General features: G+C 48.4%; 1 protein-coding gene across 2 annotated transcripts; it reads left to right on the top strand.

Moving 5' to 3' along the window:
* Positions 1-3,486: 3,486 nt before the first annotated feature.
* On the top strand, positions 3,487-55,168 carry VAMP8 (vesicle associated membrane protein 8). 2 transcript variants are annotated; one of them, XM_075346231.1, is made up of 3 exons: positions 3,487-3,593; positions 52,231-52,395; positions 54,729-55,168. In XM_075346231.1, the coding sequence occupies exons 1-3, from the start codon at positions 3,579-3,581 to the stop codon at positions 54,870-54,872; spliced, it is 324 nt and encodes a 107-aa protein (XP_075202346.1). In that variant the 5' UTR covers positions 3,487-3,578; the 3' UTR covers positions 54,873-55,168. The 2 variants fall into 2 exon arrangements, with proteins under 2 accessions (XP_075202346.1, XP_075202347.1); XM_075346232.1 differs by lacking the exon at positions 3,487-3,593 and adding an exon at positions 41,410-41,467.
* The last annotated feature ends 16,921 nt before the right edge of the window (positions 55,169-72,089 follow it).

The raw sequence follows: 72,089 nt of genomic DNA on the forward strand, positions 1-72,089 counted from the left end.
GAGGATGATGATGATGGAGGACGGACGGGGGTGGTGGTAGTCCTTGGGCGCCGGTAAACAAGAGACAGAGACAAGGGCTGCAGTTCCAGGTCTTTTACTCACTGATAGTTCAAGCCCTGCCCCAGAGTGCGATGGGCTCTAGCCCATCCCGAATCCGTGGAAGGTCAGGTCCAGTGTGTGTCAGCCTATGGGCCCTTCCTCCTTTGATGTGCTAAGTATCAGATCCCTCATGGCGTGAAGCACTTGGGGATCCCAGTGTCAGTAAAGTGTCCCGTTCTGTATGCTGATAGCGCGGTTCTGATGTGGGGTCGATCGAAGACCTTAGCCCCGGATCCTATATGCTATTTGGCTCCAGACTCGGTGGGACAGGTCCGGTGACTTTTCTAGCCATTCCCGCGACCCTTGCAGACTTGGTAGACAACGTGAAGTATGCCTGCCCTAGGGTTCTGTACCCCGACAGCACCGGACCTGTGTAAGCTGCCGCCGGCTTCTCCCCAGTGACCGTGTTGAAAAATGCCTTGGCTGCTCGCGGCACGTCTGCTCTGCTCTGTGTCTGTAGCTGTTCTCTCTTGTTGTAGTTGTGTTGTGTGTTCCAAGCTGTTGCCCCCAACCGCTGCCACCGGCTGGATCACTACTCTCAATAGGTCAACCTGCTCTTCCCACTGTGTGTAATGAGCATTACTCCCACTGGTGGTTGCTTCTCCGTGACCCTGAGTCCCGGTTCCAGTGGATCGGGGAGCCCCTGGTGAGGTGGCGTCCTGTAAACTCAACCGCTGTAGTGACCCCCTACTATGACCCGACTCTGTCCTGGTCCCCATTGAGGAGGGCAACCCACTATAACTATGTGTGTGTGTTGGTGGAACCGGTACCGACCCTCCCTGGACCCGGGATAAGTACTACACCCTAATGGAGGTGCAGTACCCTGTGGCGCCTGAATCCTCAGGGGCGCCTCACCCACTGTGCTTGTTTTTTACAGTACTGTAAACTGACATGTGGTGTGGCTTCCTGAGTAGCAGCCTGCCAATTTATTGCTGTAGAGCTGCGAGTGTTCTCTGCAGGGAGAACAGAGAGAAAGACAGCAGATACCCAAACCTTGATCATGGACACAGGCAGTTGCGGTCTCCTGCGGAAAGCACTCACGGCTCTGCCGGAGAAGACATGCTGCATCCAGGACCTGGATCATGTGCATGGGCAACTGCAGTCTCCTGCGGAGAGCAATCGCGGCCCCAAAGGAGAGGACATGCTACAGCCAGGACACAGCATGTCTGGATCTGAGCACGTACCCTTAAAGGGGTGGTTCACCCATATTTTTATTGTCTAGTTCGATATTATATTGAGAAACAATATTTCTCTCAAATACCTTGTGTTGGCAACAGTGCTTGTGAGAGGCGCTATTGCAGACTATTCCCGCGCCAGTGACGTCACCATCAGGTGCCACACACGTCACATCCGTGCAGCCGGCTGCATTCTTCCAGACTCACTGAGCTGTGGGCGGTGTTTCACCGCTGTCACAGCCCATCTGCTCCCCCCCTCCCTCCTACCTCACAGCACAGGGCGTCTCCTGCTCCTCCCCTCCCTCCTCCCTCACAGCACAGTGCGTCACCTGCTCCCCCCCTCCCTCCTACCTCACAGCACAGTGCGTCACCTGCTCCCCCCCTCCCTCCTCCCTCACAGCACAGAATGTCGCGTCTCTTGCTTGCAGCGTTCTGCTGTGAGGGAGGAGGGAGGGGGGGAGCAGGTGACGCACTGTGCTGTGAGGGAGGAAGGAGGGGGGAGCAGATGGGCTGTGACAGCGGTGAAACACCGCCCACAGCTCAGTGAGTCTGGAAGAATGCAGCCGGCTGCGACGTGTGTGGCACTTGACGGGGACGTCACTGGAGCGGGAACAGCGGTCTGCAATAGCGCCTCTCACAGGCACTGTTGCCAACACAAGGTATTTGAGAGAAACATTGTTTTTCAATATAATATCGAACTAGACAATAAAAATATGGGTGAACCACCCTTTTAAGGGGGCTTTACACGCTGCGACATCGCTAACGATATATCGTCGGGGTCACGTCGTTAGTGACGCACATCCGGCGTTGTTACCGACATCGCAGCCTGTGACACCAAGGAGCGACAATCAACAATTGCAAAAACGTCAAAAATCGTTGATCGTTGACACGTCGCTCCTTTTCATAATATCGTTTGTGGTGCATGCCGCTGGTTGTTCGTCGTTCCTGCGACGTCACACATCTCTATGTGTGACGATGAACATCTCCTTTCCTGCGTCCACCGGCAATGAGGAAGGAAGCAGGTGGGCGGCATGTTCCGGTCGCTCATCTCCGCCCCTCCTCTGCTATTGGGCGGCCGCTTAGTGACGTCGCTATGACGCCGAACGCACCTCACCCTTGAAGGAAGGATTGTTCGGCGGTCACAGCGACGTCGCTGAAAAGGTATCTGCGTGTGACGCTGCCGATAATGTTCGCTACGGCAGCGATCACCAAATGTCGCACAAACGACGGGGGCGGGTGCTATCGCGCACGACATCACTAGCAATCGCTAGTGATGTTGCAGCGTGTAAAGCACCCTTTAGTGGCTGTTCAGGAAAACAGTGGAAAGATCTCTGCGGGCACAGGGATGATGCATGACCGCTACATGTAAACACAGCTGGCTGAAAACATTTTTTTTTTTTTATTGTTCAAAATTAGTAAAATGAAAGAAAATAAATAAAATATAAATTTGTACAAAAAACTAAAAAAAAATAACAAAATCTAGTAAATACATGTGAATTTTGATGCACTTGATTTTTCTTTTTGTTTTTTTTTTTTTACTTGTAAAACTTGCCATATATTTCACGCATTTTATTTAAACATTATTATTTTTTTTATGTAATTTCCTATAAAAAAAAAACCCCTGTGGGTAAACAAGAAAAAAATAATACCATACCTAGAGCATGCTGCATTTTGGAAAATGCGGTTGTAGACCCAAAAATCAAACAAAAGATTAAATAAATGTCAAAACAATAAAGAACATAGTTTGCAATAAAATACTAAAATAAAAATAAAACAACAACACAATAAAAAATAAACAAACATGAAACAATCTGCGTTTTTCACCCATGTAGTGCACTGGAAAAGCGCAGCAAAACGCAGTGATCAAAAACGCAGCAAAACGCAACCAAAAATGCACCAAAACGAGGTAAAACGCATTTTTGTGCGTTTTTTGAGGCCAAAAACGCAGTGCTTTTGAGAAGTTCAAAAACTCCATAGTGCGCACATAGCCTTATTGCGAATTTGTCTCTGCATGCAGCCTGGAAGGACGTATTTTTACCAATGAATTTTGGGTTTTGCTTAGCACTGAAATGTTTTACATTGAGTGACTGCATTCCTGTGATAACATGGACAGCTGGTGAGGAGGAACAGGAGCTCTACCTGAAGGAACAGGGAACTCCTCACACCACTCCCTCATATGGAGAAGGGTGGGGAGAAGACAAGTGCAGAACAGGAAGAGCTAGATTCAGAACTCACTCACAACAGGAAGAGACTGCAGCAAACTCAGACACAGTCAGGTGAAGCTAGAGGAACAGAAGACCAGACATGGACAGGAGGCCGGTGAGTGCTGGTCACAGCCTGGGGGACCAGGGGTCTGGGGGGGTGGTGGAATCACGGCAGAACCAGAAGGATTGAGTTACTTGGGAGTCAGCGGCGAGTTTATAGGATCTTCTGGGTGGTGGAATGTAGGAGGCTACCAAGGTGGGACTTGAGGACCTACTAAAGCTAGAGACCAGGACTGGGTGCCCTACAGATAGACCTGACACAAGTTCTCGAAACTCACTAATAGGATTACAGATTTCATAAAATTTAGTTTAAAGGGCATCATCAGGTCTAGGGGATGTTTATATTGATTTTTTTTTTTTTAATGTGGGTCCATATCAAACAACTCCAGGTGAACGTGTCTTAAGATGCAAGTTCTAGGATAGAAGGACGGGTTAGGGAAACTGGAGTAGTCACGTTCCAACGTACTGAGACTTTTAGTTCCTCTAAAAATTAAAAGCCAAGCCTTCTTCTTCTAAAATTACAATTCTTAGTATGCTGAAACTCTTAAAAAGTACAAAACGGGAGACTTGGGACTTCTCGTTGTGTTTGATCATGGCGCTGGTTTATATAGTAGACCAGGAGCTGTAATGGAGGATATCCGACAGCAGGAACTTTTGGACTTTGCCTGCTTACCCCAGGCATTGTGTATATTGCTAGGAGCACTGTTGTTAGACACACGGCTGCTGTACACCGCTCCTGTATATGGGATGACTTCCTGCTCGTCCCATCATATAACAATGACAGTCCAGATTCCTCCGCAGAAGCAATGAAAGACTTCTCTGTAGGACGTCGTATGTCACCACCATTATGTCTTGTCTTTGTCTCTATATATAAAAAGCCCCAAGTGTCTGGCAGTGATGGAGTTAACACGCCATTATGTGGCGGCTAAAACACTGTAGACTTTCCAGGACACAGATTAGGTGCGTGCGTGCAATGACGTCAGGTTATTTGATGGTGACACACAAGACAAGCAATGTCCCGCCACCCCTTCGTGGCCAGAAATGACACATTGGACCTTATACTTTGCATTTATAGAACTTCCTCGCCCTACCGCGTACTTGTGAAAAATTCCATTGAATCTATCCCTGGGAGAGTTGGATCCTATAGTCCGTAAAGGTGATATGCCCGGTTATACAGCCACGTGTATAAAGTTCTATACAACCTTCGAGCTATTCAGGAGTCCATGAGGGTCAAAGGGCCAGTCACATGGGAGCGAACAAAGGAGTGAAGAATGGGAAGGTGAATAGCTCCTGACATTTTCCACTCCGTTTTTGTGAGACATTTAAAAACAAGTTTATCAAGCTGACGGCTACGTAAAGCGCTCCTTTTTTATTTTATTTTTTCCGTGGCAAAAATGTGACTTTCCCATAGAAATGAATGGGAAGGGGTTTTGAAGTAGGATTTTGTATTGATTAAAAAAAAAAAAAAACTCCATATGCACATGCGTATATCCTCCCAAGCGTATGTGACGTGTCTTTTAGAGACTGACGTACCCGCATCTTTTTTTGCTGCAGAAGACGCTTCAGAAAAATACCGGCGGTGTTGTCCCTGAAGCATCTTTTCTGATTTCTTCTAGTATGTATTTTGCGGCAGCACCACCACTGGCATTTTTTTACCTAATTGCTCCCCCATCTGAGAGCAAACTAATGTAGAGACAGAGACCCTGATTCCAGCGATGTGTCACTTACTGATTTGTTTGCTGTCATTTTGATAAAATCAATGTTTTTCTCTGCTGCAGATCTAGCAGTTATAGGGCTCATGCACACGTCGCGTCGTGTCCCTGCAGAAATTTCTGCAGGAATTTGACAGCATATGTGCGCAGCAAATCGCTGCAGAAACACTGCATAATAAAAATCCGTTTTCATGTGCTCTGGATGCAGCCCCCACCATACACAGAGTGGGAGCTGCATCCAGAACGCACGGAATAATTGACATCTTGCTTTTCAGAACGCAGCGATTTGGAACAAAATTTTGGTATCCAAATCGCTGCGCGCTCAAACGCAACGTGCGGACGTCTCATGCACAATCTTCATAGATTGTGCAGGGGACGCATGCATTTACGCTGTGGTGCAATACGCAGCGTAAATGCATGAAATTCGGCAACGTGCGCATGAGCCCATACAGAGCTCGTGAATCTGCTGGACTACCTGGCAGCACAGCAAGTAGTCCTGTAATGGTAATCTACTGCTGATTAACCAGTGATTTTATCAAAACTACAATAAGCAGCCCAGTAAGTGACACATCGCTGGAATCAGGGTCTCTGTCTCTACATTATGCTGCTCTCAGATAAGGTGGCAAAAACCTGGTGACAGATTCCCTTTAATATACAGCACAGTGGCGTCTTCCAAGTGGAAGCCACCAGGACAATGGGGCGATACCTTTTTAGTCATTTCACGCATGAAGTGGTTAAAAAAGGAAAAAAAAAACTAAATATGGATGCCATCTGTGTGCTGTCTGTATGTTACTGTTTAATGGGAGGAGAATCTGAGAATTGTTTTTTCTTTTCCTTAGAAACAAATGCAGGGAGGATTCTAAAAATGGACCAAAACATGGTTTCAGTGGCCAAAACAAACCGTGGACTGTCTGAAATCGGGCTTTGCATACAAAGAAAACAATCAGTGTATATAATGCAAATTATGTGATATAGTATTTTTTTTTGTTTATGCTGTTTTTAAAATATGTTTTTACAAATGTTGGGTGACAAGTGATATGGCCTCCATCATCGCTAATAAATTGGTAGTCACCCAGCTTGCCCAGAGTTACATAATGGCAAATATGTGGTATTAGATGGGCGTTCATGTATCATTTATGGGTCGAGTATAGTGGGGCGATGGCACCAGTGGGAGCTGTGAATCTATATTTTGTTCCCCCTGTAGACAATCTGCCTCCAGATGTGTCTGGAAACTTGTTTTTCCCCTTGTGCAGGCTCCGTGGCATGATCAGATTTGCTGATGTATGGCTGACAATGCGTTTTTCTGCCTATGGAATTTGTATCCTGCAATATGAGGATAATACTATTTCGGGCCCTAATGGGATATTCCCATAAATGAGATGTGATTCCTGGACATATTCACAGGTTGTATCTATGTAGAACGCTCTCTATTCACTTCTATGGGATTTCAAAAATGGCCGCCACACTTGCTCGACTGTAAACAGTGCCATAGACATGTCCTGCTCTTGGATAGGTGGGGGGGGGCCCCATTTATCTCAAGTGTGGGGCCCAGTCTGGGGTTACATGGCAACTTATGGCCTTATAAAATGAGGTCACAATATTGTTCTGGTACATTGATGGTGAATGTGATGACGATATGGCCCATAAGGTGCCGCAGCATTGCTGCCATGAGATGTTGCCATTTAGCTCGGGCCTAGTTATTAAGTTTTGAACTTGCTCCTAGATTTTCAAAATAACGGCTCTGAATGTACCCCAATGGGTCATTCTCCTAAATTACACTAATGCGCATTATCGCCGAGGGATGCTGTCCTTGGCAACCAATCACCACACAGTTTTCATTTTTAATTGTGTGTTAGAAAAATGACAGCTGTGCTTTGGTTGCTATGGACAACCTAAGGGCAAGTTGTGTTTTATTTTTTTTTTATATATATATATATATATATATATATATATATATATATATATATAATATATATATATATATATAATATATATATATAATATAATATGGTTTTCGTATAATCACCCCACAGTAATAGTCTAGAAGTGGAACGAAATTGAAGCGTAAAGCTTAATATCCCCATTGTAATTATCCAGTTTGATGCAGTAATACTTGACTCCTACTCCCATTAATAGGATCCGGAGCACACTCCCTCGTACTCCAAATTGAGTTAAACATAAATGACCAAATAATTGGATCGCCGGGCATTACCAAATCATATTTATTTATTAAAGTACCCGGTTCCATACAGGGGTGTAACTATAGTTAGTGGGGGAAGAGGTTGCAATAGCACTTGGGCACCAGAGCCTAAGGCTGCTTTCACACATCCGGTTTTTGCAGAAAAAACGCAACCGTTTTTTTTTGCCGCCGGTTGCCTTTTTTTTTCGCATAGACTTTCATTAGTGCCGGATTGTGCCGCATGGCCTTGCGTTCGGTCCGTTTTTTGCCAGATGCTGCATATTTAGCCCATGCGGCGGCCGGGTGGAACGTTGCCTGGCACGGTTTTTTTTTTTTTTTTTTTTTTTGACCGGCAAAAAAACGCATCGCGCCGCATCCGACAGATGCAGCACTTTTTTACAATGCATGCCTATGGATGCCAGATGCGGCAAGAACCGCATCCGGCCGCCGCGTGCGGTGTTTTGCTCTGCGCATCCTCAGTAGCGTGCCGCAACCGGCAAAAAACCGGACGGGCCGCATGTAAAAACTTATGCAAAGGATGCGTTTTTTTCGCCGCATCCGTTGCATAGGTTTTAGAGCCGGATTTAGCTGCACTGCTAAAACCGGATGGGTGAAAGCGGCCTAAGAGAGTTGAGGGTCCTACAAAGTCCCTTTGGCTCTTAAAAGGCCAATAGTAATAAAGATGGTTGAGGGCACTGTTGGAAAAATTTCATCTGGGCCAATGAGCTTTACATTGTCACTGCCTAATTCTCTACTGCACCTAGTAGACATTCAGCTGGAGAGTCAACCCATTCACAGTAACCTTGTCCTCTTCACGTATACCCCTTGTGGCCATTTCATTTCTATAAGTTGATTGGTACCAGTAATTACTAGTGATGAGCCAGCACTACAATGCTCGGGTACTTGTAACGAGCAGTTGGTTGCTTGGATGGGCATGACTCAAGTACCCAAGTTTAAAGGGAACCAGCCATCAGGATTTTCATATATAAAGTTAAGCCAGTGCTATACTGATCCTAGGATGCTGACTGTAAGCATAGCTTTTGTTCTGAGATTGGATGTTTTATTTCAGAAATATGTGCAAGTAAAGTTCCATCAATGCACTGCTATTTGATTGACAGGTGCAACAGGAAGTTAATATGTGGATCGGTTCTTGCTATCTATTCCCGCCCCTGTCTGTCTGCCTGCACCAGAATTAACGTCTATGGGGAGGAAGGCCAGGCAGGCAGACGATGGGAATAGATAGCAAGACCCGACCAACATTAACTTCCTGTTGCACCTGTCAATCAAATAGTGCACTACTGGAACTTTACTTGCACATATTTCTGAAATAAAACATCCAATCTCTGAACAAAAGCTATGCTTATATTCAGCATCCTAGTGCCAGTATAGCACTGGCTTTACTTTTTATATATGAAAATTCTGTTGGTTCCCTTTAATGGAAGTCAGTGAAGGACGTGAGCATAGAATTGAGCGAGTACCTAACTATTCGTTCTCTCTATGCTCATAACAAGTACTGTCTAAGGCTAAGTTCACATTTCCGTTGATTTGTATCAGTCACATGCGTCGCTTGACGCATGTGACTGATGTGCTGTTCAACGCTGTACAACGGATGACAAAGAACAGAATTCTTTGTCGGATTCCGTTGTGTGCGGGGGGCGGAGTTCTGGGGCAGAGCCGAGCGGGGGGCGGGGCCAGGCGCTGAGGATGTCAGTGGAAGTGCTGTGGTCTGCATGGCTGGGGACAGGTGAGTGTATGTGTGAGTGAGTGTGTGTATGTATGTATGTATGTATGTATGTATGTGTGTGCACATGCAAAGTGCGGGAGGGGGCGGAGCCGAGCGGGGGGCGGGGCCAGGCGCTGATGATGTCAGTGGAAGTGCTGCGGTCTGCATGGCTGGGGACAGGTGAGTGTATGTGTGAGTGAGTGTGTGTATGTGCATGTATGTATGTGTGTGTGTGTGCACATGCAGAGTGCGGGAGGGGGCGGAGCCGAGCAGGGGGCGGGGCCAGACGAGGGTGTCAGTGCTTGTCTGCATGGCTGGGGACAGGTGTGTGTGTGTGTGTGTGTGTGTACATACATGTGCGGAGTGCGGGAGGGGGCGGGGCCGAGCGGGGAAGTGTCGGCCTCCCTGCACACGTAACCAGCCTAAATATCGGGTAACAGCAAAGCACCCGATGTTTACCTTGGTTACCCGATATTTACCTTGGTTACGGGCCTACACCGCTTAGCGCTGGCTCCTTGCACCGTAACCAGGGTAAATATCGGGTAACCAACCAAAGCTGGTGACGTGTGCAGGGAGCCAGAGAGCATGCGCAGCGAAATCCGACGGATCTCGCTGCTCAAAAAACGTTACATGCTGCGTTCCCCCCGCCCGGCGGTCAGTCGTTCCACGACTGATCAGTCGGGCGGAGGGTGCAACGCAGCATCATCAGTCACAATCCGCTGCTCATACAAGTCTATGGGAGCAGCGGAATCCGCTAAACGGATTCCGCTGTTTACAAGAGCAGCGGATTGTGACTGATAGATTTTAGCGGAAATGTGAACTTAGCCTAATACTCGCGTATTTGTTCCGAATAGCATATGCAATGCAAGTCAATGGGGAATACTGGCAATGTAAGGCTAGTTTCACACATCCGGCTTTTAGCCGGTTTGCCGGATTCGGCGCACTCCAGTACAGTGTGAACAGTACAATGGCAGCACGGCAACGTCCGGGTCACATGCTCTGGTCACATGACAGCATGCAATCGTAGCTTTTTGCGCTGCCATTGTACTGTATACACTGTACTGGAGTGCGCCAAATCCGACAAACCGGTGAAAAGCCGGATGTGTGAAACTAGCCTAATGAGTAACCCGAATTCCGCACTATTCGCTACTCGCATGAATAGTACGGCATTTGGGTTACTTGTTACTTTGCGAGTTTTTCCCCAATTGACTTGCATTGGACACGCTATTCAGAATGAATACGAGAGTATTAGATATTACTCATTGAGTATAACGAGTACGAATAATTAGGTACTCGCTCAATTCTACGTGAGCATTTTTCTGGAAGAGATCTTGGAAAAATGCTTGCATCTCCCATTGATGCCCATTCTACTCGGGTATTCAAGTCGTGCCCTTCCGAGCATCCAACTGCTTGTTAAAAGTACTCGGCACCCGAGGAAGGTGTCATCAGTAGTAATTCCCGAAAACCTCCACTCTGAGGCAGGTTCTTCCACCTATGATTTATATCCAATATTTTAGCCCTATGTTGTCAGCCAGTACCTTCATGGTTCAGCTGCTCACTGTGGAGTGGAACTACACAGCTTGGTGAACTTCATAGTGGTCTTTCAATTAATAGGAGAGGATCTGCAGTACCCGCTGCAGCTACAATACAGTTGTATAGTTCTGCTCTGCAACTGATAATTTCTGTCCGCCACCGAGAATAGCTGATCCTTTGGGTAGATCATAACTATCCGATCGGTGGGGTTCGCAACACCCGACACCCTCACCAATCTAATATTGGTGACTTATGCTATCAATAAAAAGTTCTGGACAACCCCTTTTTTAAGAATGGCAATGGTTCCATAAAAATCAGATGCTATATGGTTGATTCATATAGAATCTGATGTTGTATTTTTGGCCACTCATAAATCTTGAATAGGCGAGTCTTATCTAAAGAGACTAGTGCAGGCTGTGATTTTAATTTTTTTTTTTTTTTTTTAATATGACTTAAATACAGGTGCTCATAATATGGGTGAAAATCTCCGCCCAACCATGAGCCTAATGACCTGAACTAACTATGGACCTGTAATGCTGTTAGTTCGGGCTATTATACAAACTGATAGGCCCAGATTTGTGCCCATTAATATGGTCAAGGGAAACCGGCCTAAGAGGCTTCTGTATTTTTTGGCTGTAGGGAATTTGGGCATGAAATGTGTCTGTATGGCCCAAATGTAGGAGAATTGAAGACCGATCAGACCACAGCCACCTTTTATCGGGGATCGCTTGTCTTCCATTTTTCTTTCAGCATGTGATGTGGAGGCAGCGCTGAGAACAATAGAATAATCCCGATTCAGTCTTCCAAGACACAGAAATGTCGGTGTGTTTGCCTAGCGTCATCTCTTATCTGCTTCCTTTCTTTGGTGTAATGTTCTCTGTGCTCTATAATAAGCAAAGTAGTTATTACCGAAGAACCTGTTTGTTGAATGAGTAAGAGGCAATGGTGTGGCCAAGACGTCTACGTCACACAAGTCATAAATCAGGTGCCCTCGACTTATAGAAACCTATGGGACTGTTACCAAAGATATAAAAACCTAACAGGCACGTGTTAAAATTTATAAAGAGAATCTGTAAGAAAGTTTCCTATTGTCAATTTTTTTTTTTTCTTTTCCTATTCACTTTAATGGGGAAAAAACTACATCAGACACCAGTAACACAGCATTTCTTAAAGGGATATTCCCAAGATAATGATAACGTCTTAACGGATTGCTGGTGTCCCTGTGGATTATGCAAAATTCTGTTTTGAATATATAATTTCTGCCCCTCCGTAGAAATATATCGTGTATCCGGCATTGTTGTGTATGTACTTCAATAGGCTTTGAAGTCTGTGACCAAGCCACAAAGTAGTCGTCATGTATAGTAATCCTCACATCCGGTATTTGTGACAGTTTTATATTATCATTCCTTTGTGTTATGCTTGTGCCAAGAGTACATGAAAAAAACAAATTTGTATTTATCTTAGGACCAAGGATGTCTCTGGATTTTCTGCTACAGTACGAAACCTATAAAATTCCACACCGGGACAGGGGCTGGGCGGGTTATTCGCAAGATAGTAAGTGATCTATATCACTTGGACACCGGAGATGAGGAGAACGAGTCACTGGATTTCCGTCCTCCCCTCTCGTCCTTTGGCTTTGCAGATCCCCCATCTATAATCCAGTGGTGGAGCGCATTCTCGGCCTTCTCTCCATTCATTGTTTATATGGAGTGCTGTGCTTGGCTTTCTCCGACAGGCCTGTATAGAGATGAATAAAACGGTACTCACTTCTGTTTTGTTCGTGGGGCCCTGCAGAGCTTGGTTCTCAAAATCCAGAGCCCTGTTCATAAGAGAGATGAGGGTCCAAGCACTCGGACCACTAGCGATCAGTAAGCAATTCCCTATCCTATGACTAGGGCACAAATGGCAAACTCTGACCTGTTGGCCAAATCTGGCCTGCAGGCCATTTTTACTTGACCCACGAAGGTATTCTGTCTGGAGGCCCGTGTGGGGGGGGGTGTCCCTCGGTTCTGTCTGGAGGCCTGTGTGGGGGGGGCTCTCGGTTCTGTCTGGAGGCCCGTGTGGGGGGGGTGTCCCTCGGTTCTGTCTGGAGGCCCGTGTGGGGGGGGGCCCTCGGTTTTGTCTGGAGGCCCGTGTGGGGGGGCCCTCGGTTTAGTCTGGAGGCCCGTGTGGGGGGGCCCTCGGTTTAGTCTGGAGGCCCGTGTGTGGGGCCCTCGGTTTTGTCTGGAGGCCCGTGTGGGGGGGGGGCCCTCGGTTCTGTCTGGAGGCCCGTGTGGGGGGGGCCCTCGGTTCTGTCTGGAGGCCCGTGTGGGGGGGGGAGCCTTCGGTTCTGTCTGGAGGCCCGTGTGGGGGGGGAGCCTTCGGTTCTGTCTGGAGGCCCGTGTGGGGGGGGAGCCCTCGGTTCTGTCTGGAGGCCCGTGTGGGGGGGAGCCCTCGGTTCTGTCTGGAGGCCCGTGTGGGGGGGGAGCCCTCGGTTCTGTCTGGAGGCCCGTGTGGGGGGGGAGCCCTCGGTTCTGTCTGGCGGCCCGTGTGGGGGGGGAGCCCTCTGTTCTGTCTGGAGGCTCGTGGGGGGGCTCCGTTTTGTCTGCAGGCCCTGCTACTTTGTCCAATTTTTAAGTTTGACCCTCTGTATTTGAGTTTGACATCCCTTGACTAGGAGATAACTTACTATCTTGGGATTAACCCTTTAATAATACTGTATACAATTCCCGTCCTTGTGTGGGATTTTATATGTTGTATAATATATCAGAAAATGCCACAGACGTTCTTGGCATAAGGGCAGCTACATATTCCAGCTTTTTCCATGTATTTTTAGTCTGAGCAAAAATCAAAGGAAAGATGGCACAAAACTGGCAGAAATATAAGATGAGCTCTATAAATGACAAATACTTAAAGGGCTGATTACTGATTCTGGATTGCAGTGAATGCTGGATATACCATAAATCTCTTGTGAACAGGAGTGTAGTGTATGATGTGCACATAATGTTATATCCTAATATAACTGAGCAGCAGTAGGGGAAAGCAATTGCCCCACAAGGTGTTAAATAAGATGGCACCCATTTTCTTTCCTAATTTCAGCGTTTGCAGGAAGTTGCACCCATCTGATTATTTACTGCAGTTGCTTAAACAGTTGTGCGCAGTCTTGTATAATGAAGAGTTCTGCAACTTTCTAATCTACATCCCTTCTTGCTGTTATATACCGTACGTCTGGAGAATTTCTTGCTAAAAGCCGACTGCAGACCTCAAACCTGGGGTCAGTTTATCATAAGTGCCAATAGCATCTAGTCCAGGACAAGAAGGATCTGTGATGGCGTTTAACGAACTGGGGATTACCCAAACCAGTACACGGTAATAGGCCATCATCTTTACGAGCAATAGCTGGTTAGGACACCTTTTCAGCCTTGGAATGGGCAAGAACATATAATCATTGGAATTTTTACAAAACCTGTGACGCCTCCACCCCTCCCCCCACTAAGTAGAAGAAACCAAGAATAACTGTGTCTTACTTACCCCTCCCAGGTCCAGTTCTCACACAAGGGAGTCGATGTCTCCAGGCCTTCACAACATGCAGCCTGCAGTAACCTGGACTCCCGCCATGTTAAGGACCTTTGGTGATTTCATGGTGAAAGGACCATGATGTCACCAATGGTCTTTCTGCAGTCTTAGCCTTGGAAACTGCAGTAATCATACAGAAATTGTATTATCACTGCAGTTTGTGCTTGCAAAGCTGGGGACCTCTAAGAGGGTGGAGGTTCTGGGCAGTCCCCAGTTTACCAACCCCTAATGCCAGACCTTTACTTGCATATAGGTGATGGGATTCACTCCTGATCTGATATTGGCCGGTGTAAGGCTAGTTTCACACTTGCGTTCAGCGCATTCCGTCACTATGGAGAATAGCGCAGTCCGTTAACGCACTGCGCTATTCTCCATAGACTTGTATTGACGACGCACTGTAACGCAAGTGTCTGCGTTGCATCCGCTGCATGACGCAGCGTCTTTGTTTTGACGCTGCGTCTAGCGGATTGAACGCAGCATGTAACGTTTTTCTGCGCTTGGCGGAGTGTCAAAAAAACGCAATCTGCAGGAATCCGTTAGGCGTCCGTTTGTTTTTATAATGGACGCCCATGGTGGCGGATTCCGTTAGAATGCGTCATTTGACGGATTCCGTTAACGCAGCTGTCTTTACACAACTGCGCATGCTCAGATGTGTAAAGTCAAGGAAAAAAAAAAACTACAACGGATTCCGTTATTTTGTACGATCTGTAGCATGCGTTGCCACTATATGCAACGCATCCGTTGCCTGCGACACACAACGCAATTCTACGGATCCCGTCCAACGCAAGTGCGAAACTAGCCTTAATGAGCCATCAGACTCTAAATATTAGGCCAGAGTCACACGCGAGGCACCCACAAGTGTGACTCTGGCCTAAGTGGAACTTCAGCTGAGGATTTTCTCTGCGGCTTTCACCTTTTGCAATGCATGCAAGTACATAGTCATCCTCAGCCATAAAATGCTTCACATATACAGCATGTGACTCGGAGAACATATAAACATTCGTTACCACCCATAGACACTTCCGTCCTGCCATGCCAACCCTTGCCCTCTCATGTGTCATCTGGAGTGTGACACTGCCTGATAAAGTTGATAAATGTTTAACTGTCTTGAGGGCTAGTAGGAGGGTTATCTAGATGGCCGCAGATTATAGAGTATCGATGGCTTAGTTATCAATGATCCCGGCTGACCTATTATGCAACGTTTGAACACAACAGAACGATCATGGCATAATGGAAAATATTGTCCTGCGGGGGTCTGTAAATGGCTGTGATGTAAGAAAGTGCCTATGTTTTTTGCCGGTGACAAGCCCGTAATTATTTTACTTTTATACGCTGCGGAAAATGCGCGGATTTTGCCGGCGGATTTCTCGCGGAAAAGCCGCGGATTTTCCGAAACTCTGCAGCAGCGGCACTTCCCAGCCATTTCTATGGCATTTTGGAAATGCTGTGTCCATGCTGAGGATTTGCCGCGGATTTTGATCCGGAAAAATCTGCAGCATGTCAATTATTGTTGCGGATTTTGGCTTTAGAATTGGGAGAAAAAAAAAAATCCGCGGCAAAAAAAGGTGCGGATTTGCCGCGAAAGTCGCGGATTTTCATGCAGAAAAATCCGCAGCAACATTCTACCGTGGACACATAGCCTTAGCAGTCAAAATCCAAGAGTCTTGTTACCTATCAAGTAAACATACTTTATCATACGAAACATCATACTGTACGTATTCAATATACTTAAGCAAAGCTTAATTTTTATTATTATAGCGCCATTTATTCTATGGTGCTTCACATGTGAAAAGGGGCATACATAGACATGAACAATACGAGGCACAGACTGGTACAGGAGGAGAGAGGATCCTGCCCGCGAGGGCTCAGCCTAAAGGAGATGGGTGAGAATACAGGAGGTGAGGGTTGAGTTGGGTCTTGTGGTCGTACAGTAGACTGAGGGTTACTGTAGGTTTTAGACTTGTCTGAATAGGTGGGTCTTCAGGTTTCATTTTGAAGGTTTGCACGGTAGGTGAGTATTATATGTTGTGGCGGAGAGTTCAGAGTATGGGGGAGGCACGGGAGGAATCTTGTATACGAATGTGGGAAGAGGAGAGGAAGAAAGGAGATCTTGTGACGATCGGAGGTTGCGTGCAGGTAATTATCGAGAGACTAGGCCACATATATATGGAGGGGACAGGTTGTGGATGGCTTTGTAGGTCATGGTTAGTGTTTTGAAACTGAGTCTTTGGGCAATGGGGAGCCAGTGAAGGGATTGACAGAGGAGAGGCCAGGAAATAGCGGTGGGACAGGTGGAGGAGTCTGGCAGCAGAGTGTAGGATAGATTGTAGGGGTGCAAAAGTGTTAAGAGGACCGAGTATGAGGTTGCAGTAGTCGAGGCAGGAAATGAGGGCATGCACTATTGTTTTTGTACATTTTTGGTCAAGGAATGTATGGATGTGGGAAATATTTTCGAGTCAGCAGAAGGTGGAAAGGGCTGGACACATGGCTTGAAGGAGAGAGCAGAATCGAGGGTTACCCCCAGGCAGTGGGCACGTCGGACTGGGGAGAGTGAGCAGCCATTGACTTTGATGGATAAGTCAGAGTTTTATAGTGAGATATGGGGGGGGAAATTATGAACTCTGTTTTGTCCATGTTCAGTTTTACCAATCAAACAGAAGAGAAGGATGAAATGGCAGACACATTGTGAGATTTTGGTTAGTAAGGATATATGTCTGATATTGGTCTGAGAATTGGATCAAAATCAGCAATCCAAGTCTATGGGTTTGTGACAAATAGGCATCTTGATTTGTACAGATTGTGAGATAGGAAAAAATAATTCTCCAACGTATGAGAAACTGATTTGTCTTGGATGAAACTCTGGGGAAAAAAATCTGTTCATTTTTCTTGTACATTAAGAAAATGGACGCCTGAATGAGGCCTAAAGCAGTTTGAGTGAAGTCTGCCAAAAACTGCAACAGGTTTTGGCACACTGATTGAGACCATTGAATGGGGATAACCCCTGTACAGTTCCACGGCAGTTTTACGGAAACCGGTCATGCTATTAATCGGCAGATACACAGTCAATCTGCAGTGTAATAGCATTACAAAGCTGTCCATTTGTCTTCCTGAAAGCACAGCTACCGGAAGGGAAATTAAATTTGTTCCTCCTGACGGTTTTTAGCTTTCAGTCATGGCTGCCGCAGATTGTCACCATTCAGTACATAGCGAATGGTGGCTGTAAGCACTCCAGAGGTACTGACTGACAGCCAGCTCTGCAGTGTCATCAGAAGGCTGGGGCTGCACTCACTTCCCCACAGCATTTATCACCCTTCTTGGAAGAGGACGTTTTCCGGAGGCAGCGCTGGGGTCACTTACCAAATGTCTGTAATCCATGGCAATGATCGCTGTGGAAAATGTGACTGAGGCTCAGGCACCCTGCCGCCACAGCTTCTTACTGTGCAAAGAGATGTCATCAGGGGACTGTGATGGAAGGAGGGTGAGTGAACATCAGTGCTGCAGCCACCATACTGCCATGCCAATCATTTTCTATGCAGCTGCTGGAAAAAAAACTAAATACACTCAGCAAACCCATAAGGAATTAATATAGTAGGGGGTTGAGCATGCGCACTGCTGCTCCATTCTAACGAGCATAAACGTTCCCAGTTTTGCAGGTCCCGGTGGCTGGGTTAGTGGAGGGGTCCCGGTGGCTGGGTTAGTGGAGGGGTCCCGGTGGCTGGGTTAGTGGAGGGGTCCCGGTGGCTGGGTTAGTGGAGGGGTCCCGGTGGCTGGGTTAGTGGAGGGGTCCCGGTGGCTGGGTTAGTGGAGGGGTCCCGGTGGCTGGGTTAGTGGAGGGGTCCCGGTGGCTGGGTTAGTGGAGGGGTCCCGGTGGCTGGGTTAGTGGAGGGTCCCCGGTGGTTGGATCTTCACTGATTCCATACCATGATAAAATGTTTTTATCTGAGAGCAGATTTAAGGAAAGTATCTACCCTGAAGTATTTGATTCTGCACATGCTCATAATGCGGATAAAGCCGAGAACAGTACTTTGTTTTATTCCACAATGCCATGCTCCTGCCATGCTGGTTTGGCATCCTAGACTAGTCTCTGGTATTTTCTAACTTCTTTTACTTCCTACAATAGGCTGTTCTCCCTTGGACAGGTTTTTAAAGGGACCCTGTCACCAGGTTTTTCCCTTGCGAGCTGTGGCCACCACCAGTCAGCTCTTATACAGTATTCTGGAATGCTATATATAAAAGCCCAGACCGATCTGTAGAATGTGAAAAAACACGTTTATAATCACCTAAGGTGCAGTCTAGTCCGATGGGTGTCGTTGCTCTCGGTCCGGCTCCTCCTTCATCTTGTGCGATCGCCGTCCTTCTGCCCAGTCCTGTGTGCATAACGCGTTCTATGTCATTCAGAGAGGCCTCTGCGCTCCAGCTGAGGCGGTCATTACAGTACTTTGCACTTGCCCTCAGCGGTTCAGATCAAAGTATTGTAGTGCACATGCGCGGGCAGTCATTACAGTGCTTTGCTGTAGGGCAGATGAAAGTGCACAGGCGCAGGAGCGCAGTGGAGACCTCTGTGTGAATGACACAGGACACATCATCCACACGGGGCTGGGCAGAAGGATGGCGATTGCAAGAAAAGAGGAGGTGCTGGATTGAGAGCAGCGATGCCCATCGGACCGGACTGCCCCCTAGGTAAGTACTGTAAAGGTGTGGTGTGTTTTTGTTTTTTTTTTTGGTTTTTTTTTTTCGGGTTTGTTTTTACGTTCTACAGAGCGGTCTGGGCTCTTATATACAGTATTCTGGAATGCTGTATATAAGGGCTCAGTGGTGACCGCAGCTCATAAGGGAAAGACATGGTGACGGGTTCCCTTTAAGTCCATACCTCACATGCTGGTGGTATAGTTGCCCCAAACCAAGTGCCAATTTTACCTTTTTAAATGTTGGCTATTTTTGAGCCACTTTCCCCCTTTGCTTCTTGCTCTCGCCATTCACTGAGTAGTAGCTAAAAATCCATCTTGCTCAAGGCAAGACAGACAAGGAATCATATTACTAGTCTTATTGAAGACTATTGAGATGAGTGAGAGAGTGAGTCTGAGACATGGATGATGCTGCTTTCTGGTAAGTTGTGGTGAATACCCCCACCACCACACCACAGTGCTGGATTCACAGCCACACAGCTCAGTACTATTCTATAATGTTCTTCATACAGCTTTTTGTTTATGTATGTATGTATGTATGTATGTATGTATGTATGTATGTGCTACGTAGACACGGGTGAGCAAGAATATCTCATGTCTGTGTATGGGAGTATTCCTATCAGGTAGTGGTCATCCTCCATTTCATTGTTGCACTCCTGAAGGTTGACCGTTTCGTTGTGTGGCACTGGTCCGAGTGTGCCTTCTCCCGGGCAGATTTAGCATTGCCTCTGCACCATGGGACAGGGCACAAGGGCACAGAAAATGGGCAGATCATTAGAGCACCATGAGCAATCTGTGAGGTATGGAGCTGACAGGCGACCTGTGCTCCTTACGTAGGTAACCGCCCACTCTGAGACTGCCGGGTGGCCGGTACCCTAGGCAATGCAAAGTAATCTATATAATTAAGTATCCCTCGTCAATTTGGCGCAGATTAAAAATCCTTTAGGCTCTGAAGAATAAAGCTGCCTGTTTTTACAACCACGTTGCAGTTTCACTTATCTATGAACTTGCAACAACCCCTTAAAGACTATATCCACCCACAAGGTAAAATGCCACAGTTTTGGGTGTAGATGGTTTTACATCATAAATGAGCCAAAAAATACAATTTTCGTGCTCCCATTTGTACCAGCGACACACAGCTGCCTACAAGTATGAGGACTAGCGCAGCAAAGGGTGGAGACGGGGCCCGTGGCGGATTCCACCATTTCATTGTCAGATTTGCCTGGGGGGGGGGGGGAAATCTGATTGGTTGCTACAGGCAAAGGCTGTGCCTATTTTTGGCCTCTGTCAAATACTAGTTTCAGTTTGATTTTTGGCAACAATGGGGGACATGACCATAAAATCAAGAGCATGTGGATAAATCTAAATCGTACAAAGGCCACTGGTGTCTAAATCATATATGCCAATTCAACGCCAAAGTAAAAAATGATCAAGCATGTTAAGTGGAATTCATCCATACATGTAAGGCACACCACCGCTTGCTTTAATAAACCCCACACTATTAAAAACTTATATTTTAAAGTCCTTTTGGATATAATTGCTCGCTCATACCAGAGTATAATCGGTCTGCGTGCAAACAAAAGAATACAGCAGCACACTGTGTGCCATAGAAAGCATATGGACCCATTTTTGCTAATGTGTCTGCGCCCATGGCTGATTCACTCCCACCTCCCATGTGGATCGATGGTCTGCATGGGCAAAATCGCACTGTGGATGAGCACACAAAGCCAGTAGTCAAAGCCGGCGTCAGCACCCAGCACACCCGGGCAAGTGCCGGGTCCCTGGACAGATGGGGGGACCCACTCGCTCTTGGAAGGGGGGGTGATGTATTCTGTGGCCCCCACAGGCCAATTTCTGGGGACCACAGTGGTCTCTTTCCTGGCTGTCGGCCCTTTAAGGCCCAGTGCCCATGGTGTGTAGTTTTGACGCGTATTTTCAGAAATCTGCAGCAAAATCTGCAGGTCCATTGTGAAGCCAGCAAAGTCTATGAGAATTCAGAAGTGCTGTGCCAAAGTTTATTTTTCCCTTGTGTATTTGGTGCAGAAAAAAAGAAATCTGCACCAAATATTGAAGGGAAAAATACTCAACGTGGGGCACAGCACTTCTGAATTCTCATAGACTTTGCTGGCTTCACAATGGACATGCAGATTTCTGAAAATCTGCGTCAAAATCCGCGTCAAAATACGCAGTGTGGGCACAAGGCCTAAACCCGCACTTGCATGCAGCGATCACTGCTGAGCACTGCATGCAGGTGTATTGACATTCATCTGTGGGCGGAGCTGGTGTGCAATGCACTCCCGTCCTATAGATTCCAGCGTCCTGCCGAGCTGTATGGGCCCCACCAGACCTGTATGAAGCTGCTGCCGGCTTCCCCATATTAAAAATATCTGTGTGTATAGGATGTGTATCTATGTATGTCAGTGTATATGGCTGTGTGTATATTTGTCTGGTTAGATTTATTTTTGTGAATTTGTTTTCAAATAAGTACGTATTCCTGTGTGTGCATGGGGACCACTTCGCCCGGGACCCACAAAAACCTTGAGCCGGCCCTTCAAAATGTCCGCACTTTCTGGTAGTGACTGGCACAATTTACAATTCATCTGTCTGAACCCGGCCTAAGGAAATTCTATTGTTTCTTGCAGTTTTAGACCCTGTAATTGTAAGTTACTTGCAGTTCTTGCCAATGGGCCGGGAAGTATAATCCCATCGCAGTGACGTGAGATACGGGCTTAGCTTTCAGAGCAAATTCCAGCCTGGTGCAAATAACAGAGATCATCTTCTGAGCAAACAGAGATTTTGGCAAATTGAAATAAATGTAATACTATACAATAATCCAATTGTTAAAAATTCTGGGGCTAGAAAAAGGGTTCTAACCTGTGGTGAGCGGGCACTACCATGCTCAGGTGCACTGGTACTCGTAACTAGTGATGAGCGGGCACTACCATGCTCAGGTGCACTGGTACTCGTAACTAGTGATGAGCGGGCACTACCATGCTCTGGTGCATTGGTACTCGTAACTAGTGATGAGCGGGCACTACCATGCTCTGGTGCATTGGTACTCGTAACTAGTGATGAGCGGGCACTACCATGCTCAGGTGCACTGGTACTCGTAACTAGTGGTGAGCGGGCACTACCATGCTCAGGTGCACTGGTACTCGTAACTAGTGATGAGCGGGCACTACCATGCTCTGGTGCATTGGTACTCGTAACTAGTGGTGAGCGGGCACTACCATGCTCAGGTGCACTGGTACTCGTAACTAGTGGTGAGCGGGCACTACCATGCTCAGGTGCACTGGTACTCGTAACTAGTGATGAGCGGGCACTACCATGCTCTGGTGCTCTGTACTGGTAACTAGTGGTGAGCGGGCACTACCATGCTCTGGTGCTCGGTACTGGTAACTAGTAATGAGTGGGCACTACCATGCTCTGGTGCTCTGTACTGGTAACTAGTAATGAGCGGGCACTACCATGCTCTGGTGCTCTGTACTGGTAACTAGTGGTGAGCGGGCACTACCATGCTCTGGTGCTCGGTACCGGTAACTAGTGATGAGCGGGCACTACCATGCTCTGGTGCTCTGTACTGGTAACTAGTGATGAGCGGGCACTACCATGCTCTGGTGCTCGGTACTGGTAACTAGTGATGAGCGGGCACTACCATGCTCTGGTGCTCTGTACTGGTAACTAGTGGTGAGCGGGCACTACCATGCTCTGGTGCTCGGTACCGGTAACTAGTGATGAGCGGGCACTACCATGCTCTGGTGCTCGGTACTGGTAACTAGTGATGAGCGGGCACTACCATGCTCAGGTGCTCGGTACTGGTAACTAGTGATGAGCGGGCACTACCATGCTCTGGTGCTCGGTACTGGTAACTAGTGATGAGCGGGCACTACCATGCTCGGGTGCTTGGTAATTGTAACTAGTGATGAGTGAGCACTACCATGCTCTGGTGCTCTGTACTCGTAACTAGTAATGAGCGGGCACTACCATGCTCTGGTGCTCTGTACTAGTAACTAGTGATGAGCGGACACTACCATGCTCAGGTGCTCGGTACTAGTAACTAGTGATGAGCGGGCACTACCATGCTCTGGTGCTTGGTACTGGTAACTAGTAATGAGCGGGCACTACCATGCTCAGGTGCTCGGTACTCGTAACTAGTGATGAGCGGGCACTACCATGCTCTGGTACTCTGTACTGGTAACTAGTGGTGAGCGGGCACTACCATGCTCTGGTGCTCTGTACTGGTAACTAGTGATGAGCGGGCACTACCATGCTCGGGTGCCCTAGTAACTAGATGGGTGTGACTCGAGACAGGGTATAATTCCAATCAATGGTCCACTTGAGCATGTTTACTGAAGATCTGAAAAAACTGGCTTCCCTTCTACTCAATACAGGAGTGGAGCCTGTCGTTATGCGTTTGGAGCATGGCGGTGCTCGCTCATCACTAGTGTTATGTCTGTTGTCTGCTATGCTGCATCCATAACACTGCTCACACTACTTAATAGCGAGGGGGTTAGGACTAATCCGAGCCGCCCGCCTAGCTTTGGGGCCGGTAGCAGCCTACAGTATGTGTGCACCCTTATACTAATCTGTACAGTAATTGCATATATGAAATATCCATTAGTGTCTTGATTGTTTGATATTTCTGCAGCTTTACCAGAACCTCCGCATTCAGCGTTGTTGTGAAATGGTTGTTTAATAACACTTTTTCTGCAATTTTTATTTTTTTTTTTTCTTTTCCTGGATATGTGACAATGTTATGGTATTATCTGAATGCAAAAAATGTGTTCAGATATGGAGCAGTTACATCAGTGGTGGCCGACAAGTAAATCAGGATCTACCGGCAGACCGCGGAGGAAGAAGACATGTAAACACGTCCGCTCCCCAGCACAGAAGCACTGCCGCATCCAAATTTCCTGGTTAGACCAGAAGGGGCCGCGCAGAATCCGGAAACCAGATACATTGAAGAAGGGCGCATGAGTGTCCCGAGAAACCCATGTGGCTGATAATGGCTCCACTATTGAGCTACTTACTTTCACTGCGGAGCTGTTGGTGCTCTCTATGCCGCCATATGGTGCTTCATAAATAACGTATTTCACAGATATGCTCCCAAAAATGCAATACTACCGTACCTATGCAATATTGTCCAATTTTTCCCCAACCTGTGGCTTGCGGGCCCGGGATGTTGGGCGGCTTGCGGGCCCGGGATGTTGGGCGGCTTGCGGGCCCGGGATGTTGGGCGGCTTGCGGGCCCGGGATGTTGGGCGGCTTGCGGGCCCGGGATGTTGGGCGGCTTGCGGGCCCGGGATGTTGGGCGGCTTGCGGGCCCGGGATGTTGGGCGGCTTGCGGGCCCGGGATGTTGGGCGGCTTGCGGGCCCGGGATGTTGGGCGGCTTGCGGCAGTCTCCCGGTTGCTGGGCGGCTTGCGGCAGTCTCCCGGTTGCTGGGCGGCTTGCGGCAGTCTCCCGGTTGCTGGGCGGCTTGCGGCAGTCTCCCGGTTGCTGGGCGGCTTGCGGCAGTCTCCCGGTTGCTGGGCGGCTTGCGGCAGTCTCCCGGTTGCTGGGCGGCTTGCGGCAGTCTCCCGGTTGCTGGGCGGCTTGCGGCAGTCTCCCGGTTGCTGGGCGGCTTGCGGCAGTCTCCCGGTTGCTGGGCGGCTTGCGGCAGTCTCCCGGTTGCTGGGCGGCTTGCGGCAGTCTCCCGGTTGCTGGGCGGCTTGCGGCAGTCTCCCGGTTGCTGGGCGGCTTGCGGCAGTCTCCCGGTTGCTGGGCGGCTTGCGGCAGTCTCCCGGTTGCTGGGCGGCTTGCGGCAGTCTCCCGGTTGCTGGGCGGCTCGCGGCAGTCTCCCGGTTGCTGGGCGGCTCGCGGCAGTCTCCCGGTTGCTGGGCGGCTCGCGGCAGTCTCCCGGTTGCTGGGCGGCTCGCGGCAGTCTCCCGGTTGCTGGGCGGCTCGCGGCAGTCTCCCGGTTGCTGGGCGGCTCGCGGCAGTCTCCCGGTTGCTGGGCGGCTCGCGGCAGTCTCCCGGTTGTTGGGCGGCTCGCGGCAGTCTCCCGGTTGCTGGGCGGCTCGCGGCAGTCTCCCGGTTGCTGGGCGGCTCGCGGCAGTCTCCCGGTTGCTGGGCGGCTCGCGGCAGTCTCCCGGTTGCTGCGCTAGCACAAGGTTTTTCAAACCACTATGAAGAGTTGGTCTCCAGATGGTGACTTTTTGTAAGTAGCCGGCACAGACGAACAGATCTGGATGGAGGTACGAACCCCAGGATATTGGTATACTACCTCAATGGGATTTCTGTGGAAAAGCTTTGGCTGTCGTTATACCGGTAATGTGGGCTCTGGGTGTCAGTACTGTGTAGGGTGAGGGCTGGATGTGGCTGGTGACCCTGTCAGAGCTGAATGTGGCTCTCGATGTCAGAAAGGATGGGGATCACTGTTATAGAATATGCATGTATGGAGGTACAGTGAGGCCCCATACACTTCTATGGAAGTAGCATGGCGCCATAATATGTCCATGTGCATGAGGATTGCGGCATTCACATAAATATTCATGATACACTCAGACGACATGTAGACCTGTGTGTCATAATATCGGCACACTCCTACTCAGACATTCACTGCTGATCTTCAAGCACTTACTAACTACATAACTATGTAAAAACACAGGAGCGGGTACTGGGCGCCATGACATACCCAAACATGAGGGTTTATCTACCGCATATGATGTCCCACTCGGCCACCTTGGTATATCTGGAAGCATGGCCACTAAGAGGGCATCTGGGGATGGCACACACTGTATGGATGAATAACAGTAATGTGAGCATAGTGCCATATTGCATGGAGCCCCTGTGTAGGAAGCGCAGGATTTCTATAGTACCAGAAACCACCTTTTAAATAAAGGCTTCCTCCACCATCTTTTGTTCTGCAGCATTTTTTTGCTTTTTCTTTTTTTTTTTTTTTTTTTTTTTTTATAAAATTCCTTGGCCTGGATGTAATTACACCTCCAATAATTATTTTCCTGCACTGACCGTCCCTCCTTCATGTCTGTACAAAAGACGTATTTAGCGGCTGTAGAATCCTCTGCTCAGTTACAATGATGGCATTGTTTCATTGGTATGTGCACCTTTCTACATTTTTTTTTTTTTTTCTTTTCTTTTCCTTGAAGATGACATTTTCTGGGAAGGGGGGCAATGAGTTGGAGGACCCCCGTGAATGAGTTTGATGACCACAATCGTATGAAGGATCCATGTGATGTAGATCCTGTGTGTGGTGGTGACTCATTTCTATGGACTCATCCATACTGTTGTTTGGTGAGGGCGGTATATGAGCACAATAGGTTTTCGGAAAACTGATTCATAAGCCCTAGTAGACAAGTCACTGATCTTTTAGAAAAAGTTACAAAAAGAAGAAAAGTGTCAGACTGCACAAAGGGGTTAATACAAATTTATGAACTTATAGGGAATTTAACCTTTTTAAAGAACATTTCTCAATATATAATAAAAAATTGCCTAGAGTTAGAAATCAGGAGCCTAAATTCCCCAGTGAATAAGGTGTCCAAGTAGAAGAACGTCAGATGAAGCTGTCAAATTGAGCAGGACTGGGCGGTTTGATTACTTAATGTGTATACTGGTGTCTTGACCCTTAAATATTTGGCGCAAGAAGGATCCAGCATGTTGGATTGCCCAATCCTTTGTTCTCACAGGTAATAAACCGACACTGGAGATATTTGGAAACTGCTCACTCCTCTTCTTGGAGAATACCTGCAAGCCTGACTGTGTGTATGAGGTTGTCAGGAGGAAAAGCTCTTGGCCAAATGAGCATTTGCCGTAGATTTTTAAGGGGTTGTCCATTACTTGGACAACCTCTTCTTCACAATCAGTGTTTGCCCCTTTGAAATAAAAACATCTATACTTTTCCTCCGGTGCTTGCGCTATGCCAACGGTGTCAGCACTCAATCTCCCAAAGCTCATGTGATATTCTTTCTTAAGTCACGCAAGCCCATTGCCCAATCAGAGCCGCCTACCTTCTCCTTTTTTTTTTCTTTTTTTTTTTTCCCCCCTTTTGGCCTGCCTTCCCCTTTTTTTTTTTTTCCTCTTTTTGGCTTGACCTAAACCCCCCCCCCTTCCTTCCCGGCTTGCCTTCCCCCCCCCCCCCCCCCCCCACCTTCCTTCCTGGCTTGCCTTCCCTCTCCACTTCCTTTGGACAAGTTGAACATCAAGAGGAAGTCAGAGCTGCGGCTGGTCATTTTCTATTGATGCATGATAACTTTTGGTGGAAGGGCTGCAGGGGTCAACATGTGGGTTGTTTTTTTTTGTTTTTTTTTTATTTTAATGGGTGCAACACTCTGAGAAGGGTTTGTCAAAGTAGTGTACAACCCCCTTTAAATAGTAGAGCCTAATCCAAAATAAGGAAGGGACTAGTGATTCTTTTTTTTTTTTTCCACTTGGACATTTAGTTTGTGAAAATAGAGAGATCCCTGAACAGCCCTATTGCATAACATTAGGCCAAGTGCTTGTTATTTTCACGGACAGCACTCGGGTGTAAAATACAGTAGCTGCAAAGAGGGTCAGAAAAACACAACTTATTTCCAGAAGCGGCGCCGCACCCGTCCACAGGATTTGTCTGGTAGTAAAATTCGCCTCCATTTTAAGTGAATAGTTCTGAGCTACTACACCAAGAAAGAGAATTATTTGCGATCCCGTGCTATAATGGCTGTATACTGTATATTTATTTTTTTCTTTTAAATTGTGGATCTTATTCTACGATCTAACAATGAAGAAAAAGACATGGATCGCACATCCCAAAAATACGTTGATCTAAAAGCCGCTAGGCAAAAAATTAAATAGAACATGAGGTTCTTAGTTACCATTCTGATCAGGCTGTGTTAAGCCCACTGCCACGTCACGGCAAACCTCTAGAGTGGGTCCCTATCCTAAACCTTTGTGGTGCGGCACTGTGCACCAACCACTGCTGCAGCGACAAAGCACCAGCAGGGCAGGCGACCCGGTGCCTCACAGCACCCATGCTGCAAGGCAAAGCCCCCAAGGCTCCAAGCCGCACTGCCCCACTGTCACGACACCACCACAGCAGCCACTACACAGCAGCAGCACACAGTGAGAGGAGCTGTGCACTACCACTGCGCAACTCATGTTCTATCCCCCCTCTTTTTTTGCTTGGATCTGCACTCCCCCCATTCGGCACAGGTGTTTTTAATTAGCAGGAGACTGCAAGAGGGGTCAGCCTTTTTTGCTCCCAGTCCACTTATGGGAGCCAGTGGGAGGTGAGTGTGCAGCTCCTCTCACTGTGTGCTGGTGCTGTGCGGTGGCCGCTGTTGTGGTGTCGTGACAGTGGGGCGGCGCGGCCTGCAGCCTTGGGGGCTTTGCCTTGCAGCATGGGTGCTGTGAGGCACCGGGTCGCCTGCCCTGCTGGTGCTTTGTCGCTGCAGCAGTGGTTGGTGCACAGTGCCGCACCACAAAGGTTTAGGATAGGGACCCACTCTAGAGGTTCGCCGTGACGTGGCAGTGGGCTTAACACAGTCTGATCAGAATGGTAACTAAGAACCTCACGTTCTATTTAAATTTTTGCCTAGCGGCTTTAGATCAATGTATTTTTGGGATGTGCGATCCATGTCTTTTTCTCCAATTGGCATTATTCTACGATCTATTGGTTAAAATGAACTTTGTTCGTGGGCAACCCCTTTGAAAGGGAACCTGTCAGATGCAATATGCAGCCAGCACCACGAGCGGTTCTGGGTGTATATTGCTAATCCCTGCCTAACTGTCCCTGTATACACTAGCATAGATAGAGAGATCTATAGAAAAAGTATTTCTAAAGATACTTTATAATATGCTAATGAGGGGACTAGTCACAGGGGTGTTACTTTCCTGGCTAGTTAGCCCCCTTAGCATGTCCACAGGGGAGTACTAACATGCAAATGAATGTGCAGCATCAGCGGAAGGGCGTCCTCACCTCTCCGCTGCTATGGTGTCTGAGTCCTGGATTTCGGCTCAGTGCGCATGATCCCAGACTTCTGGCCATGCGCACTACATGGGTTTGAAGCCAGGACTTGTACACCCGGCTTCATAGTGACCGAAAGTCTGGGATCATGCACACTGAGCCGAAATCCTGGAATCGGACGCCATAGCAGCAGAAAGGTGAGGACGACCATGCTCTGACGCTGCACATTCATTAGCATTTTAGTACACCCACAGGGGTGTGTTACATAAGGGGGCCGACTAGCAAGAGAAGTAACGCCCCTGTGACTAGTCCCTGCGCTTATTAGCATATGATAAAAGATCTTTAGAAATACTTTTTCTAAAGATCTCTTTATCTATGCTACTAGATACAGGGACGGTTAGGCAGGGATTAGCGATATACACCCAGAACTGCTCGTGGTCCTGGCTGCATATTGGACCTGACAGGTTCACGTTAAGTTCTTGCCATCCACCACCTTCATGTTCCGATTTGTGTTTGTTGGGTTTTGGGTTTTTTTGGGTCATTCTTTCAAATTTTGTTTGTGTTTTTTATGTTTTAACAATAGAGCCAATAATAAAGTGAAATATATCATTTCAGTATGTTCAAAGATCATATAACAATGAACATACAAAGAAAACAAGACCGCACGTACTGAGGGGGAGGGGGGGGTTTCGTCATTCATTCTGAAATGCTGATCTGTTCATAGGTGACTGCTTTCCTCAGGTCTGTCGTAATGTGTAATGAGGTTAGTGTTGGCAGTGACTCTTACTGAAAACTCCAGAAAATGTCTCTGGAGTTTGATGGTATCATTTATGCGGGCAGAACAAGTTCTACCACAATGTTACAGTAATGCTGCGTCGCCAGGCTGAGATGGTAGCACAGCATTTAGGTTAATTAGAAAAAACAACTACTCTCTCCTTACCCTGGCTCCACTCCATTACACATGATCTCAGGTCCCAAGGAATTAAAGAGAATATACTGATACCCCATTGCTGGCTCCCATATAGTATTTCTCACCATGCAGTAAGACATCTCAAACCCCCAGTGTGTTAAATATATCACATCACCATGGTGCCCCTCATACAGTATGATGCCCTGCAGTGCCCCCCACACACAGTATGATGCCCTGCAGTGCCCCCCTCATACAGTATGATGCCTTGCAGTGCCCCCCTCATACAGTATGATGCCCTGCAGTGGCCCCCTCATACAGTATGATGCCCTGCAGTGGCCCCCTTGTCGCGGGCGGGGAGGAGGGTGTCAGCACACCGCGCTCACCCCTTCTGCTCGGGTCCGGCAGCTGCTCAGTGGTGGCTCGAGCTGTGGGCCGGATCCCGGGGTTTCTCGAGCGACACTCCTCGCCCGTGAGTGAAAGGGGGTTTATGGTTGGGTGTGGGGATTGTTATAGTTCGTGACGCCACCCACGGTTGTGGTGATTGCACCACCGCTGCTCAGTATGGGGGTCCCGGAGATGGTGATGCGGAGCAGCCAGGTGTTGTGTTGCCCCTCCGTGGGTAGGGGTTGGTGATCCCGGGGCCCAGTGAAGAGATGTGAAGTGTAGGGCCTGGTGGGCGCAGGGACGCGGGGGCAGCGCTGTGCCTTGCGGCACTGTGGTACTCACTCAGCCTGAGACGTGGACACAGTTTGTACGGTAAACCAAACGGCTGGTAGGACGGTCCCACAGACGGCTGCACCTGCACTCCCGGTAGGTGACGGTGATGTCCCTCTTCCTTGCACCTATGTTTGACTTGTGGTAGCGGTGGATTCCCTCTGGTTACCCGCTCCCCGACTGCAATCTGGGCCGGAGGAGCTCTACACTTTGCCCGCAGGCGCTGGCCCTGAGAAACTGGTGCCGTGGCGGTGGCGGTGTCTCTCCGGTTCAGGTTGGGCTGTTGCCTTCAATCGGGACTTGGTTGCTGGGGGATCTACGTCCCCTTCACTGACGGATTTGGCAAATCTGGCGACTCCTAGCCTTGCCGGGGTCCGAGAGGCCCCTGCCCTGGTGCTGACTGTCCTTCGGTCCACTGCTCCAGACCACCAGGCACCCAGCCAACGGGGTCCTTCCAGGAACTTCCAAACGGTCCCCCTCCAGACAGTCACCGCCGTCGCTGACCTTGCTGATCTGGCCCTACACAAAGCTGGACCCTTCAGGCTTTCTTTCTCTTCTGTCACTTCACTTGCTTTCCTCCTTTTTCCACTTTTCTACTTTCACTTCTTGTTTACTCCTTCACTCTAGCTCCTCACTCCTACTCCTCCCTGAGCTGAACTCTGTTGTTTACTCAAGCTCGTCCCTGAGCTGACTGCCTGGTTTTCCCGCCTCCAGAGTTGTGAGCTCCTCGGTGGGCGGAGCCAACCGCCTGGCCCACCCCCTGGTGTGCATCATCAGACTCCTGGAGGAAGGCAACAAGGATTTGTAGGTTAGCTGTGATGTGCCTACCTGGAGTGTGGGGTGTGGTGGTGTGTGACCTGTGTCCCCTGGCTTGCCCATGGCGACACATTCCCCCTTAGCAAAATGCAGACCGTCCGCGGGCTGCCGTCCTACACCGGTTTTATTTTTCTGTAAAAGGGGGTAACAAGGTTAAGAAAACATAAATAACATTTTAATCAAAACTCTTCCCAAGACGGGAGGCACATTTACTTAAACGTTGCAACGGTATACGGTCACGGTTTCCGCTCTCTCCCACCCAAGCAACCTGGCCCTGATGCTGCCCCTAAAACCCAGGCAGCACCCCTTGACCCACAGTCCAGCACAAGTTACCCGAGCGGGATCTGTCCTTCCCCTCCAGAGGGTGGCCACCGGTTCCTTTGGTGGCTGGGCCCTAGCCTGCTCTGCTCAGGGCCCTCCCTCCAACCTGCCTCTCCGGAGGCGGTATTGCTGAAACGGTAACGGTAACCAACATATTTACAAGCCACTTAACGTTTGTGGTGCCCTGCAAGTTCACGGGCTTGTCCATAAGGAGTCCCTTATGCAAAACTTTTAACGGTCCCCACGGGGACAACGGTGCCGGCTCCTGCCGGTTCAATCACATCAGACAATCTGGTAAAGTACTCGGTATCATTTCACTTATCATTCTTCAACTTTTAAACAAACAACAACATCAACCACTCCTTTACATCTGCGGACCCCTTTTTACTCATACAACGGTCTCCCTGTACCTAAGTGGGGGTCTACCTAGGTTGGAATGGGTGGACCTTCGGGGCCCGGTGTCAGTGTGGCTAGACAGTGGGGTAGAGGGAACAATCGGTTCCTCCTCCCTGCTATAGTGTGGAGCAAGCGGAGGTGTAGGGGGGCTGGGTACAGGTTCATCCCTGGGCATTGGCACTGGTTCTGGCTCACGGTTAACCGCTTCCACTACTTCTTCATCCACGGGTTGTGGGAACAGTATCACTGGAAGTATCACCGCGCCGTTCTGTGTAGGCCAGTTTGCTGGGAAGTCACCCATTACAGTGTGGATTACCTCTGCTGCCTTCTCCACGGGTGGAGGAACCGGTACTTCAGCCTCTGCCTTCAACGCTGGGGGGCATTTTTTTAGATGGTCCCGGGAGACTGTGGCCAGGGTGCTCCCTTGGTCACGACTGATCTGATAGGTCTTCCCATCTTCCCATTCTGTGGGTTGTATGACGTAAGGGACATGTTCCCATTGATCATCCAGCTTGTGGGTTTTTCTCTTCCGTTTCAGCACCACATCTCCTGGCTGGAAAGGACCTGCGGGTGCCTTCTGATTGAACCGTTGCTCCTGTTGTTCTCGACTTCGACTGAGGTTTTTCTCCACATATTCCTGGATTTGCTGGTACTGTGCCCTCCTCCGGCTTTCCCACTCTACCGTTGAAGGGAGCGCTTCTGGGGCCTCCAATCCCATCTCCAGATCCACCGGCAGGCGGCCAGGCCGAGCCCTCATCAGATACGCTGGAGTGAACTTCGTCGAGCTGGACGGGATATTATTGTACATGTCGACCAAGTCGGGCAATTTTTCTGGCCACATGTTCCGTTCTTCCAGTGGTAGCGTCTTGAGGAGCCCCAGGACCAAGTGGTTCATTTTTTCACACATGCCGTTGGTTTGGGCATGGTATGGAGTGGTCCGGATCTTCTTGCAGCCGTACAACTGGCAGAATTCGTGAAATACTTCTGCTTCAAAAGCCGGGCCTTGGTCAGTCAGCACCTTCTCGGGGTATCCATGGGGTCGGCAAAAATAAGCCTGGAACGCTCGAGCAGCGGTTCGACCAGTCAGGTCCTTAACGGGGACTACCACCATGAATCTTGAGTAGTGGTCTACCATGGTCAACGCGTAGGTATACCCACTTCGGCTAGGGGTGAGCTTGACATGGTCCAGGGCGACCAGCTCCAGCGGCTGATGGGTGACTATGGGATGTAACGGTGCCCTCTGGCTAGCCTCGTCCTTTCTCCTCAACGTACAAGGACCGCATTCTCGGCACCAGGCTTCCACCGATCCACGCATCCCACTCCAATAGAACCGCTACCTCAACAGCATCTCCAGCTTCTTCCACCCAAAGTGGCCAGCGCCATCATGGTATGCCCGCAGGACAGTAGCGACATCAGCTTGAGGAACGATTAGCTGGCATATCTTCTCATGGGTCTTTGGGTTAATCAACTCACGGTACAGCTTCCCTTGGTGTAGGTAAAGCCGTTTCCGTTCTTTCCACAAGCGTTGGGCTTCGGCTGGAGCGGCAGGGTCTATTCCCATAGCACCTTGTTCCACCAGAGTCTTGACAAGAGGGACAGCCGGCGCTTGGTCCTGGGCGTCCTGCCACTCTTGACTGGGCCGTGGGTCCGGGTCCACCCTTTGCTGACATACTTGTACCCTCTCAGTAGGCGGCTGGTGGAACGCAGGCAACTCAATCTCCTCAAGGTCGTCATCCTCGCACCACTCTTCTGACAAATGGGGCATCCGGGAGAGTGCATCGGCATTTATGTTGACACGACCAGCTCGGTACTTTATGGTGAAATCATAGTTGGCCAGCCGGGCTACCCACCGCTGCTCCAGCGCGCCCAGCTTAGCCGTGTTCAGGTGGGTAAGCGGATTGTTGTCCGTAAATGCGGTGAATTTTGCTGCCGCCAAGTAGTGACGGAACCGCTCCGTGATAGCCCACACCAACGCCAGTAGCTCAAGCTTGAAGGAGCTATAGTTATCGGGGTTCCTTTCGGTCGGCCGGAGTTTTCGGCTGGCGTAGGCAATCACCTTCTCCCTTCCATCCTGGACCTGGGATAGGACCGCTCCTAGCCCCACGTTACTGGCGTCCGTGTGGAGGATGAATGGGCGCCCATAGTCAGGGTACGCTAGGACCTCTTCTCCGGTCAGGGCCGCCTTCAACTGGCAAAAGGACTCTTCATGTTTGTCCTCCCAGGGCAGTGGGGCCCCAATGGGTCTACCACCTTTGGTCTGTCCCACGAGGAGATCTTGCATGGGGGCAGCCATCTTCGTGTACCCCTTTTATAAAGCGCCGATAGTACCCCACCAGACCCAGAAACTGCCTTACTTCTCTCACTGTAGTTGGTCTCGGCCAGCTCTGGATGGCAGTGATCTTCTCAGGGTCGGGGGCGACACCATCCGCACTCACCACATGCCCTAGGTACTGCACCCTGGGTTTCAGCAGATGGCATTTTGAGGACTTCAACTTCATCCCATACCCGGCAAGGGACGCGAACACCTCGGCCAGGTGCTCCAGATGGGCTTCATACGTCTGGGAATAAACAATCACATCATCCAAATACAGCAGGACGGTCTCGAAGTTTAAATGTCCCAGACAGCACTCCATCAACCGTTGGAAGGTCCCGGGGGCATTGCACAGCCCAAACGGCATGCTATTGAATTCGCAAAGCCCCATCGGGGTGGTGAAGGCGGTTTTCTCCCGGTCCTCTGGGGCCACGGCCACTTGCCAGTATCCACTGGTGAGGTCAAGGGTCGAGAAGTAGTTTGCAGTTCTCAGTGCAGCCAGAGACTCTTCAATACGAGGTAATGGATAGGCATCTTTATGGGTTATCTGGTTGATCTTCCGGTAGTCCACACACATCCGCATGGTACCATCCTTCTTCTTAACCAGTACCAATGGAGCGGCCCAGGGACTACAGCTGTCCCGAATAACCCCTGCCTCCTTCATATTCCTCAACATATCTTTGGCACACTGGTAATGTGCAGGGGGAATAGGTCTATGCCTCTCTTTGATAGGGGGATGTTCACCTGTGGGGATGTGGTGTTGGACCCCCTTGATCTGCCCAAAGTCTAGGGGATGCTTACTGAAAACCTGTTCGTACTCCTGCACCACCCTGTATACCCCTGCCCTGTGATGTGTAGGGGTCTCATCAGTGCCTACATGTAGTTGTTGGTGCCACTCCTTCGTGTCCCCCTGGGGTGGGGGAGTGCTGGTGGTAGGTGGGAGTGTGGATGAACTGGCTTCCTGGATGGTGTGAGGGTCCAGGGTGAGCAGCCTGGCAATGGTGGCATACCGGGGGAGCCTGACTTCTTCCTCCCCACAGTTCAACACTCTCACAGGCACTCTCCCTTTCTTCACATCCACCACCCCCCGGGCGGCCATTACAGTAGGCCAGTGCTCGGAAGGCATGGGCTCCATCATTGCAGGGTAGTCACGCCCCTGAGGCCCTACTGCTGCCCTACACCAAATCATCATCTCACTTCTAGGGGGCACAAGCAACGGGGCCACATCCATCACTCTCACTCCACCAATCTCTCCTCCTGTTGAATTTACATGCTGGCGGTACATCAAGGCTCGAATCTCACACTGCACAGCTCTCTGTCGGCTCCCCGCCGCCGTGGCGGCCAGCTGTTGCAATAGGGCCAACACATCACCCATACAGTGCTCCATTACATTGGTCCCTAGTACTATCTTCGGATTATGATCACTGGGCTCATTCATGATCACAATCATACCCTGTTGTTGCAGTTCAGCTTGCCCCACTGTCATGGCCACCTGCTTGTACCCCACTTGGGTCAAGGGAAGTCCATTGGCAGCAATCAGCGTTATACTAGTATCTGGGGGTGCCAGCTCATCCGCCCCCCAATACCGCTGGTATAAGGTGTATGGTATGGTGGTTACCTGGGATCCAGTGTCCAAGAGAGCCATCACCGGTATACCGTCCACAACCACGGGAATGATGGGTCGAGCTCCGATATACCGATCCTGCCAGTCCGAGGGGCCACGGTGTTCTACTCCTGAGGATTGGCCCGGGGCCCCAGGGGTTGCTCGCTTAACGGGCACTCTCGAAGGTAATGCCCCGGCTTACGGCACTTGTAGCAGATTGGAGGCCTTCTCCGCGGGGGATTAGCACCTCTCCGATGCATCCAGGGTACATCCTCAGGGCTGTCAGCAAGCTGTATCTGTGCTGGGGGCTGAGGTCTAGTCAGAGGTTGTAGTGCAGCAAGGATTTTAGCAAGGTCTCCGTCCATGCGACGGACCTGGGCTGCCAGTTCTTCTACTGTGCTGCTCGGGGCTGCAGGTACTAGGGAGGTTGGTTTGGCTGAGGCCGCCACAACGGGAGCTGTCTCGACGGGCCACGGGACGGGTTCCAGAACTTCGGCAGCCGGGGGCTGTAGTGCTTTGATAGCCCGCTCCTTTAACACGGCAAAGTCCACATCAGGGTGTTCCAGGGCCCACAGCCGGAGTTGTTTTCGATCCTCTGGGGACCTCATCCCCTGCGCAAATTGCTCTACTAGCATCTTGTTGCTATCCGCCTCATTAATAGAGTTTACCCGCTTCAACGTGCGGAGGGCGGTCTGCAGACGTAGAGCATAGTCCCGAATGCTATCCCCAGCTCGTTGTCGGCACTGGTAAAACTGCATCCTCAGCTCAGCTTCGGTCCGGGTCTCGAAGGCAGTCTGTAGCTTCTCAAAGATGGTGGCTGCCGAGAGCCGGTCCCCCTCGGCCCAGGTCTCCGCTTCCTGCTCAGCTGCACCGGTTAGCTGGCCTAGCACTATCGCTGAGCGTTGCTTATCAGTCAGGGGGTACAGCTCTAGCAACGGGCCAAGCTTTTTCCGGAAGGCCTGTAGGGCATCCGGTTTCCCATCATACTGCGGTAGCCAGGCGGCTCCGGGCGCATAGGGCAAGGAGAACGGCATGACCTGAGCGAGCGCGGGGGCCGCGGCACCTCCCGCTGGTAACGCCGGGACTTGGGCCGGCCCATTCCCATCCGCTGGTGCCGCTGCGGCTGCGACCACCGCTCCTCCAGCGGCTCCGTCGGGCGCAGACATCTTGTTTCCGTCCCCCTTAGCTCTTTCCGGCCCCTCCTCTCTCGGGGCGGGGTTTTGGCCTTCGCGCCTCTACTGCTCGAGAAGACGCTCGAGCGGGAACTTTTCGCGCCAAAGATGGCGGCTTCTGAAATTTTTTTCTGCCGGATACCTCCGGCGGTAACAAGGCGCACCTCTACCAGACGGCAGAGCGGTAAGATCCTGTTCGTGACGCCAAGTTGTCGCGGGCGGGGAGGAGGGTGTCAGCACACCGCGCTCACCCCTTCTGCTCGGGTCCGGCAGCTGCTCAGTGGTGGCTCGAGCTGTGGGCCGGATCCCGGGGTTTCTCGAGCGACACTCCTCGCCCGTGAGTGAAAGAGAGGGTTTATGGTTGGGTGTGGGGATTGTTATAGTTCGTGACGCCACCCACGGTTGTGGTGATTGCACCACCGCTGCTCAGTATGGGGGTCCCGGGGATGGTGATGCGGAGCAGCCAGGTGTTGTGTTGCCCCTCCGTGGGTAGGGGTTGGTGATCCCGGGGCCCAGTGAAGAGATGTGAAGTGTAGGGCCTGGTGGGCGCAGGGACGCGGGGGCAGCGCTGTGCCTTGCGGCACTGTGGTACTCACTCAGCCTGAGACGTGGACACAGTTTGTACGGTAAACCAAACGGCTGGTAGGACGGTCCCACAGACGGCTGCACCTGCACTCCCGGTAGGTGACGGTGATGTCCCTCTTCCTTGCACCTATGTTTGACTTGTGGTAGCGGTGGATTCCCTCCGGTTACCCGCTCCCCGACTGCAATCTGGGCCGGAGGAGCTCTACACTTTGCCCGCAGGCGCTGGCCCTGAGAAACTGGTGCCGTGGCGGTGGCGGTGTCTCTCCGGTTCAGGTTGGGCTGTTGCCTTCAATCGGGACTTGGTTGCTGGGGGATCTACGTCCCCTTCATTGACGGATTTGGCAAATCTGGCGACTCCTAGCCTTGCCGGGGTCCGAGAGGCCCCTGCCCTGGTGCTGACTGTCCTTCGGTCCACTGCTCCAGACCACCGGGCACCCAGCCAACGGGGTCCTTCCAGGAACTTCCAAACGGTCCCCCTCCAGACAGTCACCGCCGTCGCTGACCTTGCTGATCTGGCCCTACACAAAGCTGGACCCTTCAGGCTTTCTTTCTCTTCTGTCACTTCACTTGCTTTCCTCCTTTTTCCACTTTTCTACTTTCACTTCTTGTTTACTCCTTCACTCTAGCTCCTCACTCCTACTCCTCCCTGAGCTGAACTCTGTTGTTTACTCAAGCTCGTCCCTGAGCTGACTGCCTGGTTTTCCCGCCTCCAGAGTTGTGAGCTCCTCGGTGGGCGGAGCCAACCGCCTGGCCCACCCCCTGGTGTGCATCATCAGACTCCTGGAGGAAGGCAACAAGGATTTGTAGGTTAGCTGTGATGTGCATACCTGGAGTGTGGGGTGTGGTGGTGTGTGACCTGTGTCCCCTGGCTTGCCCAGGGCGACACACCCTCATACAGTATGATGCCCTGCAGTGGCCCCCACACACAGTATGATGCCCTGCAGTGCCCCCCACACACAGTATGATGCCCTGCAGTGCCCCCCACACACAGTATGATGTATGATGTCCCATCCAGAATGGCTGAGGCTCAGCATGCGCCGTCTAGTGATGTAATTGCACTTCCTATAGTGTATCGATAACCATGGCATTCCAGGGATTCAATGCACTGATGTAATCTTTATTGATGGGTCACTACATGTAAAGAGCTCTGAGCATCTTGTTCAATACCGTGTGACTTGTTCAGACAGCCATAATGTGGGCACATTACCAGTCATACCAAAGCCGCAAGTCCCTCCCGAATGTGGCTATTGTGACATTCATAGGGATCTAGGGAGCTGTTAGCTCTGGTTAATACTTGCGACAGACCGAGTTTGTCCATATTGTGGATTCTATAATGTACCGTTATGATGCAGGCTAAAGATACGTTCCCACAGACTGTATTTATTGGATGTCCTATACTAATGAGATTTCTTAAAATTATATGCGCTATGTTGACACAACACACTGCGGCTTTTGCACAAGTGACTGTAGTGGAAAATCCGCTGAGTTCTGGATGTGTGGGAACTTAAAGGGAACCTGCCAGGTCCTGTATGCACCCAGAATCACAAGCAGTTCTGGGTGTATATTGCTAATCCCTGCCTAACAGTCCCTGTATCTGGTAGCCTATGGTAGATAGAGATCTATCAGACGCTGTATTTCGGCTCAGTGCGCCTGATCCCAGACTTTCGGTCATGTACAGTACATGAGTTTGAAGCCAGGACGCTTACCCCAGGCTTCATAGTGCGTATGACCGAAAGTTCAGGATCTTGCGTACTGAACCGAAATCCATGAGTCGGACGCGATGGCGGCAGAGAGGTGAGCACGACCATCCTGTGATGCTGCACATTCATTAGCATGTTAGCACATCCACAGGGGCGTGTTACATGCTGGGGGGGACAACTAGCCAAGAGAACAAACACACTTGGGACTAGTCTCTGCGCTCATTAGCATATCATAAAGGAACTTTAGAAATACTTTTTTCTAAAGATCTCTTTATCTATGTTACTATAGGCTGGCACTTATAGGCAGGGATTAGCAATATACACTCAGTACTGCTCGTGGTTCTGGGTACATATTGCACCTGACAGGTTCCCTTTAAACCCTCTGTGGAACATACTTAGTTGTTTTCAGGAGTTTTTGGAGCAGAGACTCTCAAAGTCCACAAGACATCCAAAAAGCATGAGTTTTCATTGGTGCGTTAGTGCTCCAAAAACTCATGGAAAAAAGTGAACACGCCCTTAGGGCTTTTGTTCACATATGTATTCCCCTCCCCACATGTTTACACCCATTGAAAAAAACGCTGCGTTTTACAATAACAGTGAAATTGATAAGGTTTCTGGAATCTCATGCATTTGTTGCTTATTTTATTCCTTCCAGATTTGAACCATCAGTGTTTGGACTTTTTTTTTTTTATTTTAAAAATACGGTACACCATGTCATTTCTTTAGTGTTTTTGCCAGGGCTGTGGAGTCGGAGTCGGAGTCGTGGAGTCGGAGTCGGAGCTCATTTTGGTGGAGTCGGAGTCGGAGTTGGAGTCGGTATAAAATGCACCGACTCCGACTCCTAAAATATATAATAAATTGGGGACAGGAGTGCAATGCAGAATGTGCTGAATATTTTACTAAATAATAACATTTAGTATAATGCTTATATTTAAGTGAAAAATTTATTGTAGTATAATGTGAACATCAGACATTTAATTGTTTTTATGATACAATAATCAAGATATTTGGATAGAACATAAAATATTTATTGGATACAACTTTAGAACACAAAAAACTAATAAATTGTAAATATGTAATATTATATATATATACACAGTGTATATACACACACAAGATATATATGTAATCTACTGTATATTACATAGTGTATTACATATTTACAATTTATTACAGTTTTTTGTGTTCTAAAGTTGTATCCAATAAATATATTTTATGTTCTATCCAAATATCTTGATTATTGTATCATAAAAATTATTAAATGTCTAATGTTCACATACACATATTCATGTACTACAATAAATTTTTCACCTAACTATAAGCAATATATGTCGGAGTCGGAGTCGGAGTCGGAGCAAGAGAATTTGAGGAGTCGGAGTCGGAGCAAGAGAATTTGAGGAGTCGGAGTCGGAGCAAGAGAATTTGAGGAGTCGGAGTCGGAGTCGAAGGTTTGGCTTACCGACTCCACAGCCCTGGTTTTTGCAGCATTTTTCACCCATTCAAAAGAATAGTAAAAAAAAAACATTAAAAAAAAGTGTTTTACGCAGCATTTTTCATGTCAGTGCTCTGGTTTTGCTGCAGAAAAAGCTGTTGCAAATACTCAATGTGTGCACATAGGCTTGGTGGTAGTGGAGATGAGCGGATCGGTTCACGGGTCTCTGGCCCAGAGTCCATGTCAGTGGTGTCCAGCGGTTGGACGGGAGACACGCGAATCTCTTACATTCCGGCGTCCCTGACACGGGATGTGATTTGTCGGGGCTGGCACAACGTCATCTGTGCATCTATTTGCAAAGTAGCCCCAAAGACAACTCCGCAGACACACGGGTACTGACGTGGAGACGGGCTGAGCATTACTTGCTCCCCGTATATTGCTCACATGATGACATTACAACACTGAATGACACAACGAGTCATAGAACTAGTTCTCCCTGCATAACCGATACTGGCACAGTCTGTGCACAGCTATTGTTGATACTTCCAGCATTATATATTGCTAATGTGAAAAGCAATAGGGAAGCTGTGACCGGTGCAGAAGTCTGTGTCACACCAAATACGCTGGACAGATGTTGCGGCAGGTTAGTCTTGGTATATTTTACTTTAGAGTCCAGGTTCCTTCCTTTTACATCTCTGGTGGTTGTTAAAGGGAATCTGTCAGCAGGTTTTTGCTACCTTATCTGAGTGCAGCATGATGTAGGCAAAGAGATCCTGAATCCAACAATGTATCACTTAGATTACTGGCTGCAGCCGTTCTGGCACAATCAGAATTTTTAGATTTAGCCATGTAGCAGAGCTGAGAAAGCTGCCCCCGCCCATACCAGGCTCTCTATAGAGATTGTACATTGACAGTGAGTTGTCAATCAGAGGAGGGGTGTGCCGGACAGCCATGCACAGGATATTGATAAGTGTCCTGCTGCTTAAGCAAGCATATCAAATAAACAGATCGGACTGTGACAAGACAGGCATCCTTGAATTCTCTGTTTAAACTCCAGTCCTTACGACCCCCAACAGGTCGTTTTCAGGATTTCCTTAATATAGCACAGGTGATGCCTTGATAATGATTACATCACCTGTTCAATAGTAAGGAAATCCTGAAAACATGACCTGTTGGGGGCCATGAGGACTGGAGTTTGGGAAACCCTGGTTTAAACCCTTGCAGCATGCACTCTTCAGATTACATAGCAAAAACCTGCTGACAGATTCCCTTTTAAGAGCCTGAATCTTCAGAAACTCTGGAACTACAAGTCTCCACATGCCGGCATTATAATCTTTCCTCGCGGCTTCTAGGTTACAAGTTCATATACAATGTAGCCGACCAGCCCTCGCTGACTACAGATGTTTGTTTCTGTAGTCGGCGCCCTACAAGCCAACTGCAGATGTGTCTATAACCAATGCAGGCTAAGCCTGGGGCTGCCAGCTACGTTATTGAGGATCACTTTTTGGACCCCCAGATTCTAGTCTTGGGGAGATCCGTTCTATAGAAACTAGTAGAAGTAATTGTCGTCATAGTTATTGATACTACACATCAATGGATTGTATTTGGCATTTTGGGGTTGTTAGTAATGGGGACATAAGAATACCCATTTTTAACAAACCTCCTGTAGTACCCCACGATACCCAGGAAGGCCCTAACCTGCTTCGTGGTCAGGGGTCTAGGCCACTTCTGGATCGCCTCAACTTTGTTAATTTGGGGCTTAATCACTCCTTGGCCTATTACGTAGCCCAAGTAGCGGGCTTTCGTGAGCCCCAACGCATATTTCTTGGGATTGGCTGTCAATCCGGCTGTTCAGAGCGCGTTCACCACCGCTTGTACCTGTTCCAAGTGGGTCTGCCACTCGGAGCTGTAAATAATGTCATCAAGATACGCTGATGCATATGCCTGGTGGGGTTCCAGCACCAAGTCAATCAACCTCTGGAACATGGCCGGAGCGCCATGTAACCCAAAAGGCAAGACAACATAGTGGAAGAGACCCTCCGGCGTAACAAAAGCAGTTTTCTCCTTGGCGGACTCCGTCAGTGGCACCTGCCAGTACCCCTTGGTCAGGTCGAGCGTGGTGAAATATCGCGCCTGTCCCAGCCTATCAATCAGCTCATCCACCCGGGGCATGGGGTAGAGATCGAACTTGGATATTTCGTTCAATCTCCTAAAGTCATTGCAGAACCTTAAGGAGCCATCGGGTTTTGGTATTAGGACAATGGGACTAGCCCATTCACTCCGGGATTTTTCGATGACCCCCCAGGCGTAGCATTGTCTTCACTTCCTCTGATATGGCTTGTCTTCGAGCCTCCGGCACCCGGTATGGCTTCAGGCGTACCTTCAGGTGAGGCTCGGTGACAATGTCATGTCGTATCAGACTGGTTCTACCAGGCAGTTTGGAGAAGACATCGGGGTTCTGCTGAACCAGCCTTCTGGCCTCTCGCCTCTGTTGCTTGGTGAGGGCTTCTCCAATCCTTACTTCCGGTTCGTCGTCTCCGGAGGTCGCTGGAGCCGGGTTTGAACGGCCCGAAGAGGAGAGAGATGGGGGAAAATCAACCATCAGGCTTTCCCGTTCCTGCCAAGGTTTTAACAGGTTGACATGGTATATTTGTTCAGGTTTCCGCCTACCGGGTTGCAATACCTTATAGTTGACCACCCCGATTCTTTCCTTTATCTCGTAGGGGCCTTGCCACTGAGCCAGGAATTTACTCTCTGCCGTGGGGACCAACACCAACACCCGATCCCCAGGGTTAAAGGTCCGCACGGTGACTTGTCTATTGTAGCGGCCGCTCTGCGCGGCCTGAGCCTCCTGTAAATGCTCCTTCACAATTGGCATGACCGCGCTTATGCGGTTCTGCATTCCCAAAATGTGTTCAATCACACTTTTATGGGGGGTGGACTCCTGCTCCCATGTTTCCTTTGCCAGGTCCAACAATCCCCGGGGATGTCGCCCGTATAACAACTCAAAAGGCGAAAACCCCGTGGATGCCTGTGGCACCTCTCGGATGGCAAACATCAAATAGGGAAGCATCATATCCCAGTCTTTCCCGTCTTTGGAAATCACCCTTTTTAGCATGGTTTTCAGGGTTTTATTGAATCGCTCCACTAAACCGTCCGTTTGAGGATGATACGCAGACGTACGCAACTGCTTGATCTGGAGTAGCCGGCATAGCTCTTTGGTCACTTTAGACATGAATGGGGTCCCCTGATCCGTAAGGATCTCCTTGGGCAACCCCACCCGGCAGAACACCGCAAACAACTCCCGAGCTATAAGCTTCGCCGCAGTATGTCTGAGAGGTAACGCCTCTGGATACCGGGTGGCATAGTCAACGATCACTAGGATGTGTTGGTGCCCTCGAGCGGACTTTACGAGGGGCCCCACCAGATCCATCCCTATCCGTTCAAAAGGGACTTCTATAATGGGTAACGGTACCAACGGACTGCGAAAGTGGGCCAGGGGTGCGGTAAGCTGACACTCCGGGCAGGTTTCGCAGAACCGTTTTACCTCCCCAAAGACCCCGGGCCAATAGAACCTTTGCAATATTCGCTCCTGCGTTTTCTTGGCCCCTAGGTGGCCACTCATCAGGTGTTTATGAGCCAAGTCGAGGAACCGCCGGCGATACGGCTAGGGCACCACCAACTGCTCTACCACCACGCCCCGTATTTAATCTACCTGGTAGAGCAAGTCCTGCTTAAGAGCGAAATGGGGGTACCTTACCTGGGCACCTGTGCCACCCCGTCAACCACTGTCACCCGACCCCGGACATGTATTAATGTAGGGTCCTGGAGTTGGGCTGTCCCAAATGTATCCGGGGACGCCTCCAACTCCGGGATGGGCTCGACCATCTCAGCCTCTGCTGCCAATACCTCCTAGGGGTGACCTATCGGGTTCACATTCTGTCCCTATCATGGGGACCCTACGGCAGGCGTCCCGGATTCGGGATTGTCGGGCTCAGGTCCCGGACTGTCCAATACCTGAGGGGACTTAGAAGGCCCCTTCCATAGAGTCCAAAAATACGGCAGATCCCTTCCTAGGATCATGTCATGGGGAAGAGTGTTCATAAGTCCCACCTCATGTTGCACCTGACCGCAGGGTGCTGTGATGGTGACAACCCCCATGGGATAGTCTCGGCGGTCCCCATGTATGCAAACCACCCCCACTGTACGTCCTGTGGCCTTTACTTAAGCCATTAGGGTTGATCGCACAAGGGTCACTAAGCTTCCGGAATCCAACAAGCCTGTAACCGGACATCCATTCACCTGTATTTGGCACAAGTGGGGCTCAGTCTCCGGGGAGACAAGGTCCGCGGTACACACCGCCTGAGCATACATTGAACCCCGCCGGGTAACCCCACAATCCATGGGCTCCGTGGTGAGTGGACACTGGGCTTCCATATGTCCCATCCGCTGGCACCGCCAACATCTAATAGGGAAGGAAACCTCCTTGACGAGTTGTCGTTTAGGGTACATAGCCTTCCGGACCTCAGGGACGGCGGGCGCGGCCTCAGACGGGATGGTAGCGGACTCCCGCACCGGTGTCAGCGGTGGGTCCTTGGCCCGAGGCTTGGAGGGGCCGGACCGACGGGCGGCACGCAAAGTCTGTGTCCCGTATCAAGTCCTGCGTAGCCACATGCCGCTCCACCAGGCACACTAATTGGTCCAGGGTACTTGGGTCGCCCTGTCCTACCCACCGTTGAATGGTGACGCGTAAAGTGCGCACAAAGCGATCAACCACTACCCTCTCCACCATTTGCGCAGGGCTCAGAGTGTCAGGCTGCAACCACTTCTTTACCAGATGCAACAAGTCATAGGCCTGGGAGCGTATGGGTTTGACTTCCTCATAGAACCACTTATTTACCCGCTGAGCCCGTGCATAAGTATTCGCCCCCAACCGAGCAAGAATTTCGGCTTACAGGGTCTCATATTCTATGGCATCCTCGGTACAGAGGTCCAGGTACGCTTTTTGGGGCTCCCCCGTCAGATAGGGTGACAATACCTCAGCCCACGGGGGGGTCGGCAGCTTCTCCCGCTCGGCCACCCGCTCAAACACAGCCAGGAACGCTTCCACATCATCCCCGGGGGTCATCTTTTGCAACGCTTGTCTCACCGCCTTCCGGACGCTGCCGTCGTCACCCGGTCCCGGGGTTGTTGCTGCCGGTCCGGCACGGATCGACTTGGTCAGGAGGACCATCTGTTCTTGGTGCCTTTGTTCCTGCAATTGCAAGGAGTGCTGGTGCTGTTGCTGCTGACGATCCAACGACCGGAGCAGGTGTGCATTGGTCTGTTGTTGCTGTGCATTAGCCTGAGCCAGCTGCTTTAGTATGTCCTCCATGGTGCCGCCGGGTTTGGGCTGTAGTGTAGCCGCTCGAATCCAGGACATGCGCTACTGGGTCAGCAGGGATGGATGCTACACCTCACCGGGCTGACATGCCCACGTTCTCCACCATCTGTGAGGTAACGTGGTCGGCTGCGTGGCAGAAGACACGGGATCAAGGCGCCAATGGTCACAGCACACAGTTTATTGCACAAAACCAAATCCAAAACAGCACACAATACGTTTTCCGGAATATCCTCCTCCAGAACCAACAAGCCAGATTCCAGAAATGGCTCACATGTGCTTCTTCGGCAGAAGCTTAGGGAGTTGTGTTCACTCCCTCACACTAGGGGCTCACACCCCGGTTCCTGTTTCCTTTTAACCCACCTTTCAGCCTGCAGGGAAACGGCAATAAACCCTGGAGTGGAGTTGCTTTCTATACATGGAGGGAGCACAACCGGGGCGAGACGTACCGGCCGTCATAGACAACCCCGGTCACAGTCTCACAACACCCAGAGCTGCTCGTGGTGCTGGCTGCATATTGCACCTGACAGGTTCCCTTTAAACAGGTACTGTAGACAAAGAGCGCATTAACGTAATCTGCACAAAAAAAGCAGCGTAGGACGCGTCATGCCCCCCGCCTTCAGAAGGGGGGACAAAGATTGACTAAAGAGGAGGTACCAGAGCCGGAGAACTGAGACACCCATCCGCACCACCACTTAGGTGAGTATTATAAAGTGATTTTTACGTCCTACACAGCAGCCTGGGCTCTTATATACAGTATTCTGGAATGCGGTATATAAGGGCTCACTGGTTGTGGCCGCAGCTTAGGGCTAAGCCACATGGCGAGAAAAACAGTGCGAGTGGAGTGCGATAAAACATCGCATTCCACTCGGACCAATTCTAGCCTGTGTGTCAGCACACATGGGCGATTATTTTCTCAGCCCTAATCGGACTGAGAAAATAATCGCAGCATGCTGCGACTGTAAGCTGAGACTTTCTCTCGCACCCATTCAAGTGAATGGGGCGAGAGAAAAATCGCACTGCACTCGCGGTACACCGGTGTACTGCTAGTGCAGTGCGAGAATTGCTATAGCCGGCTACGCAGGAGAGAGAGGGAGAAATCCCTCCCTCCCCTCCTGAGTGCCGGCCCGCCCCCCGCAGCTGAGGTCTGCTCGCACGAACGGACCTCAGTTGCAAAGACACAGGCATGACACTCGGCTCTGCTGTACTGCCAGCACGAGCCGAGTCTCATGCAAGTGGATCGCAGTAGTGCCCGTGTGGCCCCAGCCTTATAGTCGCCAAATCTGGTGACAGGTTCCCTTTAATTACTGCCAAGAGAGCAGGTTTTGCCTGCAAAAACGCAAGGTGTGAATATAGGCAAGTCTTGTCACAGGAACGCTGTAAAATGGAGACCTCTCACTTTAGGGAGGGGTACAAAGCCCACTTTTTTTTTTTTTTTTTTTTTTTTTTTCCGGGTCAAGGCTGGCCTATAGGAAAAAAAATAAAATAAAAAAGAAGTCCTGGCAACTTTGGGATTGTTGGCTCATCAGGCAATGTTTATCAAATTCAACCGAGGGATGGGCGAGACTATAGGGAAGAGCTAAAACAGTTTACTAAACGGTTTGAGACCTTCAGCTCCGGCTGTCGTTACTCCACTTTGAGGTATACCATGTTCCCCTCTGTTGTCGGGGCTCGTGGAAAAACCACCAAACTTTCACTTTTTTTTTTTTTTCCCACTACTACACCTTTGTTAATGTGAGAACTTAAGTTCTGAAATGTCACCAAACTGCGACTATTCCGTCTTCCAGGCCTGATCAGCCCCGGCTGGTGTTGGCCTCGTGCCTGAGACACCAGATCTCGAACGGTAAATGAAAACTTGTGCGTGGAATAAAGCACTCTGTGTAGAGGCAGAAAATCTCTTTAGAATGAAGATTCTTCTGCTTATTGCTTGGAAAGTAAAGAAAGCCATCTCTATATTGCTGTGCGGCTTCCACTCCTGCCCTCTTCCCCCCCCCCCCCCCCCCCCCTTCCATCTGATCCCTCTATCCTATTACACGCGTTCCTTTGGACCCGGCCGCTCCTTATGGAGAGGTTCCTATACGAATTGTTGCCATATGTAAAGCTGTGGGTGCTGTGTACTTTGTGATTTACGTGTTTCCGGGAAATGATTTGTTTAAGACCTGTTTAAAGTAAATATTCGTGATACAATCAGGCTCTCGCTCTACATTATGCTGCTCTCAGACTAGGTGGTAAGATTGGTGACCGATTCCCATTCAATGACCACCGATCGGCATTATGTGGTCGTTTCCAGGCCTATGTGCATGAGCAGGTCGCTATTATGATCGCTCTGTGCCCATACATTGTGCGTTATCGGCGACACAGCGCTCCATATAAGCAGGTATCGGAATAACACTCATTGCACCCCGTGAATGAGCAATTTTTATAAGCTTGTCTGAAGGAAATGTGCAGAAACTCACACGTAACTGTGCCGTAATGAGGCTGCCATGTGCTTATGCTATACGCTAGCCAGTGATAAAGGCAGATCGAGTTTTCTGTATAAAATCGTGCAGTGATTCATGGAGGTACTATCTGGAGGCACATGGACTGCTTAATGACATACAATAGACATGACAGCTCTTGGACGCCATAGTGGTGCAGGGACTGCCTTTCGTGAGGCACCGTCTGGCGGCGCGGGGGCCTGCCTCTCGTGAGGCACCGTCTGGCGGCGCGGGGGCCTGCCTCTCGTGAGGCACCGTCTGGCGGCGCGGGGGCCTGCCTCTCGTGAGGCACCGTCTGGCGGCGCGGGGGCCTGCCTAGCACCAAGAGGAAATGGTCCTTCTTGTAAGAGGTGCTCGACAGCTGTATAAATTCTTTTAGGCAATCTGTAGTTTAAGTAAATTGCATAATATAGTTCTCACCAGCACAGATTACCTTTTTGCGTGCCGAAAGCCCTTCTATATTACTGTGTGTAAGGTCACTGCTGCCTATTCTACTGCCATAAATTACGGTACACACCCGCTGCTTCCTGCGATGTCCATTCTTGTGATGTCCATTCTTGTGATGTCCATTCTTGTGATGTCCATTCTTGTGATGTCCATTCTTGTGATGTCCATTCTTGTGATGTCCATTCTTGTGATGTCCATTCTTGTGATGTCCATTCTTGTGATGTCCATTCTTGTGATGTCCATTCTTGTGATGTCCATTCTTGTGATGTCCATTCTTGTGATGTCCATTCTTGTGATGTCCATTCTTGTGATGTCCATTCCTGTGATGTCCATTCCTGTGATGTCCATTCCTGTGATGTCCATTCCTGTGATGTCCATTCCTGTGATGTCCATTCCTGTGATTGTCCATTCCTGTGATTGTCCATTCCTGTGATTGTCCATTCCTGTGATTGTCCATTCCTGTGATTGTCCATTCCTGTGATTGTCCATTCCTGTGATTGTCCATTCCTGTGATTGTCCATTCCTGTGATTGTCCATTCCTGTGATTGTCCATTCCTGTGATTGTCCATTCCTGTGATTGTCCATTCCTGTGATTGTCCATTCCTGTGATTGTCCATTCCTGTGATTGTCCATTCTTGTGATCCCCCATGTGTATCAGTTGTATGCATTGTGTTCCCACAAGTGACATCTTTCCTATGACGTTGCGCCATTTTTACCCTTAGGTTAGTTTCTACATTCTTAACGGCCATTTACATTTTTTGCACCGTCCTCCTTTTTCTGTTCTACGTCAGGACCCGCAGATCTTTTGATCTCTAAACCTCCCGTCCATTGTTCTGTCATCCGTGCCGTTCAAGTACATTCATTTTACCTATATTTATATATCAAAGCGAATGCTGCAGTCACCGAGCCTGAAGCCAAACACTCTCCATCCTCCTAAAAGGGGCGGTAAACCTACTGCTTATTTACGTCTCTGTTGTTCGACCATTAAGGTGGCATTACAAATTAGATTAATGTTCGGAAAAACAATCCAGATACTTAAAGGCTAATTATTCGCAGTTCCCTGCTGGGAGATATGAGGCATTGATGGCTCCACATTTACGGATGCTTACCGGGAACTGAACAGGACCGATATGTATCATGTACTAGTCGCCGTAGGTATCTGTAGACGCAACGTAATTGGCGCCACGTCTCTTCTAATGTGGAAGTCAGTGATGCCAGCAATAACCCTTTATGGGTGGTTGGCAGCTGCCAGAGGTCGCCACTCCTATCCTTCCATTCAGAAAGCATGCTCACCAGAGGTGGGGGATTCGAGGAATAATTTTGGTTTTGTTCAGCTGGCGAGTATTGAAAGTATATATATCCAGGGTACGTTAAACATATTTTCGATATTTGTGCTGTCTCTGTGCACAAAAGACCATATACTGACCGATGAATGTAAGTGTGCATGTGGGTGAATCACCGCATGCACCCATCTTGCCAATTTTGTGGGCCAATTTTTAGATCTAAGGAGCCCATGAATCTACATGTCGCATGGTCATCATTGCAGAACTCATAGTGGTTGTCACCAGTGGCATAACTAGCATCTGATGGGCCCCAATGCGGAGTTTGAGCCTGCCCCCCCCCCCCCATATTTCTGTCAGATCTATGGGCCATTTTAGGATTCTAAATCCTTTAAAGACATACGAGTTGCGCCCCCTTCATTGTGTAGTAATGTCCCCCATCCTGTACTATTGTCCACTATCCTGGGCCACTTCCTGGTATGTAGCCACCTTCATCGTGCTATATAGCCCCCTTATCCTGGTACATGGCTCCCCACCACGCCACACACAGTAAAAAAAATAAATGATTGTACTCCCCTACCCTGCACTCCCCTCGGCATTTTCCTGAGATGCTGGCATGTTGGCAACTGACCAGTGTGTAAGCGGCGAAGTGCATGACGTCCTAGTCATGGCCCACTTACAGCACCGGCAGCTGTCAGCATATTCTCTGCTCCCCATGCCCAGGATTGTGTTCTTGGGGAGCAGTGAATATTTATGGCCTTAATTGGTGGCCGGCACATCACAGTGCAGGGACCCAACAGGTCTCTGTGCTGCAATGTATTTCAGCTGGATGCGTGTCCTCGGACACACACCCATCTATATCAGGGGTTGGGCCCGGTCGGTACACTTGTGACATAGCAATTTCAGACTGCTACATGGCTGATCTTTACATTTATGCAGTGATTTAATTCACCCAGATGAGACTGACCATTAGAGGAGGATTTAAAGACCTATTACTAATTTAGATGATGCCCCAACGATAAATGAAAAATTTGAGCCAGTCGGAAACATCCCTGTATGGCACCATTTCAGAGTAAACCTACTGAACACTGGCAGACATATAGGCAGTGCGGTTGCACCGGGGCCCAGCGGGGAGAAGGGCCCCCTCACAACCAGTGTTTGACTGGCTTGGCTAAACAGCGTGCGCTCCGGGTCCTCAGCGGGCCCTCTGTGCTAAATATAGAGGAGGTCCGCCGCTGATAACCGCGGTTGTTTGAATGCGCCTTTGGCTATCAACATCATTGCTATGCGCCGAGTATGGACGTCAGCATGCAGCGCATAGCAGTGATGTTTAATGGCCATTGACCTATCAAAGGTCGCACATGTTTGCGAGCGGCCTCTGATTGGCCGGCGGCCATGAAACGTCACTGCTGTGTGCTTGGAACTGCCATCAGCGCACGGTGCAGAGCAGTTATGTTTAACGGCCATCGCTGCTTACTGCTGTGCCGCGGAGGCTGCAATGACACAGCGTCAGACTGCAGAGACTGTGAGTGCACACTGAGGGACAGGGAGAGAGGGAGCAGCGTGGGGTGGGTGGACCACATGGAAAATGGGGGGTCTCCGTTCCCTCTCCGTTCCCTCTTCGTTCCCTCGCGCAAAAATGGGAGCCCGATGTTCCCTCTGCTTCATGAGGACACCAGTGTTATCATTGACAGTTGGTAAGGTATACTGTAGTCCTTACATTGGGGTCCGAAAGCTACCAGTTACACCAGTAGATATAACTAACTGGCTGACCTAAAGGTTGGGTCTTCATTCTACATTTTTTTTTTTTTTGTATTCTTAGGAGACAGCGGGGCCTTCGCCCCAAGCTGCCCCAGATCGTGTGAGGGACCTGCAAAGTGAGGTGGAGGGAGTGAAGAATATCATGTCACAAAATGTAGAGCGAATCCTAGCTCGAGGAGAGAACCTGGACCATCTGAGGAATAAGACGGAGGACCTGGAGGCCAGTGTGAGTATGCATGTCCTAATCTGTAAATGTGGCCTGGGCATTATGTACCCCCTCCCGCGGGCACAGAGACACCTGCAGGAGCTGCATAACTCCTGGGCTGTGAGTTCAGCAAGTTCTGATGTAATAACGTTCCTTATGAAGCTGTCACTCGGTTTATTGGCTCAAGCCCAGAGGACAAGCTGTAAGGAACAAGATACATGGCTTACACATCAATATTGTAAAAGTCACCAGTAGTCACATTTTTTTCTTTTTTTTTTTTTTTTTTTTTTTTTTTTTTTAAGCGTTAATCCCATCTAGTAAACCGATGGCAGATCTCCATCAGATACTCCATTTTATAATCGGTGAAGGTCTGACTTCAGCAAAAATAATAAGGGCCTTCCTATGTCCTCTTCACTGTATTTTCTGGCACTGTGGTGCCCCACTACTTGCTGTGCTGGAAACTACGCTGAGGCCTCATACAAATTAATGGGGAAGGCTCCATTTCCTTGCACAGCTGGAGATTAGAGCAGTGCTGCTTTGCAGGAAAACCCAGTGAAGAGGACACGCTAATATTTCTACTTTCAGGATTTGTAGGGTCCAAATGTCGACCCTCCACTGATCATAAAGTCATAATACTCCTTTAATAGGTGCAGAGCTGTATGATTGCTGGTTTTTGCAGCAGCATTACACTAGCTATCCATGAAGTGTCAAGTGGGCATATACTGCAGCTGTAATTATTGAATACGTCACTAATTTTTTAAGTAATTTTTCTAAAGGTGCTATTGCCATGAAATTCTCACCAGATGTTGTAAACAAGCCATCCAATCTACGCAGGAAAATAAATCAAACCATATATGTCTATAAATTATGTAATGATGAGGAATGACCCAGGTAAAAAGTATTGAACACATAAAGAAAGAGGAGCAAAAAGCCATGGAAAGTCAACGCTAGGTGAAATCTATCAGCTGGCTCAACTGGTGGTCTATGAAGAGGTGCCACACAAGAAACATCTCATGATTGGTAAAACTAGTGAGCGGTCTCTAGACCTTCACAACCTTATTGTTGTAAGACCTTCTGATGGCATTGGTTGCAGAAGAGATTATACACTACTGAAGGTTCCATTGAGCACTGTTGGAGCCCTAGTTCAGAAGTGGAAAGAACATAATTTTACCATTAAACCAGCCATGTGCAACTGCTCCCCACAAGATTTCAGACAGAAGAGTGAAAATAATTCTATAGCTCCCCACAGGTGGTTCTCAACTCTTCTCATAAAGACCTATAATCGGTAGGGCCAATTGTTTCAAAGAAAACAATAAGTAATGAACTGAACCTCCTTGGCCTGTATGCACATTCGCCACGCAAGACTCCATTGCTGAACCAGAAGTATGGTCAAGAGCATTTAAGGTTTGTTCAACATTTAGACAAACCTGTGAGATACTGGGAGAATATAGTCTGATCAGATGAGACCAAAATTGATCTCTTTGGATGCCATAATACACAGCATGTTTGGAGGCCAAAAGGCAAATCACCCCAAAACCCAAAAACTCCATACCAACAGTGAAGTTTGGTGGTGGGAACATCATGGTGTGGGGCTGTTTGTTCTGTATGCGGCACTGGCAAACTTCATATCTTTTATGGAAGGATGAATGGACAACTGTACAGAGACATTCTTGATAAAAATCTGCTGCCATCTACCTGGATGATGAAAACGAAACGAGGGTGGACATTTCAGCAAGACAATGATCCCAAACACACAGCCAAGCAAACTCTCTCAATTGGTTTGAGAGAAAAAAGTAAAGCTGCTAGAATGGCCGAGCCGATCACAGGAGCTGAATCCTATAGAAAATTTATGGAAGGTCCTAAAGCTCCGAGTTCTTAAGAGCCGACGGGACCTTCAGGATTTGAAGAGTATTTGTGTGGAAGAATTGACCAAAATCACACCTGAGCAATGTATGCCATTAGTTTCTCCATACATGAGGGATCTTGAGCTGTCATCACCAACAAAGGCTTGTCTATGAAGTATTAAATTTCAAATGGCGTGTTCAATACTTTTAACCTTTATCCTTTCTCATTATAAAACACAACTTAATTTATGGTTTGATTTCTTAGCCTGTGTGGATTGGATGGGTTGTTACCTACATCTGATAAGAAATTAATGTCAATAGCACCTTTAGGAATATATTTACTTAGAAAATTGGTGACGTGTTCAATAATTTCACCTGATGGACCTTTTTGATTGTAGAAGTACATACTAATAGGAGTATTAGATCACTATATAGAGCATCACTGTCCTCCTCGAGAACTTTCTGATGATCCATTTTATTGTCCATTAACCCGATCATTGTCTTCCGCAGTCTGAACACTTCAAGACCACATCGCAGAAAGTTGCCAGGAAATATTGGTGGAAAAACGCAAAGATGATCGCAATAATTTGCGTGATTGTTGGAATCATCCTGTTGCTCATCATCCTCTTGGCCACCGGTGTCATCCCCACATAGATCTCCTCTATTACCATGCTCTTCTTCATCTCTCTTGCTCTGATCCCGAATGAACCCCAATGCCTGGTGCAGAAAACCCATCATATGACTGATTGTGAGCCCGCCAATGTCTGAGGGTATAGAACACGCCCGGAGGGATGGATCCAGTGTCTATAAGCCACTGCCCTGTGTGTATACATACATGTTTGTACTGGGATGCGATCTCTTTTCTTGTATGGCCAAATGTAGAGGTCGTTGTCACTGTATTGTCTCAATGTTCTGTGATTAGAGCCATTTGATAAACTGATCATATATTTTTTTGTGTGTTCCTATGTGCCTTAGTGTTGCAGCCCGAGCTTACTGTTAGCCGAGCCCTCCAATATCTGTGGGCTCAGACGACGACTATAATGGACGAGACAAGAATCCGGCATGTTCGATTTCAGAAATTCAACATGCCACATCCTTGTATCGTCCATCATCATCATCGTCTGCTGCATTGTCAGCACTTCCTTCATTTTTTTTTTTCTCTGCAAGAAAAGCCGCCGCCAGATTCTGGCAGTGGCTCTCCTATAGGGTAAACTGGGGCTGAGTGAGGGCTCCTGTATATGAAGCCGAAAGAGAGAGCTTGCGGCCAAATGATTGTATATGGGGCCCATTACAGTGAAGGTAGATTGTGTATTGTGTCCTGCAGGATCTCTGTACATCCAGTAAAGGGAGTATTTATTCATGCAGGGTACGGGGCAAATCATAGTGGTCTAAGCAAGATAAGCCGGCATCCAGGATGAGTAGGAGAAGTAAGGAGGCAAAAAACAAAACTGGGTAAACATACATTTTTTTTATTTTTTTTTTGTCTGTTACCCCTCTTAAGCTGTTGTTTCAGAAACCAATAAAGTAAAAAAAAAAATATAAATATTCTATTATATTTTAAAATATATAATCTATTTTTTTTATTGGTTTCTGAAACAACTGGTTAAGAGGGGTGACTCTAGACAAAAAAATGGAAAAAAAACAATTATATAATTTTATTTTTTGTTTTGTCTAGTTACCCCTCTTAAGCAGTTGTTTCAGAAACCAATAAAAAAAAATTATATATAATACATTTTTTTCTTCACTTTTTTTATTGGTTTCTGAGACAACTGCTTAAGAGGGGTAACTAGATAAAAAATGAAAAATAAAAAAATATATATATATTATATTTTTCTTTCCCTCTATATGCTAAGTCTTATGTTCTTGCGGGGAAATAAACTGTTATGCACTTGGTTAGTAAACATGAACTTAATTTAAAAAAAAAGTTATCAGAGGATTAGGGATAGCGTGTGCTTATTTTTATGTGTGTTTTTATTTATATATAATGACACACGTGTGTAATATATATATAATATTAATATATGTATATGTATATGTATATGTATGTATATATATAATAATATATATATATACACGCTCACGCCCGTATGTAAATTGGAGATATATATTTATATCGCCATCCCTCTTAAAAGCTTGGGCCCATCTTATTGTTTCTTAATGGAGACTGTCCAACCTTGATTACCATATTGTGCGCAATAATTACTTGTCTCTTTACAGCGGCCACTAGGGGGAGCACACTGCATGCTGTCAATACAATCTCTTATGCACTGTCTGCCCTCTAGTGGCGGCTGTAAGGAACAATCTTTTTTTTTTTTTTTTTTTTTTTTCCTTTTTGGTCCATGCATATTTTGAGTTCTGTATTAGAAAACAAACACTTCAACTTCTTTAATAATATAATAATAATTAATAAGAATTCAATTGGCACAGGATTTCAAATCAAATGAAAAAGAAAAAAAAAAAGTTAAAGGTTGTGGATTTACTTTCATGTTAAGCTGTTTAATAATTGGGGACAGGATAATCGCAGAGGAGTAGAGATGATGTCGCGTGTATATACAGAATAAATGTACTACTGATATGCAAATATTGTAATTTAGTAAAGTGTATTTTAATGGCAGATGAAAAATGACTTCTTAATATCTTTTCTTCCTTCTCTGGGCATCACGTCAAGTTGTGTTTTTTCTTTTCAATAATCCTTGTATATTTGGTCAGGGAGATTACACTTAAAAGCTAATGAATAAGGACCTATGCCGTGTGTGTATCTTTAAATAGCATTTTTTCAGATTCTCTCCTTTTGTCGTGTTATTGTGCTTTTTAAGGGGCTTATCCACCATTTTGAGGACTTTTTTTTTTATATATTTTTTTTATGCAGGCATTTGAGGCTAAAAGTGACTGGAGAGATTGGAATTCTTTTTTTATCCTTGTTTTTCTAAGCTTTTTAAGAAGTCCTATTACAAAAATTATTTTTGGCCCCAAATGAATGTACCGTTATTTCCGGTTTGTAAGGCCCGTTTCACACGTCAGTGAAAAACAGACGTTCTTCACTAACGTGTAAAACACTCACATGTCCCTCCATGTTCCATGATTCACAGCACATGTGGGTTGTCAATGTGCAATCCGTGATCCGTGATTGCACATGGACGTATGCTCACCTGTCCCGTTCCTGCTCTCCATGGTGCTCAAGTCTCCAGCTCTGTAGCGTCCGCCCACCGCTCTCTGCAGTTACTTCCGGGTCGGCTCTGGCTGCATTCATGAATATTCATGAGCCGGCCAGGAAGCTGCAGAGAGCGTCGCTGGAAAAGTGAGATGAAAATGTTTATCATTTTTAAATGTCTGTGTTTTTCTGGTACGGATCATACCACTGTGTGGTCAGTGGGACATCAGTGATGCCAGAAAAAACAAACTTGTCTCCATGTACGCCGCACGGAGACACAGTCAGTGAAAAACCACTGATGTGTGCGCAGACCCATGGATTATAATGGGTCGGCATATGTCCGTGATTCTGGTACGTATAAAAAAAAAAAAAAAGCACAAACGTACCAGAATCACTGACGTGTGATACAGGCCTAAGACACTTTTTTTTTTTTTTTTTTTTCTTTCCCCCCCCGAACAATGTGGGTGTGTCTTGCAAACTGCATATAGCTTACCGGTTGGCAGTCGTTGCACAGGGTTGGCAATACAGAGGGGGTGTCACTGCAGTGCAGCAGCTCAGGAGGGTCTGCTGACCGCGACTCCCTACAAGCCTGCAGTATTGCCGAACCTCTGCTGCACACTGATCCTCTTGAGCCGCAACACCCCCTCCTCCAAGCCCGCCGGCAGATCAATAGCGCCCGCCGCCATGACACCCCATGAGCCCGCAGTATCACCGACCCTCTGCACACTGACCCCTTTTGAGCTGTGACACCTCCTCCTCCTCCTCCGAGCCCATAGCAATGCTGACTGATGAGATAATATAAGAGGCACTAGGATTATAAGACAGACCTTTCTTTTTCGCTCCTAATTGGGAGACCCAGACAGTGGGTGTATAGCTACTGCCTCTGGAGGCCGCACAAAGAACTACACTTAAAAGTGTAAGGCCCCTCCCCTTCTGGCTATACACCCTCCCGTAGGAGTACGGATTCCTCAGTTTTAGCTTTGTGCGAAGGAGGTCAGACACGCACGCATAGCTCCATTGTTTTTAGTCAGCAGCAGCTGCTGACTATGTCGGATGGAAGAAAAGAGGGCCCATACAGGGCTCCCAGCATGCTCCCTTCTCACCCCACTGTATGTCGGAGGTGTTTGTAAGGTTGAGGTACCCATTGCGGGTACGGCGGCAGGAGCCCACATGCTGATTCCTTCCCCATCCCTTTTTACAGGGCTCTGGGTGAAGTGGGATTTACTGGTCTCCAGGCACTGAGACCGTGCTCCATCTACAGCCCCTGGAGAAGATGCTGGATGGAGCGGAGTACATCAGGGACATGGCCCTGCTTCCTCAAGGTACTCTGTGTCCCCGTGCATTTGGCGCTCACACCGCAGCATGCTGGGTGTTGTAGTGCGCCGGGGACATCAGCGCTGCGGCGCTTGTGCCATGGCCTCATTCAGCTTCGCTGAAGCAGGCACACTTCTGGGAATCGGTCGCGCCGGCCGCTGGGACTGCGGCGCGGCTGGCACTTGTGGTGCGCCGGGGACTTCAGCGCGGGCCGCGCTTTTACGGCGGCCGCGCTGATAACTCGAGTCCCCGGCTTTTGCGGCCTGCTTCCGTTCGTTCCCGCCCCCAGACCTGCCAGTCAGGAGAGGGGCGGGACGCTGGTCAGTGCATCAGCGCCGAGGGCTGGAGTCGTTTTTACATACTCCAGCCCTCACAATAGGCACAGAGGGGACACTGTTTCCCGCACTTTTGTTTAGGAACTCCCACGGACCGCCCCTCTCCACAGACGCCGGCAGCCATTCCTGCTGACACGCTGAGCTGCAGAGGGGAGCCGGGGAGACCCAGACAAGGAATTCTGCGCCTCTTACCCGCTATTCAGCGGGCGGTAAGCAGCCCTCAGGGCTCACCCCCTCTTGTGCCAGTAGTATTCTTAGTATTTTGTTTCTACAAATACTTTGTATTGCATAGCGCTGGTCGCCCTTTGGCTATAGACTCTCTCACATTGCAGAGAGCCAGCAGCATGTCGTCCGTAAAACGCAAGGGTGCCAAGGCACAGACATTATATGCTTCCTGCACCGCATGTGGGACTTTTCTACCGGCAGGCTCCACGGACCCCCATTGTGTGCAGTGCTCGGCCCCTGCGGCGCTTGCACAGTCGGGACCTCTGCTGGACGTGACCCAGGGTGTACCACCTGTGAATGCTGTCCAGGTGACAGGAACATAGTTTGCAGCTTTTGCTGACAGAATGTCTCTCACTATGTCACAAATTCTTGACACATTGCGAGCTAGGCCTGTACTTCAGGCCACGGACACTGTGCAATCATTGCCCCCTGGTCCCCCTCAGCTGAATTACCTCCAAGCTCCGGGACGGGCACATACACCTCAGGGTGAAGACTCTGACTCGGACGATGGCCCCGGACAGCCTAAGCGGGCTCGCTATGACGGGCCTTCACATTCATCTCAATGGTCAGGATCCCAGCGAGATGAATCTATGGGTGATGAGGCGGACGTAACTGATCAGGATTCTGATCCTGGGACCGCTCTCAATCTAGATACACCAGATGGTGACGCCATAGTTAATGATCTTATATATTTAACATCAATAAGATGTTAAATATTTCCCCACCAGCTCCTCTTGTAGAGGAGTCAGCTTCGCAGCACGAGAGAATCCATTTCAGATACCCTAAGCGTACATTAAGCACTTTTCTGGACCACGCTGACTTTAGAGACGCAATCCAGAAACCCCACGCTTATCCTGAAAGGCGTTTTTCTAAACGGCTTAAAGATACACGCTATCCTTTTCCCCCTGAGGTGGTCAAGGGTTGGACCCAGTGTCCAAAAGTGGATCCTCCAATTTCCAGGCTTGCAGCTAGATCCTTGGTTGCAGTTGAAGATGGAGCGGCACTTAAAGATGCCACTGACAGGCAGATGGAGCTCTGGCTGAAATCCATCTATGAAGCGATTGGAGCGTCGTTAGCGCCATCTTTTGCGGCCGTATGGGCACTCCAAGCTATCTCAGCCGGGCTTGCGCAAGTCGACTCAGTCACACGTGCATTTGCCCCGCAGGTAGCACCATTGACCTTGCAAATGGCGGCATTCGCGTCGTACGCGATTAATGCTGTTCTTGACGCTACAAGCCGCACGGCAGTGGCGTCAGCCAACTCCGTTGTTTTGCGTAGGGCCCTGTGGTTGAGACATTGGAAAGCAGATTCTCATTCCAAGAAGTGCTTAACCAATTTGCCTTTTTCTCGTGACCGATTGTTTGGAGAGCGTTTGGATGAAATCATCAAACACTCCAAGGGTAAGGACTCATCCTTACCGCAACACAGACAAAACAAACCCCAACAGAGGAAGGGTCAGTCTGGTTATCGGTCCTTTCGAGGACCGGGCAGGTCCCAATTCGCCTCGTCAAAAAAGACTCAAAAAGACCAGAGACGCTCAGATTCTTGGAGGTCTCAGTCACGCCCAAAAAGGACAGCCGGAGGAACCGTTGCCAAGACGGCGTCCTCCTGACTTGCAGTCTCCGATTCCCACACCCGCGGTCGGTGGGAGGCTTTCCCACTTTGGCGACATTTGGCTGTCACGCGTCAAAGACCGTTGGGTGAGGGATATTCTGTCTCACGGGTACAGGATAGAGTTCAGTTCTCGTCCGCCAACTCGTTTCTTCAGAACTTCTCCACCACCAGACCGAGCCGATGCTCTGTTGCAGGCGGTGGCCGCTCTAAAGGCGGAAGGAGTGGTGACCTCCGTCCCTCTTCAGGAACAAGGTCACGGTTTTTACTCCAATCTGTTTGTGGTCCCAAAAAAGGACGGATCGTATCGACCCGTCCTGGATCTAAAGTTGCTCAACAGACACGTAAAAGTCAGGAGGTTCCGGATGGAATCCCTACGCTCCGTCATAGCCTCAATGTCTCAAGGAGATTTTCTAGCATCAATAGATATCAAAGATGCGTATCTCCACGTGCCGATTGCACCAGAGCATCAGCGTTTCCTACGCTTCGTCATACACGACGAACACCTGCAGTTCGTAGCGTTACCTTTCGGTCTGGCAACAGCCCCCCGGGTCTTCACCAAAGTCATGGCAGCAGTAGTAGCTGTTCTGCACTCGCAGGGTCACTCGGTCATCCCGTATCTAGATGACCTGCTTATAAAGGCACCCTCTCAAGAGGCATGCCAGCACAGTCTGAAGGTGGCACTAGACACTCTCCAGAGTTTCGGGTGGATTATCAACTTTCCAAAGTCTCATCTAACCCCGACCCAATCTCTGACTTATCTTGGCATGGAGTTTCATACTCTCTCAGCGATAGTGAAGCTTCCACTGGACAAGCAGTGCTCGCTACGGACTGGAGTGCAATCTCTCCTTCAGAGCCAGTCGCACTCACTGAGGCGCCTCATGCATTTCCTAGGAAAGATGGTAGCAGCAATGGAGGCAGTCCCGTTCGCGCAGTTTCATCTGCGCCCTCTACAATGGGACATTCTACGCCAATGGAATGGGAAATCGACGTCCCTCGACAGGACTGTCTCCCTCTCTCAGACTGCCAAGGACTCTCTGCGTTGGTGGCTTCTCCCCACCTCATTGTCACAGGGAAAGTCGTTCCTTCCCCCGTCCTGGGCAGTGGTCACGACGGATGCGAGCCTATCAGGGTGGGGAGCGGTGTTTCTCCACCACAGGGCTCAGGGGACGTGGACTCAGGAAGAGTCCACCCTGCAGATCAATGTTCTGGAAATCAGAGCAATCTATCTTGCCCTGCGAGCCTTCCAACAATGGCTGGAAGGCAAGCAGATTCGGATTCAGTCGGACAATTCCACGGCGGTGGCGTACATCAACCACCAAGGGGGAACACGCAGTCGCCAAGCTTTTCAAGAAGTCCAGCGGATTTTGACGTGGGTGGAAAGCAGAGCGTCCACCATATCCGCAGTTCACATCCCAGGCGTGGAAAACTGGGAAGCAGACTTTCTCAGTCGCCAGGGCATGGACGCAGGAGAATGGTCTTTTCGCCCGGACGTGTTTCAGCAGATCTGTTGCCGCTGGGGGACGCCGGACGTCGATCTGATGGCGTCACGGCACAACAACAAGGTCCCAGTTTTCATGGCACGGTCTCACGATCACCGAGCACTGGCGGCAGACGCCTTGGTTCAGGATTGGTCGCAATTCCGACTCCCCTATGTGTTTCCACCTCTAGCATTGTTACCCAGAGTTCTCCGGAAAATCAGGTCCGACTGCCATCGAGCCATACTCGTCGCTCCAGATTGGCCAAGAAGGTCGTGGTACCCGGATCTGTGGCATCTCACGGTAGGCCAACCGTGGACACTACCAGACCGTCCAGATTTGCTGTCTCAAGGGCCGTTTTTCCATCTGAATTCTGCGGCCCTGAACCTGACTGTGTGGCCATTGAGTCCTGGATCCTAGCGGCCTCAGGTTTATCTCATGAAGTTGTTGCCACAATGAGACAGGCTAGAAAACCATCCTCAGCTAAGATCTATCACAGGACGTGGAAGATATTCTTAGCGTGGTGCTTGGCTCAAGGGTTTTCTCCCTGGCCATTTGCATTGCCAATTTTTCTTTCCTTCCTGCAGTCTGGGTTGGAAAAAGGTTTGTCGCTTAGCTCTCTTAAGGGTCAAGTCTCCGCGCTATCCGTATTCTTTCAGAAGCGCTTGGCACGGCTTTCTAAAGTACGCACGTTTCTCCAAGGAGTTCGTCATATCGTTCCTCCTTACAGACGGCCATTGGAACCCTGGGATCTGAACAAGGTTCTCATTGCTCTCCAGAAGCCGCCTTTCGAGCCTTTGAAAGAGGTTTCCCTTTCTCGGCTTTCACAAAAGGTAGTTTTTCTTGTGGCGGTCACGTCTCTTCGAAGAGTGTCCGAGCTAGCGGCGTTATCTTGCAAATCTCCCTTCCTGGTGTTTCACCAAGACAAGGTAGTACTGCGTCCAATTCCAGAGTTTTCTCCCAAGGTGGTTTCTTCCTTTCATCTCAATCAGGATATCACTTTGCCATCTTTGTGTCCGCATCCAGTTCACCAATTTGAAAAGGGTTTACATCTGTTGGACCTGGTGAGAGCACTCAGGATTTACATTTCTCGCACGGCGTCTCTACGCCGTTCTGATGCGCTCTTTGTCCTAGTCGCTGGTCAGCATAAGGGATCGCAAGCTTCCAAATCCACCCTGGCGCGGTGGATCAAGGAACCAATTCTTCACACATATCGTTCTGCTGGGCTTCCGATTCCATCTGGACTGAAGGCCCATTCTACCAGAGCCGTGGGTGCGTCCTGGGCATTGCGGCATCAGGCTACGGCTCAGCAAGTATGCCAGGCGGCTACCTGGTCGAGTCTGCACACGTTTACCAAACACTATCAAGTGCATACCTACGCTTCGGCAGATGCCAGCCTAGGTAGACAGGTCCTTCAGGCGGCGGTGGCCCACCTGTAGGAAGAGGCTGTCTGACAGCCCGTTCATGTGGTATCTTTTTACCCACCCAGGGACTGCTTTTGAACGTCCCACTGTCTGGGTCTCCCAATTAGGAGCGAAAAAGAAGAAGGGAATTTTGTTTACTTACCGTAAATTCCTTTTCTTCTAGCTCCAATTGGGAGACCCAGCACCCGCCCTATTTGTTCTTAGGGTTTCGTTTTTCGGGTGCACATGTTGTTCATGTTGTTTCTTAAGTTCTCCGATCTTGTTATCGGATTGAATTTGTTTTTGAAACTGTTATTGGCTTTCCTCCTTCTTGCTTTGGTACTAAAACTGAGGAATCCGTACTCCTACGGGAGGGTGTATAGCCAGAAGGGGAGGGGCCTTACACTTTTAAGTGTAGTTCTTTGTGCGGCCTCCAGAGGCAGTAGCTATACACCCACTGTCTGGGTCTCCCAATTGGAGCTAGAAGAAAAGGAATTTACGGTAAGTAAACAAAATTCCCTTCTTCCTCTTTCAAATTTGGGGTGCGTCTTATAAAACGAAAAATACAGTACTTAAGTTTAAAGAAAAAAGTCCCTTAAGATTTACAGACCCTGACTACTACTCAATTACATGATCTTGTTCCCTTCAAGTGCTATTACACTGCCTGTGATAAATAAAAGGGAGCGGCTTGTGACCATCCTACTGAGATCTATATCTATCAATAGATTTCTCTCAGGAATATAGCCCGTCATATATGTTCTGCTCCCTTAAAGGGAATATGTCAGCAGGTATTGCTATTTAATCTGAGAGCAGCATAATAAGGCTATGTCCGCACGTTGCTTTTTACCTGCTTTTTACCTGCTTTTTTGCTGCTTTTTCTTCTGCGCTGTTTAATGCCAAAATGGTTGTGTTCTGCTTTTCAAGCAAAGTCTATGGGAATTTGGTTTTCTTGTCCGCACTATGTTGTTCAAACTGCAGCCTTTTTGTTGCAGAACTTTGGTCAAAAACTCAGCTTTGCAGTGCAAAACCCAAATGGCAAAAACAATTGACATGTCAATTGTTTTTGCCATTTGGGTTTTGCACTGCAAAGCTGAGTTTTTGACCAAAGTTCTGCAACAAAAAGGCAGCATTTTGAACAACATAGTGCGGACAAGAAAACCAAATTCCCATAGACTTTGCTTGAAAAGCAGAACACAACCATTTTGGCATTAAACAGCGCAGAAGAAAAAGCAGCAAAAAAGCAGGTAAAAAGCAGGTAAAAAGCAACGTGCGCACATACCCTAAAGGGTAAGAAACACAAGACAGTCTAGCGAATCTGTGTAATCCTGCCCCCACCACTGATTAGCTGCTCTCTGCCTATGCACAGTGTACACAAGAAGTTACCAATCATTGGTGTGGGCGGGGTTATACACGGCTCAGCATTCTGACTACTGCTTCATCTACAGCAGGGAAAACTGGGATTCTATCAAAATTACAACAAGCAGCTGCGTAAGTGATAAATTGCTGGAATTGGGCTCCCTGTTGACAGATTTGACAGATTCCTTTTTATACATGAGTATATATAATAGCGCTGCCAGTGCTCAGTTGATGCAAGCCACACAGGTGACATAGGGTGGCGCCTGCACACACGTGACAAGCCACACAGGGAGGTGCACAGTTGACGCAAGCCACACACTGATGCATGGCGCTACGTGCGCATAGATAACTCAAGCCACAGAGGCACCGGTCAGTCCAGCGGGAGGGGCAGAAACCAGCGGGGACTTGCCCCCGGCCATACACTCTCAGCTCTGGGTTTCCTCTGAAAGCTGCTGGAGCATTTCAGATGATCCGTGTCAGCCATTACGTTACCTTTACAATCTTATTAAAACAGAAGTTGGGTCCGATTCTTCCCAATCTGCTGCACCTCTGCCATGTTGGAGCCGAACTGTGCTCCAGCCCAGCAATAAATCAGTAGGGGGACTGAGGGTAGAACAATAATCCTAAAATTTTCATAAGTATCTCGAGAATCTTCTGAAATGGACCCATCCGCTCTGCTGAGATGTTCTGCTTTTGGTAAACACTTCCCGATCCTCAGTTGTTCCTCCTGGCAGTGTATGAAGACTCCACTCCAGGACATTCTCATTCCTATTCTCAGTATGGTCGCTCCATGTACCGTCTCATGCTATTACTGGATCATAGATCTCATCGAGAGAGGAAAAAAGAACAACAATAAGAGGAGCAGCATCAATAAAATATTAACAAAAATCCCTTTTTGCCTGGTGTTGGGTCCTGTTCAACTTTTCTCCCAAAGAGATTTCTTTGAAATTCCAGTATATAGAGTTATTTAAGGGGGGAAAAAAATGGAATAAAAGTAATGACAGTACTGTATGTATATAGCTATAGAAAGAAAATTACAGCAGGATTTAATATTGTACTCAAATTAAAACAAAACAACATAATGGTACATAAATAAGATGTGCAAAAATTACATCAACCACCAGAGGGCAGACGTGCAATAGAAAAGTCAGCGCAGGAGCAGCGGCGGCCCGCGCTGCAGAGTAATGCTGTATACTGCACACACGAGCCAGGGGTGTATGTGATGATATTGGATTTTGGCCTCTTCAGTTTATATATATATATATTTTTTTTCTTTTTTAAATTAATATGAAACTTCTGATTTTTTTTTTGACCATTATAATTTGACTGGAATTATTTGTAAAACGGCAATAAAAAAATTCCATTGGTTTAGTTTCCGTGTGATTTAATTTGTGGTGACTTCTTTCCATTACATTTGTCCACCATTTATGCCTTTTAAGTGATTTGTCCAGTGACTATAGTGCTGTTTTATACTGAGGTGGGCACATACAGTATATTACAAAAGTGAGTACACCCCTCATTTTTGTACATATTTTATTATATCTTTTCATGGGACCACACTGGCGATATGACACTATGATACAATGTACAGTAGTCATTCAACAAACATCCATTAATGTCTAAACTGATGGCAGCAAAACTAAGTACACCCCTAAGTGGAAATGGCTACATTGTGACAAAAGTAAAGATTGTATGTGGCCACCATTATTTTCAAACACTGCCTTAGCTCTCTTGGGCATGGAGGTCACTAGAGCGTCACAGGAGCCCCTGGATCCCCGTCCATCCTTCATCATGACATCACGGAGCTGGTGGATGTTCGAGAGCTTTCGCTCCTCCACCTGCCATTTGAGGAGGCTCAATAGGGTTTGGGTCTGGAGACGCTTGGCCGGTCCAGCACCTTTACCTTCAGTTTTCTTTAGTAAGGGAGTGGTCGTCTTGTAGGTGTTTAGGGTTGTTATGTTGGAAAACAAAGGGAGGGGATTATGCTCTGCTTCTGTATATGTTGTTATTCATGGTTCTCTCATTGAACTGTAGCTCCCCAGAGCTGGCAGCACTCATACATCTCCCCCCCCAACAATGACACTCCCACCACCATGCTTGACTGTAGGCAGGGCACATTTGTCTTTGTACTCTTTACCTGGTTACCGCCACACACACTTGAGTCCATCTGAACTAAAATAAATTTATCTTGGTCTGATGAGACCACAGGACATGAACACAAGGGAAACATGGCCAACATGAAAATGTCAACCAACTGGTGGTCCAGTGGCTAGAGTCCACCTTCATCGTCTTACAAGCAGACCTCATGGCTGGACCCTGATTCTCTTACAAGCACTATATGTATTGCCAATGACAAAATTAGGATATTTCTAAACTGAGTACCACAGTATCAAACTGGTTCGGTTTGGAAAATTACAGCAGCACACAAAATGCAAACAGGAAAGTGCTGTCCCTAAGGCATCACGTACGCATCCGCTTTTAGGCTTTGTTTTGTTTTTGAGGACCAATTAGCCGCAAAAAAAGATGAGACATGTGAGTTTGGTCCAATTTGTGAAAATGATGTGTGTTTGGCCAGAGCCTCGGACATCTGACCTCACAACATGCATTGTATTATGATGGTAGGAGCAAGACTGCAAATTTTACCTGGGATACAAATGGAAAAAAAAACCACTGTGGCACTAAAAATCAGGACAAATAAAGTAAAATCTATTCTAAAATAAGCATTGTAAAATGTTATAAAGTGGAATTCTTCACTACCTCAATTATTCTATACACTCGATGCATTATCTTCCTGGGGTGTTTTCACTGCAGATGGAGGTGGAAGTGAATTCCAAGCAGAATTGCTGACATCGCACCAGGAAGGCATTTCCCTAGGTTGGTATTTCCAGTCGGGATAATGTGACATATCTGTTTAGTATCAGAGCTGGCATTTACAGTACTGTAAAGTGAGAATTCTTTCAAAACTATACTGAACAAATACACTGTGTGCAGAATTATTAAGCAATTGAGTATTTTGATCACATGATAATTTTTATACATGTTGTCCTACTCCAAGCTGTATAGGCTGAGAGCCAACTACCAATTAAGTAAATCAGGTGATGTGCATCTCTGTAATGAGGAGGGGTGAGGTGTAATGACATCAACACCCTATATGAGGTGTGCTTAATTATTAGGCAACTTCCTTTCCTTTGGCAAAATGGGTCAGAAGAGAGATTTGACGGGCTCTGAAAAGTCCAAAATTGTGAGATGTCTTGCAGAGGGATGCAGCAGTCTTGAAATTGCCAAACTTTTGAAGCGTGATCACCGAACAATCAAGCGTTTCATGGCAAATAGCCAACAGGGTCGCAAAAAAGGCGCAAAATAACTGCCCATGAATTGAGGAAAATCAAGCGTGAAGCTGCCAAGATGCCATTTGTCACCAGTTTGGCCATATTTCAGAGCTGCAACGTTACTGGAGTATCAAAAAGCACAAGGTGTACCATACTCAGGGACATGGCCAAGGTAAGGAAGGCTGAAAAACGACCACCTTTGAACAAGAAACATAAGATAAAATGTCAAGACGGAGGCTAATCAGTAAAGGGAAGAGAGCTCCACTCCGACTCAGACGCCAGCAAGGTGGAGGTGGGTACTGGTATGGGCTGGTATCATCAAAGATGAACTTGTGGGATCTTTTCGGGTTGAGGATGGAGTGAAGCTCAACTCCCAGACCTACTGCCAGTTTCTGGAAGACAACTTATTCAAGCAGTGGTACAGGAAGAAGTCTGTATCGTTCAAGAGAAACATGATTTTCATGCAGGACAATACTCAATCACATGCATCCAACTACTCCACAGCGTGGCTGGCCAGTAAAGGTCGAAAAGGTGCCAAAATAATGACATGGCCCCCTTGTTCACCTGATCTGAACCCCATAGAGAACCTGTGGTCCCTCATAAAATGTGAGATTTACAGGGAGGGAAAACAGTACATCTCGTGGAACAGTGTCTGGAGGCTGTGGTGGCTGCTGCACGGACTGTTGATCGTAAACACATCAAGCAACTGGCAGAATCTATGGATGGTAGGCTGTTGAGTGTCATCATAAAGAAAGATGGCTATATTGGTCACTAATTTTTTGGGGTTTTGTTTTTGCATGTCAGAAATGTTTATTTCTAAATTTTGTGCAGTTATATTGGTTTACCTGGTGAAAATAAACAAGTGAGATGGAAATATTTGTTTTTTTATTAAGTTGCCTAATAATTCTACACAGTAATAGTTACCTGCACAAACAGATATCCTCCTAAGATAGCCAAATCTAAAAAAACACTCCAACTTCCAAAAATATTAAGCTTTGATATTTATGAGTCTTTTGGGTTGATGAGAACATAGTTGTTGATCAATAATAAAAAAAATTCTCTAAAATACAACGTGCCTAATAATTCTGCACACTGTGTATAAACACACTACAGTCATGGCCAAAAGTTTTGAGAATGCTACAAATATTAATTTTTACAAAGTCTACTGCTTAAGTTTTTCTAATGGCAATTTGCATATACTCCAGAATGTCATAAAGAGTTTTCAGCTTAACAGCAATTACTTGCAAAGTCAATATTGGCTAAGAAAATGAACTTTAACCCCCAAAACACATTTCAACATCATTGCATTCCTGCCTTAAAAGGAGCAGCTAACATTGTTTTAGTGATTGTTCCATTAACACAGGTGTGGCTGTTGATGAGGACAGGGCTGGCGATCAATCAGTCATGATTAAGTAAGAATGACACCACTGGACACTTTAAAAGGAGGCTGGTGCTTGGTATCATTGTTTCTCTTCAGTTAACCATGGTTATCTCTAAAGAAACACGTGCAGCCATCATTGCTCTGCACAAAAATGGCCTAACAGGGAAGAGTATCGCAGCTACAAAGATTGCACCTCAGTCAACAATCTATCGCATCATCAAGAACTTCAAGGAGAGAGCTTCCATTGTTGCCAAAAAGGCTCCAGGGCGCCCAAGAAGGACCAGCAAACGCCAGGACCGTATCTTAAAACTGTTTCAGCTGCGGGATCGGACTACCAGCAGTGCCGAGCTAGCTCAGCAATGGCAGCAGGCTAGTGTGAGTGCTTCTGCACGCACTGTGAGGCGGAGACTGCTTGAGCAAGGCCTGGTTTCAGGGAGGGCAGCAAAGAAGCCACTTCTCTCCAGAAAAAACATCAGGGACCGACTGATATTCTGCAAAAGGTACAGGGAGTGGACTGCTGAGGACTGGGGTAAAGTCATTTTCTCAGATGAATCCCCTTTTCGATTGTTTGGGACATCTGGAAAACAGCTTATTAGGAGAAGAAGAGGTGAGCGCTACCACCAGTCTTGTCTCATGCCAACTGTTAAGCATCCTGAAACAATTCATGTGTGGGGTTGCTTCTCAGCCAAGGGAATCGGCTCACTCACAGTCTTAAAACACCAAAAAACTGAGCTGTGACAAATGTTCAATAAACATGCAACATTACAAGCATGTGAATTGCAGCCTCAAGACTAGAAAAAAAACAAGGAGAAAATTGTAGAAAAAATACCCTGACTATAAATAAATAAATTGCAAGTGCTTAATAAACAGGGTACTTAGTATATACATTTTTGCAAAAAGGTAAGAAGCTGTCTCAACTCGTCACGGTGTACCCATCTGAGACAGTCCCTAATCTACTAAAGTTAAAAACATATTCTGTACCTGACTTGTGTCATGTCTCAGATGGGTACACCGTGACGAGGTGAGACAGCTTCTTACCTTTTTGCAAAAATGTATATACTAAGTACCCTGTTTATTAAGCACTTGCAATTTATTTATTTATAGTCAGGGTATTTTTTCTACAATTTTCTCCTTGGTTTTTTTCACTCACAGTCTTGCCTAAAAACACAGCCATGAATAAAGAATGGTACCAGAATGTCCTCCAAGAGCAACTTCTCCCAACTGTCCAAGAGCAGTTTGGCGCCCAACAATGCCTTTTCCAGCATGATGGAGCACCTTGCCATAAAGCAAAGGTGATCACTAAATGGCTTATGGAACAAAACAGAGATTTTGGGTCCATGGCCTGGAAACTCCCCAGATCTTAATCCCATTGAGAACTTGTGGGCAATCATCAAGAGACGGGTGGACAAACAAAAACCAACAAATTCTGGCAAAATGCAAGCATTTCTTATGCAAGAATGGACAGCTATCAGTCAGGATTTGGTCCAGAAGTTGATTGAGAGTGTGGCGCCCTGGACAAGCCAGGGGCCACGGGTAACAGCACACACCCCCACCCCCAGCGGTTCACAGCAGACATCCCCAGTGAGACCTGATTTCTTCCTCGGGTTCAGACAGACACACCAGGTGGGCGGAGTCAGGCATATGGGCACGCCCACCAAGGAGTTTAGCTGGCCTGAGGCAGGAAACAAGCTCAGACAAGTCCAGGCAGAAGAAGAGAGAGGAGGTCTGCAGAGAGGCAGACGCAGACTGGGGCCTAGGTTGGAGCCTAGGGCCCTCGTGTAGCAGTCAGGCAGACAGTAGTGGCCGTCTGCAGGAGCCGGGAAGACAGTCTTGGTGGAACCGTAGGTAGCCGGGGCAGGGTAGTGGCCCGTCCGGTACCGAACCGGGGAGCCAGCTGGAAACCGGAGCGCAGGAGCGTACGGAAGGTGCAGGAAAGGACTTACATTACCAACCTGGGGTCAGGGGAAAAACACCGCAGCTGCCTGTGGGACCCGTCCATCCAGCCGTTTGCTTGACCAGAGACTCCGTGTAAATTACTGGCTGAGTGAGTACCACCATGCCGTGCGGCACAGCGCTGCCCCCGCGACCCTGCACCTCACCAGGCCCCGTAACCTGCCTGTCATACCATCCCTACGCCATCACCGGGCCCCGGGACAACCAACCCCCTACCCACGGAGGGGAGAAACAACATCCTAGCTGCTCCCTGTCACCGCTCCAGAGCAGCGGTGGTGTCACCAACCTCACCACAACCGTGGGTGGCGTCACGGACAATATCCCTAAACCAAAAC

The sequence above is a fragment of the Anomaloglossus baeobatrachus genome, chromosome 4, assembly GCF_048569485.1.
Source record: "Anomaloglossus baeobatrachus isolate aAnoBae1 chromosome 4, aAnoBae1.hap1, whole genome shotgun sequence".
Lineage (NCBI taxonomy): Eukaryota > Metazoa > Chordata > Amphibia > Anura > Aromobatidae > Anomaloglossus > Anomaloglossus baeobatrachus.

Coding starts and splice junctions, on each gene's coding strand:
- VAMP8 (XM_075346231.1), top strand. Junction 52,396..54,728: donor CGGAGGACCTGGAGGCCAGT/GTGAGTATGCAT, acceptor TGTCTTCCGCAG/TCTGAACACTTCAAGACCAC.